We start from the raw sequence: 72089 nt of genomic DNA, 5'->3' as shown, positions 1-72089 counted from the left end.
ATTGTGTGCCAGCGCAGGGGAAAGCACAGAGATAACATAACATCACAGGTGTATTTGTAAAGCACACGATTACCCATAGGTGTCTTGGCGCTGAACAGCAAATGTTTATTATTTATTGTTTTATTGTTGTAAATATGATGCATTCCTGTGCTTTGAAAGTGCTGCAACGCAGCCAAAAGGTTTGGGGTGCCGCGCTGCTTTTTTGTAAATAAGGCCCACCGTGTTTAGCAAGAAAAACAAAAAACATTTATACACTTTCTACAATGCATAATAAGATTCATCAAGGTGCTGGCACTCAGCAGTAGTCAACGCAAATATGTAAGTAGTCTGTGAGCCAAGGTCTTATTTTATAAGGTCTTGAACATATATACTCTACTCAAGGTCCCTTTGCTCTTAAAGTTTATTGGCTCTTATTTGAGCTAGATCCATGACCTGCTTTTCTGAAAAATATAAAAATTTGATACATACATGAAGTAGACAACGTTACTTGCCTTCCCCATCACTTCTTCGTACCCCCTACATGTTGCCCCTGTCGTTGTGTAAAAGAATCTCTTCTCTGTGGGAGCCAGGCTGCGAACTATATATAGCACTAACGCTGAGTGGTCTCTTTAAAAATGCATATATTGCCAAGGTTTACTGGAAGACGATCCACGCAGAGAGTTGCAGAAACCTGAGGTAGATGCTGGCGTTGGAGGAAGGGGGGTGCCTCGAAAAAGGGATGGGGTGAATCAATCAGGAATAGATTTCTAGGTTCCAAGCAGGCACACTGAGCTCTATTTTGTATCTTTATTGTCTCTGCACTGTATCCATTACACCCACCTCATGATGTAACTTAAGAAACTGCAGAATCCAACTTGTTTTTGTGGCTTTGGCTGCTCATCTCTCAGGGCTATGAACTATTATTGGTTTTATTTTTTTATTATTATTTTTACATTATGTTAAGACTGGGTTGACTCTCAGTGCGGTACACAACAAGATGATGAACGGAGTGCTGAAACCTTTCAACCACTCACCCCAGTCAAGAGAGCTGGGTTTAATCCATCATTCTTTTGCTCACTTCACCACCCCAGTTTGCACCCAACCATATGCAAATTTGTCTTGAAACTGCTCCTCATGGGAACTGTTCAGACCAAGCTGTCAGGCCAGGCCCTCCCTGGATCAGAAACATGCATCCTGGGACCAGTTTCGGTGTATCACCCCTCCTCAGCCAGGCTAACGTGAATCCAATGGCACAGCAAGCAAGGAACCCACTTCTGGGCATAACCGTGGCCACGTAGGGCAAACATAGCAAACGGTATGTCATAGAGCCCAAGAGTAACAGATTTTTCAAGGCAGACTCCAAAAGTGTGACCAGGAGTGCATAGCATTATTTTACCAGAGGCCACCATTTTGTTAGAGTACAAACAGCATGGTAGTGGTGATCACCCAAAAATTCCTAGCCTGCTCTTGGCCAAATCATCTGTGCAGCACCTCAAACAGAAAAGTCACGCAGATGTTACACCAAACACCAGATAGCAGGTTGTAGTGCATGGTGGGGAATGAGTTATTGATTGCAAGTCGCCATGCAGGTTAGTTGAATGACTTCCCCAAGGCAGCCACAACGATTTCTGTGCAATGGCTGTCAATGACGATTATGGTGCGGAGTGAGGAGGTCGGCGACCACAACCACTCTTGATCAGATGACCCACATCTGATCAAGAGTGGTTGTTTTGAAGGTCCTGGGAAAGGTGGCATATACTATGTCTGCGCAGGTGCAACAAAGTGGGAAAGTTACCTGGATCTTGAGCCATCTTGGGTACTTAGGAGAGAGTACGGTTTAGAATACTTGAAAATGCATGCAGCTCTAAAACATTACTCAAGTAAACAAATAGATGGTGCAGATTTGGTCATGGAAGGTTCTAAAGAAACAGCAAAAAAGTGCAAGAAAAGGGAATATATCATTTCATATACATATGACTGGCTTTGTAGTGTGTACATATGACAATGTTAAGTTCTTCAACCAAGTCTGTTTTAAAACAATTTACAAATTGAGGCTGGTTAGAAAGCGCTGATAGCTGCTTTTATCCAGTGCCTAATAGACTTGTGAACACTTTCCTTTCTTAGAACGGTTCAAAGTGTCTCTTTTGACAAATGAATGTATTGGGTTCTCTTGAGGGACCTCTTTCTGGACATTAAGCTCACCCACAAGGCATTGCCAATATGGAAGCTTATGTTGATTGATTTTGAAACAGCTGGGCACTGTCGGGCTGCGGCAAGGACCATTTAGCCTGAGATGTAACAATGGATCATGAACTTGTCTTTGCCCTCAGTGTGACTTGCAAGGATTGCTCGGTTTGCTCGGTTCTAAATGCTTACCTTGGAATTGGCGGCAATACTGCAACACAATTCTACTGTGGAGTGGTGTGTCTCACTGGTTAGAGGCGGCCGTCCTCTGCTTCCGGCAAACCCAGAAGCAGAGGACGGCCCGGAACCAGGGCTCAATTCCCGATGCGGCGGGTCGTGAACCAAGGTCAGCGGACTCGATAATTCTCGCCTCGGTGCCTACTCTAACCAGGGATCACACTCGGCAACTCTGGGCATTAGCTTGCCTCATCTCCACAACGGCCCCCACAAACGCCGGGGATTCCTGGTTTCACCTTGGAGATACCCAGGAGGGAACATCTCACAGGGAAAGCCAGGACGGGTTCCCCAGCAGTCTATAGCTCCAGGACGCCTCCAGGTAGCAGTGCACTTTACAAGACACACACATTTCATTTCATTGCGTGCGCAGAGCGCTCCATCAGACCGATTTACTGCCTCAAATTGTAGCAATCCTATTTTTTTACAATTTTGCTTTTGAAATCTGGCCCAGCAGCAGTTGCTTCACACTGTCTTCTGTCCTTGTGGGCCCACACATACTATTCATTCATCTTCCTCCCTTACAAGTACTCGAAGTGCTGTATTGTAGGGAAATGTACCAAAAAGCTCTGCTGAGCTCGGGCTAGCCGCCCAATCCTCTTTGTTCATCTCTTGTCAGAGGAAGACGGAGCGGTCGATTCTCTAAGGCTTTTGGGGGAAAGGGTGTGGCTTAATGGCTAGGGCTACCGGCTTTGAACTGGGTGACCAGGTTCGAGTCTGGAGGAGGCTCAAACATCCTGTGGTTCTGGGTAAATCACTTAATCACCTGTGCCAATGTATGTGTTAGTCTGTAATGCAGCTGGTGCTCATGTAAAGCGCTCCAGTAAAGATCGCTCTGTACAAATCTGAAAAAAAAAAATGAGTCCGGGAAATAGTCCTACTTTACATACTTCTAAACTGCTTTGCGAAACAACCCCAAATTGTCCACCTCCCAATTTGTCAAAGTTCAAAGAAGGTACAAATCTCTGTGTTTGCACCAACTGTACATGATTATTTCCAGAACGTTCTCATTCTAGATGTTTTTAAATTAGTTTCCAAAGGTACTTATGAGTACATTAAGTAGTACTTCTGTTAATAAAAAAAGAAATACAAATAAAAATGAAATGTCTCATGTATGAAATTTCTCTTCTGCTGCCAGATCGTAAATAAAAACAAAATAAAGTAGTTCTTCTGTTGTCCATCGGGTCTAAAGTATCCCTTGGGACGACAGCATTAGTGAGTGTCGCTCTGTACACCAAAGCACTTAAAATGTCGTCATTTATGACTACCTTATAAAACTGTCCAGCCCACAGCATAATAAGAAATGCAAATCTAGCAAGATATCCCCTGGTGGAAATTTCCAAAATACAGCGCTAAATATAAATGTGGAGGGTGCATTTCACACACCCCAGTCCACGAGTGACAAGTTTGAAGTCTGGGGGTTTAAGTAGCTTGTATTTCACCACATGGACAGAACTGAAACACAGACCTTCGGGTCACGACAGCGCTGTCTGCATAACAAATCGGTTCATGTTATTAATAAATCATATTCTGAATCCATATATCTGTACAAGTTGAAAACCATTAATCAGGCAGGCAGCAAAAAGCGGGCCCTTTATGAGGAGGCGCAGGTTTCTTGTTGCATTAGGTTGCAGGGGTGAGGTGGGTTAGATGTAATATGAATTGCTAACAGACCCAGGGGGATTGTGAGATACAGCACGCGGCTGATGGTGAGTCAAGATCCAGTCATTTGGTGAGTAAATTCAACTCTCAGATCATGTGCCTGCTGCATTAGCGACCTTCCACAGGGAGCCTGAGATCATGACTCTTATTATGGCTCCGCCCCCCAAAACCCCTCCCCTGGACCCTTTCCCTCTCTCCATCTGTCCTGTTAGGGTTACTGGTCCAGTTGCAGACACTTATGCAGCCCTGTATATTGTAATGGTAATTGCATTTATATAGCGCTTACTACTCCTGACGAGGCGTCGAAGTGCTTTTCGGTGAGTAACACGCTACCCCGGAACCCAAAATGGATTAGTGGTGAATTACTATAGGGAAATATGAAATTAATTTGAGCGGTGGAATTGTGAGTCTGTTGTTTGGATTGAAAAAGGATAATGGAGAGAAAGAAGAGGTAAGGGTTTGCATTTATATAGCGCTTGCTACCCCTGATGAGGTGTCAGAATGCTTTTCGGCGAGTAGCACGCTACTCCAGAACCCAAACAGGATTAGTGATGGATTAGTATAGGGAAATATTAAATTAATTTGAGCGGTGGACATGTGAGTCTGTTACTTGGATTGAAAAGGATAGTGGAGGGGTAGAAGAGGGAAGGGTCTACAAAGTCTTTATTTGGATATTAAAGCAGCAGGAGGAAGTTTGAGATGAGTTGTGGGAGGGGGAAGAGTCAGAGGGAAGGGCTTTTATCGGAGATCTGAATCGGTCTGAGTATAAGAGGTTTGAGATGATGCAAGGAGGGGTAGAGGAGGGAAGAGTCTAGAAAGGGTTATTTTGGGGATTATAGTAGGTGAATAGGGTTTATCATACTCTTGTCAAATTTACTTACTCATGGAAAACTTGTCTCATTAGTTTGACAGCCTCTGGAGCTCCCCACGCTGCCATTCACACTCTTCAGACGCGGGTGTAAGTCTTCGAGCAAGTGTCCAGCCGAGCCTACATATAATTTAGTAATCCAGAATACCACTATTGTTTATAGATGCTTTTCTGCAGCTCTGCACTCACGGCCAATCCACATTAGTTTCCTTTCAGTGGTAAAACTTTAAAGAAAATCAAACCTGGGGCAAAAAGAACAAGCAAAAGGCAAAAAAGTGTGGTAGGCTAAATGGTAAGCAAGGACTGAGCTCACCAAAGAGCAAGCAACGACCCAGCCACCAAACAGGAAACAAAGAAGTCAGGATTCCTGGAAGATGCAGCACGTGAGAACTAACCTCTAAACTGATATTCAAGAAATGTAAATTGGCCTCACGAACCGTGGCTATATCCTGAAAACCTCCTACATTTCACTATTTGGTTACGAGATCAGCCCAGCTCCAGTATAAACAGAGGCGTGCATGATTGAATGAAAGTTTATTTTGCTTATGTATCTCGCATACCCATACGTTTGGCATTTTTTTCTATTTTTGGGTGCAAAATGTGTACCTGGATTTCAAGTTTTCTAGATTAGTAATGTATGTCTGAGGGACACAACCTTTGGAAACTTAAGAGCGACAATAAAAGAAGAATGCTTGTTGTCCTTACATGGTGATATTTGTTTAACGTTTGTGCGCGGAACTATTTCTTTTGGGAGGGGTCACACTAAGACTCCCCCCTGCAAAGAGAGTGGTAAGAAAAGTCACAAGAAACACGCAGCTTTCTAGGAACTGTCCTTCGATCAAACGCTGCCCTTTCTTTGTTGCGATGGATGTGTGCCATGACAAATATTCGCAGGAAGAAAAAATAAAACAGTCTTGACAGAAATGTTATCTTTTAATGTGAAGAATGTTTCTTCCTCCCACCGACGGAAGGGAGGGGGAAAGGATGTAGCCCAGCTTTTCCAGGCCATCGTGACATTGAATGGCTTTCCTTGGCACAGTGATTAAAAGTGAGAGTACACTGTGTTAATGTTAGCCTGCCTTTTATTCCCGGCACCTATTTGTGGGCCGAAACATATAAAAAATAAAAAGGAGTGTTCAAATGAGGATGCAAGCTGTTCAAAATGAGCAACACAACCACAAACGCAAAAAACATTTCCTCCATGTCACTAATGTCTTGGGGGCATATTTATGACTTGTGTAGCGCAGGGCAGAGCAGCAAGTCTGCGTCGCAGGGTAAAAGCAGGAATGCGCTATATTTATCCAATATGGCACAATCATGTCCTTTTCCCTTGCGCTGGTGCCCTTTTGACAGCCTAGCACCGATCAGGCCCGGACTGGCCGTTGCAGGCACCGGGCAATCCCCCGGTGCGTCGCATATGTGGGTGCCGGTTTGGGGCCCCTGGGGGCCGTTTTTGTTACAGGGCCGTAATTGCAACATAGCTGCAAAATCGGCCCTGTAACAAAATCGGCCGAAAACCGGCCCTGGCAACGAGCTCAGCCGCACCCCCGGACACCCCCCCCCCTTCGGGAGGGGGCAGGGGGGGCCGGCTGAGCACTTTGCCAGGGCCGGTTTTGGTTCCCAGTCCGGCCCTGGCACCAATGCAGGCGCCATCACAGCATGCTGGCATGGTGTCTGTGTTGTAGGCAGAATTGTTTTTGTTCAGGAAGTGGTGTCTTCCTGCACAAAAACAATCATGATAGGCGTTTTCCTCTTTCTATGTGTGCTGCAGAATGCAGCACACATAGAAAGAGGAAGCAATGAGGAGAAATGAAGATATTTCTCCTCGTTATGCCTCACCTGGGGAGACGTATCTTTTTGGTGTATTCCCAGGTTTACAAGGGCTTGTAAATCTGGGAATGTGTCAACAATCATGGGAGCTGCATGGGAACACCCATGCAGGGCCTATGGAATGCCTACCCAGGGTAGAGTAGTGCAATGCAGCGAATTGCGCTGCATTGCGTTACTCCCGTTTTTTTGACCCCCTCAAACCACACAAATTGGCATTGTGTGGCTTGAAAAAATAAATCTGACTTAAGGTTTTGAGTCACTCATGCACTATGTTGCGTGATGCAAGAGCGCCGCAAACCGGGTCATAAATATGGCCCTAAGTTCTTTTAGCACATCACGTGCTTGGGTAGAAAGTGTATTTCTTTGTTTTGTGTGTACTGCCATGCATCATTTTACAGCAGACAAGGACAATCCAGTACATGCATTAATCCTTTTTCTCCTGTGTATGATACAAATGTTACAATGCACTTTGTCTCCAGCTTATTACAGTTTCTCTGACCAATTTTTTATGGCAAAATGTACTGCTTTCTACTGAAGGTAAGCAAGTTTGAGCTACTTTTAACTTCCTAAAACAAACTCTCTGAAATCCAGGACTCGTTCAAGAAAACCAAAGAGAATATTTAAAACAAATTGTCGGAGTGCTGTGTTATGCCAAAATTGGTCTTCCCTTCAACATTTTTAAAACACAGGGATGTGGCGTATTTACAAAAATAAGGCATGTCCCTGTGTTTCATCTGGCGTGGGCACTACTACAGCTGCCTTGCGCTATGTTGCAAGACTGCATGCGCTGCAGGGGAGATTGTTTATGTGCAGGAAGGGACATAAACAATCTTGAAAATCGATGTGCTCTTTCTATGTGTGATGCAGAATGCAGCACACATAGAAAGAGCCAAAAAACGAGGAGACATTAATATTTTCTCCTCGTATCGCCAGTCAAAGACCAGGTATTCCCTGGTCTTAGTTTGTGGAACTGCCCCAGCCTTGTAAATATGAGGCAGCGCCAAAAAGCAATGGGTGTTGCGATGGAACGCCCACTTCAACACCCATGGCACGACCCTTTCATGCTAAGTGATGCGTGGAAAAGGGCCTTATTTACAAGCCGACGTTAAGCCACGTTAAGTCGCTTATCGGCGCTTTATAAATAAGGAGAAGGGATTATCGCCACCAGAGCGCCGCTAAAAGTAATAGTGCTAGTTCCATTCTGCTCTTGTGTATGCAACTTCCTGTATTCCAGCAGCTTTTCCCTGCAGTTACAATCTTCTGGAGGTTTTTTGCCAAGTTGCTTTTGTCCTCCAAACAGGGGCATTTTCTGGAAGGCAGTATCCGCTTAGGCACTTTCTAGCGTCAGCGGCATCGTGGCTACTGGAAGGGGTCACCCATACCTCTGGTAGACCTAGAGTATGACAACCTGGCCAGTCCACTCTTATCAAACTTGAGGGTTTATAGCCAGGTGTGATTATCCTGACGCTCACAATTAGTGGAATTGCACTCACCTGCCTCATCTCCTTCCTACACAATCATTTCCATCAAACCAACCTGAATTCCTTATTCTCTAGGTCTACTTAATAACTTGAAAAGTTGCTCAAGGCTGGCACTAACCCTATGTTTTTCAACACTTAGATATATTCTCTCACCAGGATGCTATGATATTGGCTGTCATGTTTATGCAGACAATACGCAACTCTATATCAAACTCAATGAGAACTCCGGCATCCAATCTAGGCTATCCCATTGTCACTCTTACTTTCACCACTATACGCAGGAAAACTCACTTTGCTTGAATGATGACAAAGCTGAGATTTTTCTCATGGGAAAGGGACTCTCTGTCCTTCACTTAGCCAGAGTCGTTGGACTCCTCTATAAACCTGTGGCTAACGCTTGCAACCTTGGAGTTTTGTTTGACAGCAAGCTCTCCTTCACACCACAGATATACACTATCACCAGATCAGTCTTATATCACATTCATCTGTTGCATGGGATCCTGCCCCTTCTCCACCTCCCTCAAAAACTTGCTTTTGTACTTGCCATTGTGACCTCCTGACTTGGCTACTGCAACAGCTTGCACAATAGCCTACTCGGTAAATAGGTTGCCAAACAATAGGTTTAAAACCATGCAGCCCAACTCCTATTTGGTTTGAATCACCATGATATATTATAACTACCCAGAAAATGTTCCTGTAAAGGATGGAGAAACCTTCAAAGTGCTCTGTCTCATCCATAAAGCCCTTCATGGCATGGCTCACAACCACTTGTCTAAATCGTTTGGGATAAGCCTTCTGACCAGAATCTTAGATCTATGAGTCAGAAATTACTCTCAATCTGCTCACTCCACCTCAAGTTGGTTGGAGCAAGAGCCCTTCACATACAAAGATCATCCTTATGGAATACTCTCCCATCTTCTCTAAGACTGAAAATAACTTTTAGAGATTTAGGAAACTCTCAAAAACCTATTTGTTTAATCATGCTTATGGTTACCCCCATACAACTGGCCACTTGACACTACAGGTATTGGGCCTCATGGCACCTTTGACTTGGAACTGCTTGTTAGATGCCTAAAACTGGCTACTCCATCTGAGGTCTACTGCAGCACGGAGACCACCGACATTCAGGTAACCAACAATGGCCTGAAAGTTTAAAACAAGATTTAACCCACATTCCTGATGCTGCACATCCTCTCCTTAGCATTTGATTTAGTCTACCACCAAGATCTAATTCAAATCCTGAAAAAAATGCCTGGGCTTTGCTGGCACAGTCCGGCAACCGGTCACCACCCACCTCATCAACCACCACCTACTTCTACAAATGGGAGTCTCATAATCTCCAAAATGGCTCCTGCCTAGTCCTAGTGCTCTATCCCATCACCCTCAGCATTGACAAGGAATCCCTACGACCTTTACTCACCAACAACAGCATTAAAATACATCAATATACCAATGGCACGCACCACGGTTATACAGCATCTTAGGTGTTAGACACCTGCCTAAAGCTCACCACAGCCGACGCAAAATTTCTCCTGCTTACCAAAAGCAACAGTCACATATCTAACCTTGGCTATTTAAAATGAAATGCTGAAAATGGCCATCTCTGAAGGGTCACCCCAAACGTTTTGCCTTCCTCCTCATCTTTTTCTGACCTTTGTTTTGTTGGCTTTAGTACTCTGATCACTTTACCACTGCTGACCACTGCTAAAGTGCATATGCTTCTCTCCTAAATATGGTAACATTGGTGTAAATACACTTAACATGTGTAGTTTACTTTTAAGTCCCTTGTACAGTGGTATTCAATACCCAGGGGTTATACTAAATGCTACTAGTGGGCCTTAGGCACTGATTGTGCCACCAACACTAGAAGCCTTTCCAACCTGTCTCAGCCCTGCCATTGCAAAGCCTGTGTGTGCAGTTTTCTGCCACTTTTACTTGGCATTTAAAACCACTTGCTAAGCTTTAAACTCCCTATTTTATTACACATGTCACCCCTAAGGGTGGCCCTTGGTAACCCTAAGGACAGAGTGCTGTGTAACTAAAAAGTAGGACATGTACTTTTACATTTTACATTTCCTGGTAGTGATAAACATCTGAATTCATTTTTCACTGCTATGAGGCATAGTCCTCTCACAGGCTAGTATTGGGAATTTCTTAAAACACTTTAAAGTTGTAATTCCTCACTTGAAAGGAGTAGCTGCATTATGTTTGATATCTTTGGAATGGTAATGATAAATCCTCTGTACTGGTAAAGCTGGATTTAACATGACTGTTTTAGAAATGCCACTTTTAGAAAGTGGAAATTCCTCTGCTTTTACTGCTCTGTGTACCTTGCAGCTTGTCTCCAATACACGTCTTAGATGGGTGACAGCTACACTTTGTGCATTCCCTCTAGACAGCCACAAGCACAGTGTCAGGACCTCTAAAAATCTGCAGACAGTCATGGGCACTTGGGTATACAAAGAGGTTCCAAAAGAAAGACGAAGGCAGACTAAAGGGAGTAGTTGGTCAAGTCTGCTTCGCTCCCAGAATCTTAAGATGGCCGCCGTTCTCGGAATTGAGATTGCGGTCTAGTTGTTGTCCTCATCAAAGGCTAACAGGTGTCCTTCGGTGATGTGAGGCGCGCGCGAAGGAAACGCTGTGCACTTCACTAAGGATTTGAAGCAGTGCACACCCGAAATTCCTAGCTCCGTTAAAGTTACAGAATAACCCCTTAGAAGCGTCGGGTCGGTCCGGTATTTCGTCAGAAGCCACATCGGGAGTAGGTCTTTCGAAAAAACCACTGCATTCGAGTTTCTAGAAGCCGAGGTGACAAGAGAATATTTCTGAGTCTGGTGAACCAGAGAAAAGCGAGAAGTCTACCTCAGTGAATTCCTGAGTCGAACCGCACCTGAGGAGAGAGAGAGAGAGAGAAATTACAAAGCTAAGTCACACTTTTAATTATTACTATAAGAAACTGATACAGTCAAAAAAAGAGAATACTTACCTGGTGAAGATATTATTATTCAAGTGCACAAATCCTGAAATATAAGAATAAACAAAAAAAAGGCATTAGTATATATTCAAAGTACAGTGAGAGAGAAACAAGAATGCACACAGAAGAGGATAAGGAGTTAAAAGATAGTGAACTCAGTGAGAGAAGTAAGTAGTAGCTTAATACAAATAATAATTCAAGAGAGAGAGTAGAGAAAGAGTAATAGAGTAAACACATGTACGTATATCATTTCTTAGGTACAGTATCTAACTGAGTCATGAGGAAAAGATTGAGAAGAAGAATATTGTTTCAGTAATAGAAGAGAAGCTTAGTTGAGCTTCAACCATCTGAAACTTAATCCCGACAAAAGCGAGTTGGTTTTGACGGGTGGCTCATCCAGTCCCTGGAATTCTTTGTTTTGGCCTTCCTCCCTGGGCTCCCCTCCTACCCCCTACTTTTCGGTTAAAACCTTAGGGATTAAACTCAATGCTCACCTCAACTTGCACTCTCAGATTAGTTCAGTTGTTTCCTCGTGTTTTCTCACTCTCCGCACTATTCGAAAAGTGTCACATTTTTTTCTCCTTTTGTGCCCTTAAACTCATTTTGTCTGCGATGGTGATCTCCCGCTTAGACTACGGCAACGTCTTGTATACCGGTAATTAGGCAAAAGGTCCAGAGCACACAATATGTATCACAATAGACTGGTTTGTCTTAGAGTGGTGATAGTAGGGATAGACCGGACAAAGCGTATAGTTTTCAAAGGTTTTATTCACCCACAGTGTTCCCCACCTGGGAATCACTGTAAATACAAATCAAGCCGACACGTGTTTCGTCACAACATATGGCTGTAACTCTTCAGGGCTGGAAGAAAATAATCGAATAATAATTAAGAAGTCAAAACAAGTGGAATCGCGTTGTTTGTGGTAAGAAGGAACACCCGTGAAGTGGAAACCAACACAGAAGGGGTAGGAACAGGAAAACTTTTTGGTGATTTTTCCAGCATTTGCTGTAGTTTATTAACCAAAAGTAGCTATAAATGCCTAGTGTCAGGGATAGAACCAATGTGTTGTGACTTTCGGCGCAATCGGTGTAAAAGTAGGTCAATAACAAGATATACGTTACATAATCATAGAGGTGCAAGTGTGCAGTGAGGCAAATTATTTCTGTTTTTGGCATCAAATGCGGTTTGTTAATACAGTATAATGAATAAATTAGTATGTAGCAAAAGTGGTCATATTATAACAAATGTATGAAACGTCTAAGAGTAGGTTTTTGAAGTGTTCAGAAACTTTTGGCGCTCAACTTATCACGGTAGAAAAATTGGATTGGTTAGGTGTCAAAGTAGGTGCTTCTTGGACAGAGGAAAACCTTAACCTCTGTGAAGAAAGAGGTATGAAAACCTCTATCTTATTCTGACTGGGCAAGGATCCAGAGCACACTATATACAATTAGATATCGGTCATCTGTTCAACTCTTCTCTCATTAAGGATAGATCGACCAAATGTATTTTCTCAAACAGTTTTTATTGCCATCAGTGTTCCCCACTTGGGAATCACTATGTTTTTCACTTAGCCTACACGTGTTTCATCACAGCATGTGGCTGTGAATCTTCAGGGCTATAAGAAAATAATAGAAAGCAAAATCATAAAATAAATGTACACAGGTACGTGTGAAAGGAGAGGAAGGGGGGCACCAGTGCAGTGGAAACCAACACAGGGGGGGCAGGAGTAGAACAAAATAGGGGGTGACTTTAAAGCACCAGAATTTTATTCCGCTAGCAATTCCATTTCATAATGTCAGGATTGGTGACATAGAGTAATGTGTCGTGACATACGGCGTCTGATTCCTATCTGTAATTAGTACCAAGGTGCGTAGTGAGGTGACTTATTTAAATTGGAAAATGTATATTTTACACTCAGATCTGACCTGCAAATAAGCACAATTTATATAGTTTAAATGATTACGTATGCACCATACTAATGATTGACTGTATGCCGATTCAGTGACATTAGAAGTGGCAGAAGTTTGAGAGACCAACACCTCATGTCTTTGATGACTTTTTCAAACTCAATAGTCCATGGTTAATTATAAATGATCACTTAGACATTTATTACAAAGACATCTATATTTGTAAAATTGCATTGAATTTGTCCCACGAGAATTGTATTCACACGAGTATACAACATCACTCCTAAATGCTTCGAGCAGTTTTAACTGTTCGCAAAACTAGTTTTTACATTCAGTAAATCACACGTTTCTAAAATAAATACATTAGTCACGGTGAGGCGTTTGTGCTGAGATGCCCGAATAATGATAATAACAATCATGAAAGAGCCACAAGTAGATGCCTAAAAAAAGCCTTTATACTACTCTCACCACTGTTACTTTCGTAAATACGTTGACCCTGTATCATAGAGGCATGTGGTAGCAATAAACAATGTCGCTTCACTAAGGTATTATGTCTCATGAAAATCGCAACAAGTCAATTCCAAGTCTTAAAGCCAAGTAAAAATTCCTTACTATTAACTACTATCTTTATATCATCCATGGCATACGGTAAATTCAAAGAGGTGAGCCGTGTCACTATAAAGAGGTAATCGTGGTCACTTTCATTGAGTCATTTTTACGAAGATTTAATTGTTTTATGGCCAAAAGGTGATATTTTAGCAATAAAGGAGGTTTTAGTGTGCAGCTGCGATAATAGAATAAGGGGGAAGGAGTTGTTACCTGATCTAAATGATCGAGGCGCGTGGTCTGTAGAAAAACAAGAATAGAGGGCGGATTATTGGTACATTATTTACACACGCTAATTTGTGCACTTCAAAGTGATGGTTCAAGGGTCAAATAAACTCACCGGGGAACCGGTGATAATTCCAACCCGGTCCTTATCGGGTGGTATAATATATTCAGACAGGTATACGGTACCAATCAGTATGTCTGGTTGCCGTAAGCGAAAAGCATTGCCGATAAATGTCAAAGTTTCAAGTTTCAATTTTAGCAGTAATCAGGCTGGAAATAAAGTGAAAGAAATCATCAGCGTTAAAAAAAGGGGTTCTACCTCCCTGAGAATGTTCACCAGGAGGGGTCATTTGCGCTTAGAGTGAAAAAAATCTTACCCGTGTGCAGCCCGTATGGAAGCTTAATCCAGCTTCGTTGTCGGTTACCAAGTGCGGGAACAACAGGATCAGTTGTTCCCGCCCCTTTTGAAAGCGTCAGTCTCGAAAGAAGCTAGACCGCTCGAGCTTAAAAATTCAATCACCGGCAAAAGGGGAAGAGTTACTCTCTCCTCGGAAACGCGTTGGAGTATTGACCAAATTTTAAACTACAGACCTTGTGTATTAGTGCTCATTATTAGTTCAAAAGAATAATAAATGAAATAGAGATTCTATTATTTTGAATTAATAGGGTTAACATCGGGAAAATTCAAGTGAATATGTAAATCCTGTCATAACAAATGTATCATATTTCATACTCTAGGTACAGTGACACATAATAGAAGTGGGAGTTAATCTATCGGTTATTTAAGGGTATCATGTCTAAATAAAGCTTAATTGGAGATGTGGAAGTTAATTGATAATTGTCTGTAGTCAGATTAAAGGATTCTAATTAGAGATATGGGAGTTAATTAAACTTGTCTGTCGTTAGCAGCGATCGATATATTATACAGTTTCTTAAATGTAAGTTTTGCATTTTTCACAATTTAATAAACATCAATAATCAACTTGAAAGAACATTTTAGCTCTGCGTGAATCTAGTCTGTGTATTCAAACTGAACCCCAAATAACATGGTTAGACGGGAATTATCACTTAATCATTATGCACATAATTGAGCCCCAGTGCTCGTATAGAAAGGACCTATACTGTTGTGTCACCGCAAAATGCGAAAGGAGAGATACGGTATTATCAATGTACATAGAGATATTTGCTACAAGCGCTAGAAACATAATAACACAGCCGTGTCACCAAAAGAAGCATCACTATTGTGTTTAACCAAAAACAGATAAAAAATACGATTTTCAGAGTCCTTTCAAAAATCAAAAATGCAGTGTCACAAAACAGAACCCACGATTTTGGGTTAATCGAGTGTCGGGGTAATTTTGCGGATTTGACCCAAAATTAACAAAAGAAATACGCAGCTGTGAAAAGGTGAAAGAAACGGGAAATTCATGAAAACGGAAAAAGCATGGGTAAGAGAATGTCTTTACCTGATATAAATAATCAAGGGCGGGGTCTGAAAAAAGTGAAAAGAGTAAAAGGGGAACAGTGACGTTAGACTTTCTTTTTACACGATTACTTTAAGGACATCAATGAGAATAGTCATTGAAGAGTACGAAGTGAAACTCACCGGTGAACCGGTGATAATTCCAACCCGGTCCTAATCGGGTGGTTTTAAAGTTTGAACGGGCGGCACCAATCGGGTTGCCGGTGCCGATCTGTAGGTAAAGAACTTGTTAAATCTACAAGTTCTGGGGAGCTGAGGCTGAAAAGTAAAGTGGAATATAATGAGGGAGGTCCGTTGGATTTTTGGCAATGGGTTATGCCCGAAAATGAATAAAAACTTTGAATCATACCCGTGTTGAGCCTGAGTAGTGGAGTCGACGTCAATCGGTTTCCGAGTGCGGGAGCACCGATTGCGGTTGAACCCGCCCCTTTTGAAGGAAAATAATAAGAGAGGCTAGACGGCTCTCTAAAGGAGAAAGGTCAGAAAGGGAAGAGTTACTTGCAAAAAAGGGGAAAAGAGACTAACTCCGAATTCGATAACCTTGTTGATGTGAAGTTTACTCATTTCACAGCTGCTCATCACAACTTTAGTCATGAAGTAAAAGGCTACTGTAAAAGCGTGTCTGCCATAGAACAAATAATTGCGAGGGGTCAATAGTTATCTCATTAGTAAGCATTACAGTAAAAGAGACCACAATGTGGTCATCCGGGCTAAGTCAAGTGAAAATACTAGAAGGCGGAAATTGAGCGTTCAACTCCCCGTAATAGGGAGGAAAATGGGGTTCTAAATTTTCAGCATACTAAAACCCAAAAATCATATGTATAAAAGGAAAATAAGCAGAAAAGTCATGTCATGACCTTAATTACATTAGAGTTGTATAGGTAACGTTATTCTCACTGTATCTATGACATGTATTGACAACACCATAGTTATGGTTAATCATTTGGACATGCAATTTAGAAAACATATAGTCGAAGATGCTTGTCTGAGGAGAGGCATAATGTCCCAATCTCCGGCCATATTATTTACAGGGTACAGTTTAGAAAAATTGTATTGGGATTGTACAGGGGGTGGCATTCTTCAGGTATCTGGGCCCAGGAAGAAATGTAGTTCATCATCAGTGTTCTGGCCCGTCTTGGTCGTATCAAGACGCATGATCCAAAGTGCTTCCTCCCTTTTAAGGCGTAGTTCTCTATTTCCACCTCTCACCGTTGCTTGTACAACATCAATGCCATAGAAGGTAAACGTTTTGATATTTCCTTGTGATGGACATGAAGCCATATGTATTGCCATGGGGTATCTTGGATCTTTTGTGGCATATGCCCTTGCGTGTTCCCTTATGCGCTCTCTGAGAGGTCTGATGGAACTGCCCACATATCTACTTTTGCAGGCACATTCAATGATGTACACTGTGAATTTCGTATCACAATTGATATTTGTGTTGATGGTGTACTGTTTGGATCTATGGTCGGTAAAAGACTTGATTCCATGGTTTGCCCATCTGCACATTGAGCACATCCCACATTTGAAAAAACCTTTAGATTTTTGGGTCAACCAATCACATATTCTTGTTCCTTTGGGCACGGTCGGGCACAGTCTGTTCTTCAAGTTCCGACCTCTGCGGAAGGTTATTTGTGGATGAGTTCCTATTATGGTGGATAAAGTTTTGTCAGCACTTAGGATCCCCCAGTGTTTGTTGAAACTTTTGCGTATCACAGGACTGAGTTCGTTGAAGTCTGTTATGAGTCTTACAGGGTGTCGTTGTTCCAACCTAGGAACTTTTGGCATTAATGTTGACTCTCTGCTTATGTTTTTTATCCTTTTGTCTGCATTTGAAATGATCTGAGGTTTGTAACCTCTTTTGATAAACCTGGACTGCATTTCCATAATGCAGGTTTCAAATTCTTGTTGTTCACTGCAGTTTCTTCTGGCTCTGATGAATTCCCCATATGGGATTCCGTTAATCTGGTGGATAGGATGAGAGCTATTGCTGTGGAGAACTGAATTGCAAGCCGTTGTTTTGCGGAAAAGTTTACTGTGGAGTGTATCATTCTTTACATATAGTTCTATGTCAAGGAAAGTTACATTAGTAGTGCTAATATGTGAAGTAAATCGCATGTTCACGTCATTATCATTCAGATATGCACAGAAATCCACAAGTGTTTCTTCTGATCCTGACCATATTAGAAGGCAATCGTCTATATAGAGACCCCAGTAAACTATATTGTCAATCCATTTGGTGCCTTTAATGCTCCAGATCATATCTGCCTCTAGAGCACCCATATAGAGGTTCGCAAATGAAGGGGAGAACCTTGAGCCCATGGCTACACCCCTTATCTGTTTATACCATCTTTTATCAAATAGAAACAAATTCTGGTTTAGTATGATGTCCATCATTGTCACCAGCATTTTGGTGTGTTCTAACAGTGTGAAAGGTCTTGTGTTTAATGCTCTGGTGACCGCTGCTAATCCTAGATCCGGCTCAATGGAGGTATATAATGATACCACATCCAGGGTCACCATTACCAATCCAGGTTGCCAAGTGATATCTGCTAAGATACTCAGAATATGTTTAGTGTCTTGTATGTATGATGGCATGTTTTTTACCATAGGATTCAGGAATTTCTCCACATATTGTGAGAGTCTCTCGGTGGGACCCCCAATCCCGGACACAATCGGTCTCCCTGGAGGGAAGACATCAGGTTTATGGATTTTAGGAAGAGTATATAACCAGGGGTACGATGGGCGTGTCACCTTCAAGTACAGATATTCTCCATCATTAATCAGGCCCGCATCCTTCCAATCCCTCAGGTGGTTATTGATCAACATCGTCAGAGGACCCATGGGATTGCTTGCTATTGCTTCATAGCATGAGTTATCAGAGAGTTGAGAGAGTATTTCCGAATTGTAGTCAGTTCTGTTCATGACCACTACATTCCCTCCTTTATCGGCTTCACGGATAATTAAATCCTGGTCTTCACTCAATGTCTTTAACGCTATTCTTTCGTCTCTGGTTAAATTGTCCTTTTTTGTATGTCTGTTGTTTGTTGATTTGGTCTCATATTTTCTTATGTCTTCTAGCACCAATTTGTAGAATGTATCAATAGTATTGCCACTAGGCAATGTAGGGGTCCATTTCGATTTGTTTTTTAAACCACTATCTATGGTACTGTTTGTTTTTAATTCCAGGTCAGTGAGTAGATCATTGAAGGAATTTGGGGGATCATCAAAGTCCGTGATGGATAACAGCAGGTGGGAAGCCAGGACCTCTTGGATGCTGATAGGGTTAGTAGATATATCTACTTGATTGTCAGTATTGGAAGTACTCTCTATGGGTGTATCCCAGAAATGTTTTTTCAGTTTCAAACCCCTGATAAATTTGAAAAGATCCACCTTCATCCTGAAAGGGTCCCCTTGTTCTGCAGGATTGAAGCTGAGTCCTTTGCTCAGTAAGGAAATCATGTGTTTGTCCAGGTTTATGGATGAGAGATTAATCACCTGTACATCTTGTTCAATCACAGTGCTCACTTCTTGTTGCCGGACCTCAGTCTCTCTCTGTAGTCGTCTTTGTCCTCCCCTCTGGCCTCTGCGGGTTTTGCGTATGTTTTGTTTATTCTTGTTTGGTTTGTTCTTCTCATTTTCCTGATTTCCCGAGAAAAAGTATTGGTGGTTCCTGATGTTGATGGCAAGGATCTGGGATCTTGATTACCGTTTGTAATCTCTTCTGCTTCACTCTCGGTTTCAGGAACGCTGCTCAGGGAGGTATTGCTTGAAGAAATGTTGGAGGCACTGGATTTGGTAGCTTGTTGGTTGCTGGTAGGTTTCTGGAATTGTTGATCATATTTTTTGGCAAAAGTGAACACCCTGCCTTCACGATAGTCTGCTTTGTCTCTACGTATTTGTCTTGATTTGCGATCTTTTATGTCATTTTGATGTTTACTCAGGATGTCTTCCAGGATTTTATAGTTTTTTTCTGTTGCATCTTTGAGATTGAGGGCTTCTATCTCCTTCTCTAGTTCTGCAATTTCCGCCTGCAATTTAGTCACTTTTCGGTCAGCATTGTCTATTAGAATTCTCATCAGGTTTGTAGAGTTCATAGTCACTGATTCCTCCCATTTTGCTAGGAGGTCATGGTCCAAATCGTCAAAGGTTGGAAAGGTCTGTGATCGAAGACCTCTCGGTATTCTCTGAACTCTAAGATACTGCTTAAGTGTTGCGCCGTCCCACCAGCGCGGGTTTTCTGTTTTTTTAAGTCTTTCTAACCTAAGAAATGTATCTTTCAGGCTACTTCCTTTATGTTGGTTTCCACTGGCATTAGATGTGGTAGGGTGTGTACCTTTAGAAAGATTTTCAAACAGATCAGAAGCGATCTTATCCCTATCCATATTAGAATGAAATAGTTAGTAGGTTAAGGACCGTAGTGGCTGCCTTTCTGAGTCCAAAATGGTAAGAGTTCTGCGAATCGGTTTTTAAGTGTTCAGAAAATTGGCGCACAACTTGTTACGGTAGGGTAGTGGTTAATAGATTCTTGAACGGATATTTTGGTAGGTGCTTCTTGGTCAGAGGAAAAACCTTAACTTCTGTGAAGAAAGAAGGACAGAGACCTCCTTTTCCGTGAATTAGGCAAAAGGTCCAGAGCACACAATATGTATCAGAAGACTGGTTTGTCTTAGAGTGGTGATAGTAGGGATAGACCGGACAAAGCATATAGTTTTCAAAGGTTTTATTCACCCACAGTGTTCCCCACCTGGGAATCACTGTAAATACAAATCAAGCCGACACGTGTTTCGTCACAACATATGGCTGTGACTCTTCAGGGCTGGAAGAAAATAATTGAATAATAATTAAGAAGTCAAAACAAGTGGAATCGCGTTGTTTGTGGTAAGAAGGAACACCCGTGAAGTGGAAACCAACACAGAAGGGGTAGGAACAGGAAAACTTTTTGGTCGTTTTTCCAGCATTTGCTGTAGTTTATTAACCAAAAGTAGTTATAAATGCCTAGTGTCAGGGATAGAACCAATGTGTCGTGACTTTCGGCGCAATCGGTGTAAAAGTAGGTCAATAACAAGATATACGTTACATAATCATAAAGGTGCAAGTGTGCAGTGAGGCAAATTATTTCTGTTTTTGGCATCAAATGCGGTTTGTTAATACAGTATAATGAATAAATTAGTATGTAGCAAAAGTGGTCATATTATAACAAATGTATCATATTTCATACTCTAGGTACAGTGACACATAATAGAAGTGGGAGTGAATCTATCGGTTATTTAAGGGTATCATGTCTAAATAAAGCTTAATTGGAGATGTGGAAGTTAATTGATAATTGTCTGTAGTCAGATTAAAGGATTCTAATTAGAGATATGGGAGTTAATTAAACTTGTCTGTCGTTAGCAGCGATCGATACATATTATACAGTTTCTTAAATGTAAGTTTTGCATTTTTCACAATTTAATAAACATCAATAATCAACTTGAAAGAACATTTTAGCTCTGCGTGAATCTAGTCTGTGTATTCAAACTGAACCCCAAATAACATGGTTAGACGGGAATTATCACTTAATCATTATGCACATAATTGAGCCCCAGTGCTCGTATAGAAAGGACCTATACTGTTGTGTCACCGCAAAATGCGAAAGGAGAGATACGGTATTATCAATGTACATAGAGATATTTGCTCCAAGCGCTAGAAACATAATAACACAGCCGTGTCACCAAAAGAAGCATCACTATTGTGTTTAACCAAAAACAGATAAAAAATACAATTTTCAGAGTCATTTCAAGAATCAAAAATGCTGTGTCACTAAACAGAACCCACGATTTCGGGTTAATCGAGTGTCGGGGTAATTTTGCGGATTTGACCCAAAATTAACAAAAGAAATACGCAGCTGTGAAAAGGTGAAAGAAACGGGGAATTCATGAAAACGGAAGAAGCATGGGTTAAAGAATGTCTTTACCTGATAAAATATTCAAGGGCGGGGTCTGAAAAAATTGAAAAGAGTAAAAGGGGAACAGTGACGTTAGACTTTCTTTTTACACGAATACTTTAAGGACATCAATGAGAATAGTCATTGAAGAGTACGAAGTGAAACTCACCGGTGAACCGGTGATAATTCCAACCCGGTCCTAATCGGGTGGTTTTAAAGTTTGAACGGGCGGCACCAATCGGGTTGCCGGTGTCGATCTGTAGGTAAAGAACTTGTTAAATCTACAAGTTCTGGGGAGCTGAGGCTGAAAAGTAAAGTAGAATATAATGAGGGAGGTCCGTTGGATTTTTGGCAATGGGTTATGCCCGAAAATGAATAAAAACTTTGAATCATACCCGTGTTGAGCCTGAGTAGTGGAGTCAACGTCAATCGGTTTCCGAGTGCGGGAACACCGATTGCGGTTGAACCCGCCCCTTTTGAAGGAAAATAATAAGAGAGGCTAGACCGCTCTCCAAAGGAGAAAGGTCAGAAAGGGAAGAGTTACTTGCAAAAAAGGGGAAAAGAGACTAACTCCGAATTCGATAACCTTGGTCATGTGAAGTTTACTCATTTCACAGCTGCTCATCACAACTTTAGTCATGAAGTAAAAGGCTACTGTAAAAGCGTGTCTGCCATAGAACAAATAATTGCGAGGGGTCAATAGTTATCTCATTAGTAAGCATTACAGTAAAAGAGACCACAATGTGGTCATCCGGGCTAAGTCAAGTGAAAATACTAGAAGGCGGAAATTGAGCGTACAACTCCCCGTAATAGGGAGGAAAAGGGGGTTCTAAATTTTCAGCATACTAAAACCCAAAATTCATATGTATAAAAGGAAAATAAGCAGAAAAGTCATGTCATGACCTTAATTACATTAGAGTTGTATAGGTAACGTTATTCTCACTGTATCTGTGACATGTATTGACAACACCATAGTTAAGGGTAATCATTTGGACATGCAATTTAGAAAACATATAGTCGAAGATGCTTGTCTGAGGAGAGACATAATGTCCCAATCTCCGGCCATATTATTTACAGGGTACAGTTTAGAAAAATTGTATTGGGATTGTACAGGGGGTGGCATTCTTCAGGTATCTGGGCCCAGGAAGAAATGTAGTTCATCGTCAGTGTTCTGGCCCGTCTTGGTCGTATCAAGACGCATGATCCAAAGTGCTTCCTCCCTTCTAAGGCGTAGTTCTCTATTTCCACCTCTCACCGTTGCTTGTACAACATCAATGCCATAGAAGGTAAACGTTTTGATATTTCCTTGTGATGGACATGAAGCCATATGTATTGCCATGGGGTATCTTGGATCTTTTGTGGCATATGCCCTTGCGTGTTCCCTTATGCGCTCTCTGAGAGGTCTGATGGAACTGCCCACATATCTACTTTTGCAGGCACATTCAATGATGTACACTGTGAATTTAGTATCACAATTGATATTTGTGTTGATGGTGTACTGTTTGGATCTATGGTCGGTAAAAGACTTGATTCCATGGTTTGCCCATCTGCACATTGAGCACATCCCACATTTGAAAAAACCTTTAGATTTTTGGGTCAACCAATCACATATTCTTGTTCCTTTGGGCACGGTCAGGCACAGTCTGTTCTTCAAGTTCCGACCTCTGCGGAAGGTTATTTGTGGATGAGTTCCTATTATGGTGGATAAAGTTTTGTCAGCACTTAGGATCCCCCAGTGTTTGTTGAAACTTTTACGTATCACAGGACTGAGTTCGTTGAAGTCTGTTATGAGTCTTACAGGTTGTCGTTGTTCCAACCTAGGAACTTTAGGCATTAATGTTGACTCTCTGCTTATGTTTTTTATCCTTTTGTCTGCATTCAAAATGATCTGAGGTTTGTAACCTCTTTTGATAAACCTGGACTGCATTTCCATAATGCAGGTTTCAAATTCTTGTTGTTCACTGCAGTTTCTTCTGGCTCTGATGAATTCCCCATATGGGATTCCGTTAATCTGGTGGATAGGATGAGAGCTATTGCTGTGGAGAACTGCATTGCAAGCCGTTGTTTTGCGGAAAAGTTTACTGTGGAGTGTATCATTCTTTACATATAGTTCTATGTCAAGGAAAGTTACATTAGTAGTGCTAATATGTGAAGTAAATCGCATGTTCATGTCATTATCATTCAGATATGCACAGAAATCCACAAGTGTTTCTTCTGATCCTGACCATATTAGAAGGCAATCGTCTATATAGCGACCCCAGTAAACTATATTGTCAATCCATTTGGTGCCTTTAATGCTCCAGATCATATCTGCCTCTAGAGCACCCATATAGAGGTTCGTAAATGAAGGGGAGAACCTTGAGCCCATGGCTACACCCCTTATCTGTTTATACCATCTTTTATCAAATAGAAAAAAATTCTGGTTTAGTATGATGTCCATCATTGTCACCAGCATTTTGGTGTGTTCTAACAGTGTGATAGGTCTTGTGTTTAATGCTCTGGTGACCGCTGCTAATCCTAGATCCGGCTCAATGGAGGTATATAATGATACCACATCCAGGGTCTTGTATACCGGTGTCCCCGCATACAACCTTCGGAGACTCCAACTGGTGCAGAACCAGGCAGCCCGACTTGCTTATAACCTGCCCAAGTCTCATCATGTCACCCCGCTGCTCAAAGCCCTGCACTGGTTGCCTATCCGGGAACGTGCCCTGTTTAAGATGGGTTGTATCACCCTCCAGGCCAGGGCGGGGACAGCCCCTGGCTTTATTTCCTCTGAGATCAAGGCCTACTGTCCTACCAGAGAGTTGCATTCCTCCTCACTATCTTTTTTGGTTGTCCCTCGCTTCAAGAAGAAGAGGTCAGGAGGCATTAAATTATCCACGCTCGCACCTACCTTCAGGAATACTCTTCCCCCGTTCCTCAGGTCCTCCCCACATTATCCAGAGTTTCGGAAAGCTCTGAAAACATTTCTTTTGCCCAAGCCTTCCCACACTAGTAGTTTGTCCTTCCCACTGTCCTATGGTCTGTGTCCCTAGCGCCAAGAAACCGCTCGGTGAATGTGCGCTTTATAAATATTTTATTTTCAATTTAGTTCTGGATAACAGAGGGTAGGTAAGAAGTGGAGTGTAGATTAGAGGCAGGGTAGAGTAGGTAAGAATTACAAACCTTGTGATTATGTTCCAGGTCCTTGCTGATTTGGTAGCTCGTTAAACAGCAGAAGCCAACAACAACAGGATCAACTCCAGAACTAGTCTCTTCTTGTTTATTGTTTTATCCATTTTCCCCATCCCCCTGAAAGGCATAGCAGTGTCTGGTATAGTAGAAGCTGTCTGGAACCCTGACTTATCTTTTGGAGGGAGTCGTAAATCTAGTGTCTCTGTTCCTGTGCAAGACCTAAGGTGAGCTCTGACACACAGGAAGGGTTGGTATGACAGAGAACTCATCTGCATTCATCTACATTCTGATAGCTCTTGCTGGGCAGGATGAGGGGGGAGCTGACACTTAAACCTGAACAGGCAGTGTCCTGTGTCTCACACAAAGGGATGATTACCCCCTACTGATAGTCTGCAGCTAGGGCTGGGATGAAAGGGGGACCTGTGCACTTCATGGGTTTGCTTGAAGTCCTCCCCACTTCAGAGGAACAACTGGGTATAAGTACTGGGGCTCTGGCCCTACCAAGATAGTACACTACAGGACCTGTGAATAACTCAGGAGTAAGGACTGCTGTGCTACAATGATTGCCACTCTGTCTTACTGCTGCTCTGAAGGAAAAGCTTTCTGATTTGCTGGGCTGCCCTGCTGCCTGCTGATCTCTGCCTCAATAAAGACAAGGAGTGACTCCAAGGGCTTGCTGGTTTGCCCACCTTTTCTGAAGTCTCAGGGTCATCAAAAACTTCCTTCTCCTCTGCAACAGAACCTGGACTGGTCATCTGTGAGTTTTGCCCTGCCAAGTGATGCCAATCCAGTACTGGGTCCATGAAAGGTGAGTTATGTAGACTTTGCACCATCCAGAACCGACGCAGTGCCTTCAACGTCAATGCAATGCTGATCCGAGGACATCTCTGCATGGCTCGAAGACGACCCTGGACCCAACTGGGAGGTGGGACGGTGACACATCGCTGGCATTGTAAGGGCTTTGACAACGATGTGGGACCTGACTGCGAGGCTCAACAACAATGCATTGATCTGACTCCGTGAATCATAACCAGTGCACCGAGTCTTCAACCCCACGCATGGTCCATCCAAGGTGACTTTTCACTGGGCCCTGTGTGTGTCCTGTAGCCGGTCTGCCCTCCATCGCAGATGGCCTGAACTTTTGATTTACCCTGGTCGTGCGTGACCTCAAGTAACCCCTATCGCTATTTGATTCTAAGCACTACTTTTTGATTTATTCTTTCAAATTCATAACTTCGGTTCTACTTATTGGATGTTTGTTATTTTGGTCTTGATTTACTCATAAAAATATGCTCTATTTTTCTAAGCCTGTGTGGAGTATTTCTGAGGTATTTTCATTGTGTTACTGTGTGTGTATGTTGCACAAATGCTTTACACATTGCCTCTTTAGATAACTCTGACTGCTCTGTGCCAAGCTACCAGGGGGTGAGCACAGGTTATCTTTTAGTGTGTATCTAGATTACCTGACTAGGATTGTGGTCCCTACTTGGACCAGGTGCATACCTCTGCCAACTAGAGACCCAATTTCTAACATGAACCTTTGCAGCTTCACCACCAGATGACAGCTAATACAATATTAAATAGATTCACCCTAGACAAAGATCTTTTCTGCAAAGACCATAGCAACAAGTAAACTAAAGGCCTGTTTACGAGTTTGGCGGTCTTGGAGCCAGGGCCGGACTTAGACCCGAAACCAGCCCTGGCAAACTGCTCGGCTGGCCGCCCAAAGGGAGGGGTGAGGGGTACGGCCGAGCTGTTTGCTATGGGCAGTGTCAGTCGCTTTTGTTACAGTGGGCTGGTATTGCTGGTCCCCAGGCAACAAAAATGGCCCCCCAGGGGTCCAAAACATACCTCCACCCTGGCAGCCCACCAGGGAAACACCCGGTGCCCACTACAGCCAGTCTGGCCCTGCTTGGAGCGGGCCAGCGCCCCGCTCGTAGACTGCCAAACCCGTAGTCTGGCCGCCTGACGCATTCCATGTGGAATACAGGTCAGGTGGTCCCGCGGTGGTAGTTCATTAGCAGTGCCTTTTATTGGCTCATATCTGAGCTTTAGAAAGGCACTGCAATGGGAGCGCCACAGCACATTCCTGCACAGCATGGACTGTTATGTCCATGCCTTGCAGGGTTTGGGGGTGCATGCATACAGGGGGGCACATGTTTCCCCCTGCATGCATTCCCTGGCCCTGAGGCACCTTAGTTTCCTCACTGCTATAATTTTCATGGGGGGCTCACCGCCATGAAAACTGTGGTGGTGAGGAAACTCATAAAATGCTTGGTGGTGCCGCTGCAGCACCGCCAGCATATTGCGGGCCTCAGCAACCATACAGCGGTCCTATTGAGGTCCGATCACCCAACTCGAAATGCAGTGGTCGGATCGCTACCACAGATAATCAGCATTGAAATCATTATTGTACCAGCTATTCCTCCTGAAAATGTGAAGCCAACTTCAAAACAACATTCTAAGTCTTACTCTTCTATCCCTTAGGGTCTGCAAAATGTAATTTATGGTGACATAATTTGAATATTTTAGGAAATTCACATCACATCATGTAATTACATGACTTTCACACTAATATTTTACCACAAACGGGAATAATGCAAACAGTCAGAGCTTGAGCAGCTGTTTCTTATGCCGCTTGTGCTGTTCATGCTATTTTTTAACGTGAAATGCATCCTCACTCCAAAACTTACACAATGATGCTTTTTGCACTAAAATATAGTCCTAAATTTCAGATTTGCATTTCGTGTAACTGCACATAATTTCTTGAAATTTTCCCAAGATTTTACATATTTACACAAAAGCAAATTGCACAAATTTCGAACACAGTTACTATTTCCTTGATGATGGCACCACTTTGCTCAACGATTTTTCCAGACATTCTACACCCTACAGCACATCTCATTAAAGATCTAAAGAAGTTCAATTACATCCCCCCAGGAATAAAGTAACTTTTTCAAGACAGACTGTATCACACACACAGACACCAGAATTGCCCTCTGCATACCTGGTGGAGAGAATAACCACCTCAAATGGACCAAACCAGAAGCCAGGACATCATCATAGTGGAAATTAATAAAAACAGATAAGAAAAAAGTAGAAACTACATCTTCTCCAGCTGCACATCCATGATCCCCGACCCCATCAACTTCAGAAGTGGCTCCACGTTGGTACCATTTAGAAAGGAACTCAACATTCACCCCTTTAGAAAAGACTCTAAATCCCCGCATGATAGAAGCACGCAACCCCTGTCTAGTCTACCACATTGTTAATGATCTTGAATCATAATTTAGGGCTTACGTCTTCAATCCAGTGCTCTGCTGTTCTCTAGCTAGGTTTGTGCTCCTCAAATGCTGTGACTTACATAGATATTTCATGCCTGATGAAGTAAATGCATCAGCTATGGTCAAAGTAAAAAACAACTGAGCAAACAAATCACAACATAGGTCCAGCTCTATTTCATCTTTTACTTTGTGAGTTCTAGGAGCTTAGACTTTAAAAAGAAGCCTGTGGTTTTGAAGAGCAAACGAGTTCCCTATGCTAAGCTTGGAGCACACAAGCCTGCTTAGCCTTGCTGGCTAGGCAGAGGTGCTAAATTCTACTGATCATGGTTTAGTGCCAGCATATTATTGGCAGAATGTACTCTGACATAAATATTATACTCTTAATGTCTTTTACAAAAACTATTGTGCCAACCACTATATTATCATTCATCACAATGCCTCTTAGCACCATTCAAAATCTGAAAGGTCTTTACTGACCGGTGATTTCCCCCGGGAGTACTTTCTGCTCAATGTGTAATGGGGTGAGTTGGTTGTGTGTCAGAATATCATTGACAAAAATATAATCTAACATAAAAACATTGCCCTAAGTATCATTTACAAAAATAGCACCCCCTAGATGTTCTATTATTAACTACAATGGAGCAATATTTTGTAAAGTATATTGCTGGAAATCAGGACCTGTTTGCACTGTCCCCCCCACTTTATGCCCCATTTGAGACCCCTGGATCTTGGGTTTCTGACTCTGAGAGTGCCCTGGGTTCTGCTGGCAGGCCCAGAGCCAATGAAAACAGTGAACACACACACACAATAAGGTACACTATGTGTTAGGGTACCCCAATGAATGGCATGCCCTACCCTAAATGTTCCTAGTACATAATAGGGCAGGGGAATTAAAACTTCCTTTAAGTCCCACGTATATAATAGGGCATGGCAGTTTAAAAGACAGCAGCCCCTTCTGCACTTGCATGTGCATACTGCTGAGAGCCTGAGGTCATTGTACAAACAGCCCTGTGATGCAGCACTGTAAATTGTGCCCAAACTCGACTTTGGTGAACAAGACACTTAGAAATTGATAAACTATAATATTTTAGCATATTAAGTACACCCAGGGTCTCCCATAGGTGTCCCAGGGGTGGGGGTCAGTAACGTATAAGGAGGACCCTTATAAAAGATGTTTTATATGCCCTGGGGATAGAGAAATTGCGCATTTCACTTACCCTGTTGTAGTAAAGTGCTGCCCAAAATCGACTTTTGTTCTAGGAACACTGTGGAGTGAGAATCTACATTAGTTCTGCATATTCAGGACTCCTAAAGTCTCCCCTAGGTGTCCCAGGGGTGTGGGGTCATGTAGCTATAATCAGCGTCCTTATGAAAGAGGTTTTATAGGCCCTGGTGTTGGAGAAATTGGACATTTCATTTTCCCCATTGTAGTTCCCCAGCCAAATAGTTTATCTATTGCTAGGGATTACCAAAAAATATCAGTCTAGGACTTAAGAGAATGGTATTGATAAATCTAACAATATGCTATTGTTGAATTTATCCTGACAAATACAGAAAAGAAATGATAAGACTTTCTTATTTGTAAGTCAAAATTCACCCTCCCTGTGGTCTCCCGTGATTAGTCAGGCTGCTCTGATGAAGTGATAAGTGGCACCTGGGGAGAGAGGCTATCTGGTAGTAGAGGGTTCTGCTATAAATTCCTTCCTTAAGCCTGCCATCTGGCTGGGTTCAGAGGGGATGAGGAAGATTGACCTGGCATTCTCTGCATTTGAATCTGAGGTTTTATGACCCCTTCCCACTGCTTTGGCAGAAAAATCTCCAGAAACGTTTCCAAGTCCAAATGTAAAACTTTGACTGAGGCCTATCATGAGGGGTAGCCGCGCAGGGCTCCATCGCGGTCAACCTGAAACTTTGACTTAGTTCCAGTCTAGTGCGACCATATGTATAAGTTTCTATGTACTATATGGTATTAAATCTTTGAAAAATCATATCTCCGGTTCCCTACATTAGATTCTTTTTGTTTTGGTGTCATTTTAATACATTGGTTTTGGATTTTTATTGTGTGTTGTGTCTTCATTATCTACCGGATTGGTGTTTTCTAAATGCTTTACATACTTTTCTCTGAAGTTAAGCCTGCTTGCTCGCAGCCAAACTACCAACGGTAGAGCATGGGAATAATTTTCTGAGATCTAGTCTGAGCCCTAGACTGTGTTAGTGGCCCTATTGCCAGTGGTAAATGCATATTTGCCACTACTAATAACCTACTTTCCGACAGATATTCAGACAGAATAGCTTTTTAAGATATTTAGCTCATGACATTCTTTTACCATACAATTTTTCTCCTGGCTAGTCACTGCAGTACAGACATCAGTTTTGAGGTAACCTCTGCTGGAGGCTGTTAGCAGGCAGCCTTGTGAATGAGGTCTACTTTCATTGGTTCTGAGCCCTGGCAATTTTAGAGACTAATACTTTTGATTCAGGATTACACACTGGGGTAACACGCCAGACACTATTGCAGTTAGATCAGCCTGAGGAAAGTTCAGGTGATGCTGGGTTCTGGCAGACTCCATTATCCCTCAGAGGCCCTCTCCCAATAGAAAATCACCACATGTAGTCCAGGGCTATGCAAATCAATGTTTGGCTGCCGGCTATAAAGCACATGGTAAACTAGGGGAAAAAATTAGAATCCACTCTTTTTTTTCAACTTTCTTTCATAATATAGTATGTTGTTTCCTATTATTTACAAAGAGGTACGTTTTTGAAATTTTTAGGGTGCCTTATTCAGGTTTGTGAATTTTTTAAATTCTGAAACACTCACTAGAAGCAGTGCTTAATTTATAATAAAATGAGTGAGGGTGCCCAGGGCTCTGCTCAGAAGGTGGGTGCCAGTGCAATTAAATGTTAGAGCTTAGAATACCAAAGCTGCATTGCCCCAAATCCTCCTCATACCTATTTAATCCACTACCAGACAATCCCTGACCCTTTATTTTTGGCTTACAGGTTCCTGCTTTCTGCCTTTATGTCTAATTTCCGTCTTTTTCTTCCTCCATCTTTTCGACTTCTGTATTTTCCCTTTTGCTCTCAGTAAATATCTGAGGGAAAAAGTCCCCAAAAATAAGCGCTGGTGTCCCCCACAGGCAGCCACTGGCTCAAATTAAATACTGACTAGAAGCGTGCTTAGGTTTGTTGGTCAACCATTTCAATAGATTACACTATTTTCCTTATAAGAACTGAGGGTAAAGATCAGCTATCTTAAAAAACCTCAGTTAAGAAAAAAACACTAGAAGAAGGAGAGAAAAATGAAGGACTCTTTCTAGATCCTTTTCTAAAGTGGTGCCTGGGAAATTATTGGGAATGTAAGAAGCTACTATATACAATTATAAATGCTGCAGAAATGGTGAAATTTCTAGAAGAGCAGTCGTATCTGGTGTACAAGTCACCCCCACCTATGAAGTCAACATTAGTGCTTAATTTGAGCTGGTAAATGTAGGTGGGCCCTCCCATTAGCAGTTCTTCGAGGGAGTGCTGCGGGGCGGTGGGGCGGGGGGTAGTAAACTCCGGCACACGGCCGAACGGAGGTAAGTAAAGAAATAATTCAATAAAACGCATTACATTGTGCACGCTGCAACTCCAAATGGCGATGCAGCGCGTGCAATGTAATTAGTTTTATTTCTTTATTTCTTTATTTATCTCCATTTGGTCGGATGCTGGAGTTTACTACCCCCCACCCTGCCCCCCCCCTCGCCACCCCACCATCCCGCAGCACTCCCTCGAGGAGCCGCTACTGGGCCCTCCCTCTCTCATTTCTGGTGACCAGCACATATTTTTCCTCAGTTAACTTTGATCTACAACAAAAGAGAGAAAAATAATAAAAGGTGGAAAAAAGGAGGAAGAGAAAGACGGAAAAACAGTTACAAATTGAGTAAGCAGGGAAGAAAAAGAACCTTCAAGAGTGAGAAAAAGTGGCAGAGAGTGTCTGGTGTTGGATGAAAGAGGCACGAGGTGGAATTAGGCCTAAACAACCTCAATATTGGGCAACACGACCTTCGATAGAGCCGGTCACTGGTATCTGATCAAAACAGCCCCCACCCCCTTATCACCGCAAAGAGAGGTAGCCATTTGTGTGAATTCTCTCTTCTCTGCGTCCTATTGCATAGTAGGGTTTTTTCCACCTGCTTCACTTTCCGCATTAGTTTACCACCACTTAGTACTCGTCATTTAGTGAACAACACTGGTAAAGCCCTCTGGTCATCCACCACGGAATCACGTATGCTATAGTGAAAACATTAAAATAAACGAATAAGGAATTGTTGTGTTTTCGAGACATAATATAGAAACAGCTAGTTTATAGCTACTCATAGTTTCATAGTTTTATACATATAGTTTCAGAGTTTTCAAAAATGGAAACAGTCTATATCAACAGTTTTTAAAGGCAACTTAAAGGCCTGCAGTTTCGCAATTCACAGACAATGGAAGTTATTTTGATGGAATACATTTTTAATGACACAAAATTAATTGCTCTTAAAAAATTCCCTTCCGTGGTATTTTCGGTTAAAAGCAAACGCACATTTCCTGGTACGCCTCTTAAAGAAACAACGGTAGTATGAAAGGAAAAAATGATTTCCGAAATACGATTTACACACTTATGAGCCAGAAATCAAAGCAAGTTGAAATTAGCTGACTGCCTGGCGGTGCACACAAATGGTAAGTAAGAGGCAAATCCTTTAAAGCCAGTATTACTTTTGAAAAACTTTATTAAAGTGATAAGACTAGGATTCAACGAAAAGATAATTGTGCTTTCCTCGTAATCGCCCTAATAAAAACCTAAATTACTCCAGGTTGGAACTTGAGCTGTAATATTATGGTGTATAGCTTTCAAGTGTGCCTCCTTTCCCATGTGCATGATGTGCACCGGGCTGTGCCTGAGTTCAGACAGTGAAATCGTACAACTGTGAGCAGTGCCTGTCCTAACATGCTAACATGGTGAGTTAGGTCATGCACTGCAGGCAACTTAATTGATGCACACTGCAACATTTCATTGTTAAATAGATCATAGAACCTATGATTGCTATGCGCCCCGAAACACAAGTGCAAATCTATGCTATATACCCACCATGATGCAGCAGAGGAGTATTACATTGCCAAGGGAACCAACATCAACTCTTGAGTTTATGTTTTTCTAACCATTTGTTTTGCTGGAACTTGAAGTAAACAAAAAAGTGATGACTGGAATGCTTTAAATAATCTCAGCCATGGGTAATTAAACCTTGACCTCCATCTTAATCCTTCTTTTTTTGGCCAACCTTGTCACATCAGATTAGACCCAGTCATATGCAAATCAGTCTTTATCCTTCTCTAATGGGAACAGTCCAACCTGAACTGCCAAGCTAGGTCCTTTTTTAACTGGAACACAAGCAACTCAAGAACTGTTTCGCCCTAGTTGAGTTCTTCAGTCGGGAAGAGTTTGGATCCATTGGCACAGTGAACACAGGACCCACGTCTAGGCACACTTTTTGAATTTAGCCCAGATTCTGTAAGGCTTAGCATCGGGTTAGAGTCACTTTTTTAATGCTAACTCAAGGCTAAACCTGTTTTATCTTTCATAAACCAACACAAATAAATATTTGCTTTGATTTTTACAGAAAAGTCATGCAGACCAACGCGAAATGTTGCTTTGCATTACTTTACGTTAAGGGGGTGTTGCATCGGTCTTACATGTATAGTCCCATGCAACCACTCATGCCTTTTGATCCTTAACCCGATTCACTAACTTTCGTGGTTTAGCACCACGAATTAGCACTGTCGAAAAGCAGGCGTTAAACAGAGAAGTTTGGGCATTTCTCCACGCCTGTCCAATTTTCCATGCGTGCTGCACTGTGAGGCACACATTCAAAGTAGGAAATGCTTTTGGACATGTCTAGGCATGGCAGTACCCTTCCTGTACAAAACCTATGCTAGACTCAGGCATGCATCCTAGCGCCTTGAAGCTAAGGTGTGTGCCTGGCGCACAGCAGCTGAAATCAGCACTGATGCTAGGGAGAGTGCTTTTTCTCTGTGAATGTGACACTCCCCAGCTCCATCCCTATCACGCAACGCAGCACAGCCTCTTAGGAGGCTGCACTGCATTGCGTGACAGTGTTCAGAATCTGAGCATTAGAGTGTTGCACTGAAGTAAACAAAAAAGTGATGGATGGAATGATTTAATTACTCTCCACCACTGGTAATTATACAGGCCACATCCCAATCCATCTTTTTTTTGCCCAATATGCCACCTCTGTTTAGACCCAGTGATATGAAAATCAGTCTTGATCCTCCTCCAATAGGAATAGACCAGCCCAGATTGTCAATCTAGGTCCTCTCTGAACTAGAACACAAGCAACCCAAAAACGGTTACGCCATAGTTGGGGCTCTTCCGTCGGGTGCAGCTTGGCTCCAGTGGCACAGTGAGGTTGGTGATGTATTAGACACCCCATTGCTCTTTTTCCATGTACACCAACTTTAAAGGATTCAGTTTGCCTTGCTGTGAACACCAAATATTTAGCTAACTCCCCCGATGACAGAGACACCAGTCATCAAATATGTCCACTACCATACCTAAAATTTTCAGAATATCGTCTGGCATAAATATCTTGGTCTAAATATGATTTTCAAAACTATCACCTCATTGGAGTTAATAATAGAAAAATACTTCCAAGGGTATGATATTTCTATAAATATTATTAAGAACATGCTTTTTTAGCCACATGATAAACAGCGTTCTGGCATGTTCCTAGATGCGCCCTTCCTTCCCTCTTGGGCTCGTTGGTCTGTGGTGAGAGAAGGTAGGACATCGCAAATCGACTGGTGGAATGTCTGACTTGGAACAAAACACCTCCATGCGATGATTCTGTGCCCCTTCTCCATTCGCGACTGAGTCATGAAGAAATCACTGAGTGTCATGGCGATGCAACTTAATAGGAACTAAATATTATGCTTGTGTAATGAAGTGTGTGCAGAAGTATTTAGATAAGCATGGCAGTTGACTGACCTGACCCAACTCGTAGTTTTAATGGTGTATAGTTGGCCTTATTGAATTTGCTCTCATTTCTACCTTTATCCTAAATGTAATTGTAAATTGTAGTTATATAGCACTTGCTATCCCTGGCAAGGCATAGACTCTCTTTGATGTGAGTAGCATGATTATTCAGAACCCAATTGTAGAGGTAGATAGGTAACAGGTTAGTAATATGTGCATCCTTTTCCTAGTGGGATTAGTTGTGTTAAGGCCATTATGTTTGTGCTCTTGAGAACTCATGAATTTATTTTAGTGTTTTGAATAGAGATATGTTAATTGAAGTTTATTAATAAAGGGAAGATGTGAGATGTTATTGGGATTGGTGGACATGTATGTCTTTTAGTAGGATGAACTGGAAACAAAAGAGGGAAGGTTATGGAAACCATGTTTGGGAGTGTATAGTAGACAGACAAGTTTTGGGATGAGTCAGATATTTGAGGTAAAGGAAGCAGTGGAAGGAGTTTTTTAATTTTTTAAATAATTTTATTTACATTCATATCCCTTACGAAGGCCCATGACCTATTAGGATTTTAGGAAGGGCACAAACATGTTGGTAAAAACTATGCGAAGGCAAAGATCATAATATCCGTGGCCATACCCCTCCATTACCTTACGGTAATTGATTTTATCTATACCCAAGGTACCACACTAATAAAGGGATACTTAGTGGCATATAATAGTTATACATCATGTACTTCAAAAGCACAAAGCACTTTTATATGATGATAAAATGAAAACATCTTACATGCTTGATTGCATTCTTTGAAAAACATGCTAAATTATGACTTATGATCAAGGATTTTATAGGTATACTTGTCCTTAAAATGGCCATGAGGTTTATGGTAATTGAAAATATCTTAAATACATGATCACATTTGATAGGAAAAAAGCAAATTTTGTGACTTACGATTATGTGTCCTGTATGTATAATGTACTTTAAATGGAAATAGATAAAATGTCAAAAATTGTAAATGTTAATGTAAAAAATGATCATGGGGTTTATGTTAATTGATTGTATTGTGTACGAGAAATATGAAACCGGGGCATCAAGGAACATTATGTAGACTAAAAATGAAAACAATGATGTTAGAAAATGGAGGACATAAAGTGTCTGTATAGCGTTTTTGAGTTGTTGCTCTAGTGTTTTGAGGGCCAGCAAGATTGAGAAAAGACTGCTGATAAAATGCAATTCACTGCTAGTACTGGTGAAAGCCAGTTAAAGGCGCCAGCTGAAATGCGTCGGTCATATAATTTTATTTGTTTTGCACCAGGAGCTTGATGTTCACTTTAATAAATTAGAAAATCTGTACCTAGTACTTGGTTGCGGCTAATTCTGTGCTATGCCGTCGTATTGGTGTTTTGGAAAGGATATATTATATATATATATATATATATATATATATATATATATATATATATATATATATACACATAACTATAAAAATAAAAGCATTATATATATAATACATGGGATTCTTTTTATACATAAATCAGGTCTCCCAGCAGATACAAGGTGTGGCAATGGGGGCCAGCTTCTTCCCTAGTCATGCCTGTCTCTTTATGGGATGGTGGTGGGAGCTGGTCCTCATGAAGAGACACATCCACACCTTCACTAATAATGTTATATGCTGGTTACGATTCATCGACGACCTTTTTGTAGTGTGGAATGGGTCAATTGAAAGTTCACAGGAGTTTGTTTCTGAAATAAATGAAAACAATGTAAACTTAAAATTTACATGTGACATCAGCCATGACAACATCACATTTTTAGAATCACGGGTATATGCATCTGACACAGGCCTGTCAACCACCCTGTTTAGAAAGCCCACATCAGGCAATTCGATATTGCAAGCGAAAAGTGCCCACCCCCCTCACTTGATTAACAGCATCCCCTACGGGGAGAAGCTGAGAATTAAGCGCATTTGCAGTGAGGAAAATGATATGAGGCAAAAGCAGGAGAAATGCAAGAACAGATTCCTGCAACGTGGGTATAGAAAACAAACCATAGAAGCATCAATATTGAAAACTAGGGCTAAGACTAGACAGGTACTTTTGAAATACAAAACTAAACCTGACACAGTGACCACTATAAAAGAACCTGTACAAATGATACTGGGATACAACAGACAGGAAGGACGGATTAGGGCCATCATTAGACGAAATTGGCCCATCCTCAAGGGGGACCCCGTTATTGGGAGAGCATTGCCCAAGAAACCATCTATAACTTTCAGGAAAAGTATGTCAATGGGCAATACACTTAATAAAAATAACCCTGAGGATATAAAACCTATCTCATGGTTAACGTCCAGACTAGGTTTTTACAAGTGCCCCAATTGCAAGGCCTGTCAATATGGTGTGAATACTAAATATTATCAAACTGCATTTAGTCCTAAACAACATACCATTGCTAAATACGTGTCTTGCAAAACAGAATATGTGGTTTATGCATTAGTATGTATTTGCAATCTTACATACATTGGGAGCACGAAATTGCCTGTCCATAAGAGAATCCTGCAACCTACCAGGGCCATTGCAAACAAAGATCCCAGCTATCCGGTGGCGAGCCATTTTAAAGATCAGCATCAAAGCAGCCTCGAACATTTCAAGTATTATGTGTTAGATACAGTGCCTTTCAACAAAAGAGGTGGTAACATGGAGAAAAAGTTAAGACGTTTAGAGACCAGATATATATTAGAATTGTACACCAAACATCCTAAGGGTCTCAACACCTGTGAAGATTTGCACACATACCTATAATTGATTAGGGCATCTATTGTTTACATCTATGCTACCCATTGCACTTACCTGGCCGGTTGATTTTTATCCAATATTTAGGCACGTATTTATTTATTTATTCATTTATCTATTTAACTGCGTATTTGATTGTTGGGCATTGATCGGCGGGTCCACTATGTTGGTTCAATGGTTTATGAAGTTGTTATATTTTGGTCTACACATGTCTTATGGATGCCGGAATACAACTGCAATAAAAACGGAACCACCGAAATCTGAGCTATTAAAATAGTAATATCTCATAACTTGTATATATTCCACTTTTTGATATCATGTGAAGTTATAGGATGAATTTAGGTATTTTATTGGAATTTTAGGTTGGAATGATTTCATATCAATTCTTATATTGTATATATCATTTAGTGGGCACCAATCTATTTATCTTTCCTTTACAATTACTGAGTTGCTCTTTCCTATAATCTCCTTTGACCGAGTTGCAACTCGCACATAAGTTATTTATAAGAATTAGATCTTATCTATATTTATACTACAGTTTTTTAACCAATAGCTGCCTGCACTGACTATGAATATAATAAATAAGATTCATCTTTGCACTTTTGCACATTAGATTGTCACATAGGGGCCTCGATTGTTTATAAGAATGGGGGCAATTTTTCTCTTTTTTTGCACTTGGTCACTTTATTATGGTATCAGCAGGAAATAGTTGGTGGAGCTTTGGTATTGTTTTCCTACATGATGCATAATAAGATATACATATATAACTATCCTCTAACAGGAAGTTTAATGACACTACAAAACAAAGCAAGTAAACACTGTGTGTATTTTACAGAAACATAGGTGCTGTTTAGGAGGATATTTGTTATTAACTGTTTGCCCCACCATGCAATAATTGATTTTACATGCATTTATGCTGCTATATACAGAGTTGGTAAAGAATTTATGCTGCTATCTACAGAATTGTTAAAAAAATTCTAAAAGACTTAAACGTATGGTCTTGAAGATTAAAAGCATTTACGCTGTTACTGAGAGCTCTGCCATATAGTATGTCCTCTATTTCCATGCTGAGATATGTATCACCTTGCATGTATCACCTTGCACTTTAGTAAGGAGACACTGCCGCCCATGCGCTGTTGAGTGAACAAGGCGGGTGTCTCCGGGCGAAACGCGTCATGGCGACAGGGTGGTAGCACAATAAAAAACACTTTTATTCGACTTGGGTCTGCACTTGCCTTCTTAGCGCGACAGGAGGATCGAGGCAAGTGTGCTGTAATATATATATATATATATATATATATATATATATATATATATATATATATATGCACAGTTGTCCGGTTGCTCCTGGCGTCTGACTCAGCTGCGATCCTGCGCGGGTGCCGGTCACCCAAAGTAATTGCTTAGAAAGTTTCCCCTCACAAGAAGAAAACAACGCAGGATACTTCTGGATGCTGAAAGGTGTTTATTTAGGCAAAAGTGGCAATTGCCTACGGACGCGTTTCGCCAGTTACGGCTTGGTCACGTGACCAAGCCGTAACTGGCGAAACGCGTCGGTAGGCAGTTGCCAATTTTGCCTAAATAAACACCTTTCAGCATCTTGAAGTATCCTGCATTGTTTTCATCTTGTGAGGGGAAACTTTCTAAGCAAATATATATATATATATATATATAAATATATATATATATATATATATATATATATATATATATATATATATATATATATATATATATATATATATATATATATATATATATATATATATATATACACACATAAATATAAATAAAAGCATTATATATATAATACATGGGATTCTGGAATACCTTTATAAACAACAGTAATTTCATTTATAATCAGTGACTTCTGATGCATGCAGTCACCGATTATAAGGTAAAGACGTGGGGGGCGTGGCTTGGCGCCCGGCGAGGACGGCAGCTCTGATGTGAGCGCTCCGGGTCGGCAGGGATCTTCGCTGCATTTTTCAGCTCACCTGCGCCTGCAAAGCAGATTTTCCCCGACCGGAGGTCACAGACACCAACGTGCTCCTAGATGCGGCAGCACCCGAGCAGCGGAATGACCATTTTCGCCAGTTTTGTAGCGGACGCGGCTCTGTGATAGTCGCGCCCGCCATTTTGAATCCTCTTAGCGCGAATTACGGCACACCCGCTCGAAGACCATGCGAGCCTGTCACGGAGCTCTACATGTCACCAACTGCTCCTGGTGAGATATATCCTTCATTTCTGCATCACCGCCGCATGCATTTGAGACACGCCGCTTTTAAGCGAGTTTAAGCGAGTTTCACTCGCGTTTTCAAACCTTGGCGGCCATTTTGGGTCATTGGACTTCTTCTTCCCTCAGGTAACCTGCCTGTACACGCAGTTTCAGCTTACTCTCTGCTAAAAGCGTTGCAATTTCTCACGCTTACATATTTATGGCTATTTACAACTTGTGGCAGTTTCTCACACTGTTTTTGCACACTCTCCTTTACTTGCTCTCCTTGCATCCATAATGTGCCCTCCCTGACGGACCTCTTCTGTCCCACAATATGCCACTTCTCTACATTTCAGCGCCATGGTGATTTTCTGCTTCCTCCATCAATGTGTTAACTCCTCCAACTAACGATTTGAACGCTGCTCCACACATCTTTCTAACTCCCTGGCATTCTTGAATTCCGTGCAGATAGCCTTCTTTTCCTTCTTCTTTTTTTGGGAGTCTGTGTGCCTTTCTTCAATCAAGAGTTCCTGCGCACACTTTTAGATGTCTGTGGGCACGCAGTGAATACTACTGGACTTCATTTCTCCCTAACAATAACTATTTTTTTTATGGAAAGAAGGGCAATTCCTCGCACTCCCAAGACTCCACGTCGTGTTTTCATTAAAAACTCAAAAGTCTTCTCTGCATTGGCGCACCTCGAGGCCTCTCAGGCGCTTGTTACTCAGATGTCGCAATCTAACACGGAGCGGCCTGTCCAGCCTCCAGGGAAAGTCACGACGAAACGCCTTAAAAAAGATCCTCCATCACCAACAGGATCCACATCGGCTGTCTCCATGGAGATGTTACTGGAAGAGATCCGTGCCCTCAGACCCTTCATGGAAGAAACTAATTCTAAGTTGCAGGTTCTTACTGACAACTGGTCTCAGATGGATGCCAGAGTGACTACAGTGGAACATTCTCTGACTTCTCTCCAAGAGTCGTCCTCCAAGGTGTCACACATGCAGTCTCAGATTTCCTCTCTTCAAAAGCAAGTTGAAGAATTGGAGAACCGAAACAGACGCAATAACCTTCGACTCTACGGCCTGGCGGAGAATTGTGAGGGGACTGATCCCATCGCCTTTTTCAAATCATTTTTACCCAAGCTTCTTCATCTGCCTGAAGGTACTACGCTTAACATCCAGCGTGCACATAGGCTAGGCCGCCTCTCTTCTACTTCTTCCCCTTCTTCACGGCCAAGAGGTGTCATCATGTATTTCTTAGAATATACTGGCCTTCTCAAAGTCATCTCAGCGGCTCGTGCCTCACCTCGTCTTCAATGGTCAGGTTCCAATCTCTTCTTTGCGCAGGATTACGCAAAAACCACAGCCAACCGTCGCAAAGCCTTTCTGGATATGCGACCAGAGCTTCGCGCTATTGGAGCCAGATATGGCCTTTTTCATCCTTGCCTATTCAGAGTCACTCACAACAACAAGACAACGACCTACGAGGATCCTGTTCGTCTCCGAAGTTTTTTGAACGCTGCACAGGCGTCTGATATGGACTTATCTGGTTCTTCATCAGCTTTCCCTCCATGACTCTTGCATGATGTGGCTTCGTTGTTCTAATTAATCTGCATGTTTAATGTTTGTTGCTGGCTGTTTTACTGTTTGCCTTTGCTGGATTTCCCAGCGTCTCCAGTTTCTATGTTCCTTTTTTGACTCTTTCCCATTTCTCTTACATCCCTGTTAGATGGATATGTAATGTTCACTAGTGTCTTTTGTATACTTTTTCATCACTCACCATTGTTCTGTTTCCTTCTTTTCTTATTCACGTTATTCCTTTTTGTTTTTCTCTCTTCTTCTTTGCAGGTTTCACAATTTGTATTGCGTTCTCCCCTCGACTTGCTGGTTCGCTTACATTGGATGCTCTGCCTCCTCTAGTTGGCGCTCCCCCCTCACTCCTCTCTCCTCGTCTCCTCTCCCTGGTGATCATCCTTCCTCATCTTTGCCCTCCGTAAGTATGTTCTCCCTTTTCTCCCTGATGTTCGCTTCCCTTTTTGTATCTTTTTTTCTCTCATCTTCACTAGTTTCCCTTGTTCCACAGGTGTCTTCCTCTCTTGTTTTTCGACAACTCTTCTGCTATAAATTCCTTCCCATCACTCTCTCTATTCCCTGGACTACCTTCTTATGTTTTTTAAGTCAACAGATCTTAACTATTACTTTTTTACTCTCTTTCCCCATTCCTCATCCTCCTTTTCAATCTTATATTGTATTGACTTTTATAGACTTTCTTATTCTTTTTGGTTTTTCTCCCCCTCTGGGTTCTTCTCACATCTTTTTTCTTCATGTTGATATTTTCCTCCTTTCTTATATGATATGTCTTTGAAAGTAATTACATGGAATGTTAAGGGCATTATTTCTCCCATCAAACGACAGAGAATTTTATCTCACCTTGCACGTTTAAATGTGGATATTGCTTTTTTACAAGAAACCCATTTATCTGCTGAAGAATCTGTTAAACTGAAGAGGAGTTGGGTGGGTGATGTTTACTACTCTCCTGGGGATGGTAAACGTAATGGTGTGGCCATTCTATGTCATAAAGCTCTTTCTCACTCCTTGCTCGCTCAGGAATCGGATGCTGCTGGCCGTTGGTCGTATGCTAAGCTCTCTATCAAGAATGTTCCAATTTCTCTTCTAAATGTTTATGCCCCTACTACTGGTGATCCTACTTTTTGGCATTCATTTTCCCAGCACATTACCAGATTTATTGATGATAATTTTATTTTAGCAGGAGACTGCAACCAGCCCCTAGACCCCTTTCTGGATAGAAATTCCAAGGCACACTTCATTCCTAATAAGTCACATAAATCCTTTTCTCAAACTATCTCCCAGCATAAACTTACTGACGCTTGGCGTTTATGTAACCCAGAACTTCAGGAATTTACTTTTTACTCTCCATGCCATCACTCCCAATCCCGGATTGACTACATTTTTGTGACCCACAACATTGTTCAAACTCTCACCCATGCTGAAATTGGTCCGATTTTACTTTCCGACCATGCCCCCACTTTAGTTCAATTGGACATTTTACCCAAATCAGTTGGTCCTAAACGTTGGCGTTTTAACAATTCTCTTCTTTTAGACCCTAAATTTACCACCTCCTTCACTACCTTCTCAGATGAATTTTTCTCCTTGAATGACAATTCCCCCGTCCCTAAGCACACCATTTGGGACGCCTTTAAGGCGGCAGCAAGAGACTTCATAATTGGCTTTGTTGCAAAAAAACGGAAAGCTGCTCGCAACTTTACAAAGGCTATCCTTCTGGATATTAAGAAATTGGAGCATTCTTATTTTACTTCCCGTTCACAGGAAAGTCTAACTGCCTTGATTAATGCTAAAATGAAATTCAACAAAAAATCCACGGATGATGCATCCTTGTATCTATTGAAATCCAGTGCCAAGTTCTATGGGGGCAAAAATAAGGCTGGTAAGATATTAGCTAATTATCTAAAAGTTAAGCAAAATAAGTTGAATATTGAATCAGTCTACGACGCTAACTCCACTCTCAAACACACAGACGCAGATATCCTCACTGAATTTTCTACCTTTTACAAAACCCTATACTCTTCTGAAACCCAGCCCTCTTCTCAATCCCTAGACAATTTTTTCTCTACTATTCAAAAACCAGCCCACTTCCCACTTGACCTCTCTCACTTAGAGCTTGACATGTCCCAACAAGAATTGCTCAAGGCACTTCACACTCTCCAAAAAGATAAGGCTCCTGGGCCAGACGGCTTTACTGTAGAATTTTTTCTTCACTTTTCAAAGCTTCTCATCCCAAAACTTCATTCCCTCATTGGCGCTTTCCTCACCTTGGGTTCCTCCTCAGGCTCTTTTTCAGATGCGCATATCTGCCTCATACCCAAGTAGGGGAAAGATCCTCAACATTGTAAAAATTATAGACCAATCTCTTTGGTTAATATTGATTATAAAATATTTGCGAAGTCTCTCGCGGCACGTCTCGATCTTCTTCTCCCAGATCTTTTGGGTGAGGAACAGTCGGGCTTTGTTAAAAGTCGCTTTATTACTGATAACACTAGACTTCTCTTTAATATTCTCTCTAAATCTCGCCTTTTACCCCATCCCCTTGCGGCCATTGCCCTGGATGCTGAAAAAGCGTTTGATAGGGTTGAATGGACCTATCTCTTTCATACCCTTCGTTGGTTTGGTTTTGGTCCTGTTTTCATATCTCTAATTTCATTACTTTATTCCAACCCGCGTGCGGCGGTTTGTGCCAATGGTCAAATATCCTCTTTTTTTAATTTGAAAAGAGGTGTTCGTCAAGGATGCCCCTTGTCTCCCTTTCTCTTTAATTTGGCCTTAGAACCTTAACTTTCTAAACTTCGTCAAATCCCCTCCATTCAAGGTTTCCAATCATCAGACTCCCACATCAAATTAGCCGCATACGCGGATGACATCCTTCTCTTTGTTTCCAATCCCACTGTTTCGATTCCCGCCTTCCTCACTGAAGTCCACGCCTATTCCCAAATATCTGGATATAAGCTTAACAATGATAAATGTGAGATCCTCCCCTTAACAAAATTTACATTTAAACCTGATTTTGCCGCATCTAACTTTACATGGAAGCCCTCTAATATTAAATACCTTCGGCTGCACATCACTCCCACCATTCCAGATACTGTTTCCCTTTGTATGTCCAAATGCATTCAAAAATTAGCGGATCTCACGTCCAAATGGCACCCTCTTTATCTATCCTGGTGGGGTCGCCTTGACACCATTAAAATGATGCTGTCTCCCATTGTCCTTTATACCCTCTCTAATATTCCAGTCCCCATCCCTTCTAAATTTTTCAAAAAGATTAATTCTACTCTAACGTCCTTTCTTTGGAATAAAAAGAAGCCTCGAATGTCTTTAGCCCGTTTGATCCGTCCTAAGTCAGAGGGTGGGGTTAACTTCCCCGACTTTCCTGCTTACCATAAAGCGTTCCAACTGCGACAAGCTTCCTTTTGGTTACAAGACCCTAGCACTCCCTGTCCTTTATGGACTAAATTTGAACGTCTTCTTCTTTCTCCCTTTTCCTTTGCCGAATACCTTTCCTTCTCTCGTAAACGCGCTTCCATTTCTACTCCTATTCATAAATTCACTACTAAATTGCTCCTATCTTCTTCTCATTCTCCTCCCACAACCATTGCTGATTTTCTTTCCTCCCCCATCTGGCATAACACTTCCTTACTCATTCGTAACAGACCCTTCTTTTGGAAAACATGGCATAGCAGGGGTTTGCTGTGGATTTCCCAACTCTTTTCTCACTCCTCTTTCTTACCTTTCACTACTCTTTGCTCCCTTTATAACTTACCTACCTCCTTTGCTCGCAACTATCAGTTGCTTAAGGATACAGTTCTAACAAACTATAATCGCCTTTCTCAGCTTCGTTCTCCTCCTGCTTCACCCACTCTCCCTTCCTCACTTCACTCCTTTTTACGCACTACACCAAAAGCTGCTGCTATCTACAAATACCTCCACACTGGTGAGTCTATCAGACCTAAATCCAAGGTGGAGGAATGTTGGGAGCACGACTTGTCTGTGTCCTGGTCAGTTTCATTTTGGGACAAAATCTGGACCAAGATCCGTAAATCCTCGAGAGCGGCAACCCTTACACAGACTTTGTTTTTTATTTACAACAGACTTCTTTTTACACCCTTTGACCTTCACAAACGCTTTCCAAACACTCCCCACACATGTTGGTCTTGTTCATCACCACACGCTACTTTATTTCACATGTTATTTTTATGCACTCCTGTTCGCAGTTTTTGGTTACAGGTTTGGGCTCAAATTAATTTGATTTTTCATACTTGTGTCCCTTTTTCTCACACACACGTCTTCATGGGCAGCCTTTCCCCTTGCTGGGACAATGTTGATCTAAAGCCTCAGATTGTTGACTTACTACTGGCCGCTGCCTTCCAACAAATAACGGTCAATTGGAAAGACTTCTCCAATATTTCCTTCAAGGCGTGGTGGTTTAATGTCTGCCATAATCATAGACTTGACACTGCTTATGTTTTTCCGGCATGTATGGCTACAAAACGCATGGACTTATGGTTTCCTGTCACGCTTTATTTGGACTCATGTTCTAAACGTTTGTTTCACCCACCACCTTCGCAACAGGAAGTCCTCAAACCTCCTTAATTGCTCGATGCATTCCACTTTTTCTCCATTGTACCACTTTCTTATTCCTTACGAAGGTTTTCATGCTTATTATGTTTGCTGTTTAATATACCTTTCCTTTACCTTTTCCTTTTTCCTTTCTCTAGTACCCAGATTTACTTTCTCATAATATTTGCATTTCTATGATTGTTTTATTCTGCTCACAGTCTTTAAGTTAATATTCCAATGTATTTTGTTTTGACACCTGGTTTTTCTCTTGTCATTATCAAATAAAATTTTCTTGAACTTAATAAGGTAAAGACGTCAGAACTCGACTGTAATACGTTATTGCAGTCAAGTTCTGACGTCACAATGCCTGCTGCCAGCAGCCGAAGTGAAAGGCAGGTCAGGTCATTGAGCATAATTGAAGCAGCTAAAACAGAACATTGCTTTTCTTTATTCTGCCCTGTCTTTCTAGCTTACAATGACAACCAGAGAGAATATGTTTATTTTTTGCACACCTTAGAGGAAAGCTAGAATCTTTCTACACATTTCAAGCTGCTGCACCTTTTCAATTTTTTAAAAATAAAATGCTTGTATGAACTGTTTCTAATCCCTGCTTGCAAAAAATATCTAACAGTTGATTGATGCATTTAAGTTTGCACTAGAGGTTTATTTTATATATTGAAAGAGCTATGCACCAAGGTTTTAAGTGATTTGCGGCAAAGGTGATGGAGTGACAATGTATTATATGGGTTAAAGTCATCTTTGAGTACCATAACCTCATAAAGGAACTTGGCCTTTTGACTTGTTCCTCTATAAGGTTATAGAACTCCTCTGGGACTTGCAATAACCTTATAATGTATGGCAGGGAGTATGTTATCCCTTTTATAATTGCTAATAATGAGATTGGTAAATATAGTTGTCAGTCTATTGTTGCACGGAAAATTCAATAAATACGTCAAGAAAAAACTGTCCATAAGAACCCTAATGGTGCAACCTATGTAACACCAACACATTGTTATGAAATAATGTACACATACTTCACCTCACTATTATTAAATAACATACTTTCGAGAACACATTTTTATCAGTCATGGTGGAGACAAGGAGGCCTAGTCCAAAAAGAGCAGAAATGCTACACATTTACTAAAATTTGGGACGTTTCTGCTCTCTCCTTTGCTGGCCCACTGTGTGCTGCCAAACGCCAAAGCAGGCATCCTTGCACCATAGTGCAGACCTTTAAATTCGATCTTTTGACACTTTTTTTTTTAGTTCCATAGTTTGCCAAGGAAGTTCGGTGGTAGGGTACAGTTTGCACAATAAAAGGTCCATGAATATAAATTGTGGGTAATGTCTTTTACTGATTTACAGTGGTATTTTGTTGTATCCCCCTCATAAGAGGTAATTGTCCCTGATGCCAGTGGTCACATAGATCTATGTGGTTGTGTTACCCCACTATAGAATATGATCGCAGTGCATCGTTTGGGTCTATAAATAGCTGTATGTTAACTGGTACTGGCTGTAATTTTCATTCGGTTGTATTTGGTGGTACTGTCATTATGTAAGTATTGTGAACTACAGTTTGGCATATTTGTGATATTTGTGATATTCCGTCCATCATCCCCTTTTGTATCGCTTGTCTGAACTGGGGTTGCTGAGTGAGCTAAAGAATGGTGATGGATTATACCCAGAGCAGTTGACTGGGGGTGAGTGTTTGATTTGCTCAAACGCTCCGTCCATCATCCCCTTTTGTATCGATATATTTGTGATATTGCCAGTATTGTGGGTGAAAATTAATTTGTCAAATTTGTCACCTACTTCTGGGTGGAGGTAATTTCCACTGCTTATCACTGAAGCAAAAGACTTACAATTGTATTGTATTTACTACCTGCTCTAATCACAGTATGCGGTAAACAATGTATGTGGTAAATAACGCTATCAATCAGCGACGGCTCGTGGAGGGAGTTACGGTGGGGCAGGAGGGTGGGGAGGGGGAGGGGCAGGGTGGAGGTTGCTAAAAACCGGCATATGGATAATTGCAGGTAAGTAAACAATTTAATTAATAAAACGAATTTCGTAGTGCACCTTGCATCGCAAAATGCAATGCAGTGCGAGCTACGAAATTCGTTTTATTAATTAAATTGTTTACTTACCTGCAATTATCCATATGCCGGTTTTTAGCAACCTCCACCCTGCCCCTCCCCCTCCCCACCCTCCTGCCCCACCGTAACTCCCTCCACGAGCCGTCGCTGCTATCAATAATTACAGCATGTGCAAATTATTGATGCTGACATCTGCTGCACTTGGTCAATACCGGATGTGGTTTTTCGGCTCATATTCTGGTGGAACCAGCCCAGATGTGGTGATTATTCACCCTGTAATGACAGTATCTCACTACCTCTAACCAGGGCTTCAGAGTATACCATCCAAGTCATAAACTCAGATCTAAAAAAAATGCTGTCTCTTTAATTCCTGGAATGAATGAGCCGAAGCAGGGGGAAGATCGGTCTGATTCACGCCCACTTAATGTACATGAGGCCTCATCTACAAGAAAGTTATACAGCTCGGGGTAGCAAGCCCTTTAGCTGCACCGAGCTGCGTCATTTTCATAGCACAAGGATGCGTCATATTAACTGCAATCTAAGGCATCCCTGTGCTTTCCCCTGCTATGGCGCCCATTCCGTTATGCAATTCCTACGCCACCCCTGTGTACGCTTCTGGTGCATTCACAGTTTTACAAAATGTTGTAAATCTGGGAATGTGTCAAGTTCCATGGATGTTGTGTGGAAACATCCACATCAAGTTCCATGGATGTTGTGTGCGAATAGCAACAGCCATGGAACGTCCCTTTCATACACAGTAATGTGTCAAAAGAAGCCCATATGTACAAGGAAGTGAAAAGTCCCGCAAGGTGACTTTACATCGCCTTTTAAAAATATGCAAGACCATTGCACCACCGGTGCATCCTGAAAAAGTGTCGCAACGGCGGAGCAGCAGACTTTGAAATAAGCCCCATGATTTCCCAGCATAAAGGGACTTATTTCCAAGCCCCCTGCCCAACTGGTGCATCACTTAATATACTATGGGAAAAAGTGACGTACCCACGGCGCAAGGGGCTTGTAATAAACCGCATAGTACGTAGAAAAGACGTACTAGTAAGTGTTTTTTTACAAAAAGCCAAAAACATCACGTGTTCTAATTGTACTTCTCTTTAGTCCTCATTACGAGTGTCCACGAAAATGGGGTGATTATAGGATTTACTGGCCTCATGGCCAGGGCCGGCCCCAGGCATGTGCAAACTGTGCACCTGCACAGGGCCGCCAAACCAGAGGGGCCGCCACGACGACCGACCGGTCACCGAGCCGATGATCGGATTCGGATCTAGTATCACTGTGGCGTCCCCCTGGCAGGATTTGGGGGCTTCCGACCAACCGGGCAATGGCTTGACAGCGACGGCGCGCGTGAGGCTCTGTCTCGAGGTTCGTGCCTCTTCTGCCCTTCATCTTCTGCGAGAGCTGGACTGGAGTCTGGAAAGAGGAAATCCCTGGGCTCACTCGTGGTCCTCCTACCCCGTGCCCTTTCTCCCTGTTCGCAGTCTATCCAAATTGTTACCAACTTCATTGTTGGCATAACGGGGCCTGACATTTGCTGCTCGTTTTACAGCAGGACTGAGGAACAGTAGCGCAGTGCATGACTTCCTTTTTCCAAAGTGCACATTTTATCCACGTTGTCATTAATTGTGTCACTCGACCTGCTGTCTCGTCTCATTAGCATTCCTATCAGTATGTTTTAGCTGCAAGTTGTTCTCAAAGCAGTACACTGCCCTTGTTGGTCGTTAACGTTCCAGATTGTAAGTGATTGCAAAAACAGCTCTTTGCAAATGCAGAGACGAGTCTGCTAACTCACGCGGGTCTCTAATCATGCAACTGCGAAGTGAGAACAAATATCTGCAAAGGTAATCGAGTGATTACAAGTGAGTTGAACATATTGCTTTGCCTTCCTTTTGCATTTCTTCCGGGGGCCCCCACCTACGCTCCCTGCACAGGGCCACCATGAGCCTAGAGCCGGCCCTGTCATGGCCATTGCAAGTTGTGGTGTTTCACACGCAAAGAAAGCACGTGAGAATCGGTGCAGAAACACCAATTCCCCCTATTTGTCCCCCCCACTCCAGGACTGTTCTCACGCAATTTCCCTGCCTCTGGTAATTCTTGGGGCGGGGAAATCACAATTTTTCTCTAATGACTCTAACGAGGCACATGTTAAGACATTTCTGGTTATTGAGGTCTTGTATACAGGATTTCAGGAGATGCTAACCATTTTAAATGACATTATTATTTAATATTTAATTTTGCTTCTGAGGTTTTTTTCTGACGTATTGTATCTGATGTCCTTATCTTACGGTCAGAATTCGCCCAACAGTCAAATGTTTTATAAACACAAATGATAAGCTTACCTTTTTTTAAACAATGGCCAAGAGCCAGCTTGGCTCTGGGCCACTTAGATATTTACCGACGGTATATAAATGACTAAAACAGCACTTAGCACAGTATTTACTTTGCATGAACATATGTCATTAAAACCAGACATTGGTAACGTGAAACTGTGTACACAGACTTTTTAGAGATTATTTGAATTATCTGGAGCAACCTGCCCTGCCCTGCGTTAATGTACAGTATCTGTTTCGAAAATACATGATTTTACTTTGTGAAATTTGATCAAATCTACATAAGCATTTATCTGTTACTTGCCTCACAGGAGAAGTTCAATTTTCCAAAAGCATCAACTATTATTTTTTTATTAAGCTCGGAGCTTTTACAAGTTTAAAACTGTACCATTTCAAAAGCAAAATGTAACAAACTGCTCTGTGTTAACCATTTGCTTACTTTCTTTCGTGTTTGCATGTTGTGTCAAAGGACTCTGGCTTGCAGTGGAAGAGGAGGCCACTGCTACAGGAAATATATGGGTTAGGATGGGAGGGATTGGACTATGCCACCTACATCCTTTAGCAAGTAATTGGGCTTGCTCTTTTCAAACAGTTCTTCCCCCTGATTGGCTAGTTGCAATGATCAGAGAGAGCCCGTGAGTTGGCCTCCACCAGCTTTGAAGGTAATGGAATGGATAGAGAGTCAGATATCGAGTCACAAGAATCTGAGAGACCCAATTAAGGTGGCCTTTACCAAGATTAAGGGATGTGGCTTGGGTAGGGGGGGACATTGGGGTCTATTCACAGAGGCATTTTGGAGTATGTAAAATAAACCTCCTATAATAGTCTCAAATGCCTTTATAAATTGGCCTCAAAACTTACAAAATGGGAATAAAATGGGATAATTTAGTACAAATAAAAAATATTGTGCCTTCTTTGTGCTTTTTCTAATAAGAAGTTGGATTTTTTGGCCAAATTCATAATGGCATGTAAGAGTACATAAAAAAAGTACTACTGTATTACTATTCCCCATATTCAGAAATGCTTTTGTGAATATACTGCATTAAATTTAAATCACACGAACCTGACAGACCTGCCTTCCACCAACTTTAAAATCAATGACATTAATAGAGGGAGTCAATGAGGTTCAATCAAAAGACTCAGATAGACCATGTTTTGCGGAGCCTCCACAATCTTTAAAGGTAATGGCAGAGATTGTATTGTTTTGTATTGTAATTCCATTTATATAGCGCTTACTACCCCTGATGAGTCCATTGAGTCAAGCCACATGACCAGATTGGGTCTTATGGTGGGTCCCAAGGAAAGTAAAAAAGTGATGGGAATAATTCCTTGAAGTAATCTCAGCCGCAGGCAATTACTTTGAACCTCAATCCAGTCCATCATTCTTTTGCTCAGTGTGCCACTTCAGCTGGAAATCAGCCACAGGCAAATCAGAACTTGGTCCTGCTTCAATAGGAACAGTCTAGCCCAAACTCCATGGCCATCTCCCCTCTGAACAGGAGTACAAGCAACTCCAGAGTCCAGACTGATTTTAGCCAGTGACTCAGATTAATTTACACATGTCTTCCAACTCCTTGTTGGTTTTTCAGTAGCAACCATACATGCGGCTGGTATGCCAAGTTGTGGGTCTAATCCTCATGGTGCCACAGGGCTCAAGGTATATATCATTGATGAAGCCAAAATACCCTGAAAGAAAAAAACATTTCATTTCAAGACATATATCAAACCTAATGGACAAAGACAATACAATTTAAAATTCTGCCCCGACAAGGAATGTGTCAGTGTTTGTGGCGATACCTCCTTCTGACTGTGTTTTTGTGTTCAGCCTCCGCAAGACAGTCGCCCCCTGCATGTAGCACCAGTTGCTACTGTTAGCAGTCATGTTGATATGGAAGCTGCGGTGTATCAATGAGGTTCCGCATGCAATACATTCTCATTGATTTGACTTCTTTTACATAGGTGGGGAAGCCCAGTAAGGTCTAGTTCAGATATACCAAGGGTTATTTTCCCTCCACATTTCCTAAACAGACATTTTCCAACATGGTTTATACATACGTGATACATCATAAAAGTATTGATGAACCACCCAGCAGCTATTCAAGACACAGACACTGCTTGGCAGACAGAGTAAATTTGGTAATTACTCACAAGAATAGCACGTTGCAACTATATTGTGAAACACTTATTGCCTTGAGTGGAATGATGATGGACACATGAAGCACACTCAGCTCTCATATTTTTCCAAATTCTGTTCTATCCTGTTCCCAAAGCACTAAGTTTATTCTTTGATGGGTGTGGCCAACATACAGTTAAGAGCCACATTATTGGTTCCTGTTTGGTCCTTTATCAATATGTGAACATCAAGGGGCATATTTACAAAGGCATTGCGCTTCAGGAATGTCACGTTTGATGACACTCCTGTGGTGCAATGCCTTAATTCATATCAAGCCAAAAAGAAGGGTGGAGGGTAGTCTTGCTATTTAAAGAGAAGTTCACTTGCATCTAAGAAGTGCCTATACAGGATAGCAAACATGAAGTAATGATTTACTCAGTCTTTTTAGGCACCTATCTACTGATGGGAGGAGCTATTATCTATAACCCTTCAGGGAGCACAGTAGATTTTAGTACTCAGCTTCTCTCTCAGATTCTTCCTGCTTGTCTAAAAAATAAAAACATTTTAGTATTAGGAGACTTCAATGTACATTTTGAGTCACATACTAACTCACTTACTAAGCATCTTGCAGACAACATGGAAATCCTGCAATTAACACAAATAGTCAACCAGGACACACATAGAGCGGGACACAGGCTGGACCCGATATTCACGAATATCGAGACAACAATTATTAACAATATTGTGCCTCTAACATGGACTGATCATTATAGGATAGAATTCAACATCAGCCTACCTATAAAAAATACGAGACCAACGATACAGACCCCAGCTACAGCTAGAAACTGGAAAAAATTCTCATTGGAGAAATTCCAACAGCACTTTCATTTTAATACTAACTCGGGCTCCTCTACTGAACAAGAAATATATCATCTACAAAAAAGTATTGGGGACTCACTTGAACACTGCTCAATAAATGCTACTAAATGTAAATCCAGACGAACGGTGTCGGAGAAGTGGTACGGCCCAGATCTCAAGACTCTTAAAAGAAAATGCACTACGCTGGAACATAAATGGAGGTTAAGTAAAACCATGAATGACAGATCCATTTATAAAAAGGAATTGAAAGCCTATAATGCAGCCATACGGAAAGCAAAAAAAGACTACTTTTCACGGCAAATATTAGAACATAAACATTCCTCTAAAGAACTATTTAAAATTATAAGAAAACTCTGTAATCCCCCTAGCCTTACAACAAACCTGTCACCTTCACAGGAGGGATGCAATAAAATCATCAATTTCTTCTTTGACAAAATAGATAAAATGTATTTATCCTTCTCCAGTAATGACCAGAAAACGACTGAGCATCATATTAATGCAGAGCCTTTTTCATTGGCCAGCTGTCCTGTCTTTGGCCCTTTTTCAGAGGAAGAAGTAAACAAAGTTATGTCAGAAATTAAATCGGGCTCCCCACTGGACCCATGCCCACAACACATTTTCTTACAATTAATTCCTCTAATTGGTCCAATAGTAACGCAAGTATTAAACCAGTCACTAGACCAAGCGGAATTTCCAGCTATCTGGAAAACAGCAGTAGTGACTCCCTTATTAAAAAAAGTGGGTGCGGACATAAACAATCCAGCCAATTTACCGGCCCATCTCGCAGTTGCCATATTTTTCAAAAGTGTTGGAGAAACTAGTGAACAAACAGCTGTCAAATTTTTGGGAAACTAATAACTTGCTTGATGTTTCGCAGACAGGCTTTAGGTCTAACAACAGTACTGAGACAACTCTCCTGGCAGTACTGGACGACATCAGAAGTCAGGTTGATGTGGGTAAAAGGGTGGCCCTGATATTGTTAGATTTATCAGCGGCTTTTGATACCGTATCCCATAACCTTTTATCACGAATGTTAGCCGCAAAAGGAATACAGGGAAAAGCCCTGACATGGTTGAACTCTTTTCTATCCGACAGATCGCAATCTGTCCGACTAGGCAGCTATACTTCCACACCTCGAAAGATCAAGTATGGTGTACCACAGGGGGCATCATTAAGCCCAACATTATTTAATGTTTACGTATCATCGTTAGCCACTATTGGGAAGAAGTGGGGCGTCAACATCTGCTCATACGCAGATGATATGCAACTAATGATTGCCTTAAATGGTGAAGAAGACTCCAAAAACAGACTGCTCAACTGCCTCACCGAATTATCTAGTTGGATGCATAATCATTGTCTGAAATTAAATGCCGATAAATCGGAGATTCTATTGTTCGGCGGGTCCCAACAGCTTTGGGATGACACCTGGTGGCCCAACATTCTTGGTACACCCCCCAAACCAACTCAGACGGCGAGGAATTTGGGAGTCCACATTGACAATGCATTGTTAATGAAAAACCACGTAACAACTATTTGTGGTAAAGGCTTCGCGCTACTGAAAATGCTACGAAGAGTGTTTCCCTGGATTCCTCTGGAATGTAGAAAGATCTTAGTCCAGTCACTATTAATTAGTAGACTTGATTATGGGAATTCCCTATTCGTTGGCATGGCGGATTATTTATTTTCAAAGTTACAGCTTGTTCAGAATGCGGCAGCAAAAGCCGTATGTAACAAAAGAAAATATGACTCCACTACAAGTTGTTTGAGAGCCTTACACTGGCTGCCAATGAGAGAAAGAGCCTCTTTCAAAATGCTGTGCATCACCCACAGAGTACTGCATGATACTGGCCCGACTATCCTAAAAAATAGAATCAACTTCTATGTACCAAATAGAAATCTTCGATCCCAATTCACCGCAAGAGCGGTAACCACCCGAATAAAGAAGGTTAGGACGGGTGGCCGTGCCTTCTCACATTTAGCTGCAAACTTGTTGAATAATTTACCGACAGACTTAAGACTTGCTGATGGCTACCTTACTTTTAGAAAAAAACTCAAAACCACGCTGTTCCCTAACACTCATTAAAATTATCATCGACCTGTGTCAGCTCTCTGTACATTGTTTCATTTTAGCGCCATGATATCCTTTTAGGATGAATGTTAGCGCTTTAGAAATACTTTTACCATTACCATTACCATTACCATATTTACAAAGTGGCGTTAAGCCACGTTTTGTGTCTTAACGCTGCTTTGTAAATAATGGGACCAGTTCACTCAAGTATCTGCATAAGAGGGGCATGCAATGGGTGTTGCTGTGGGTGTTCCACAGCAAAACACCCATTGCTTTGTGACATGCAAGAGCAGGCATTAGAATGGGGAAACTTGGAGAAGTTCTTTATTTCTCCTTGTTTTCTTCTTTTTCTATGTATGCTGCATTCTGCAGCACACAAAGAAAGAGCAAAAAACATGAATGATTGTTTATGTTCAGGAAGATGTCCCTTCCTGCACATGATCATTAAATAATGACAATTTGCTACTTCTGGGTGTGCTGTATTCTGCAGCACACCTAGAAGTAACAAATCACCATTATTGATTGTTTATGTGCAGGAAGGGACATGTTCCTGCACATAAACAATCATTCCCTGCAACGCAGGCACCAATGCACTATGGTACAAGGATGCCTGCGTTGGCGCTAGACAGCTAATTTTAGTGCCAGTGCTAGGGAAAACATAGGGGTGCACAGCATTGTTGTAAATACGGTATATCCCTGCATTTCGGAAATGTCGAAACGTGGCGCTGCCAAATTTGGCGCAGCTCCGCACGCCAACCTTTCTTTGTACATATGCCCCCAGGTTTTATCCCTTGCTGGACTACATCACATGGTAAGAATGTTATGTAACTCTGAGAAGACACAATAAAAGAATCATCCAGAAATCTGTTTCACACCCATACATCATTTGAGTGTGTCATAGTAGTCACTGAATTATAACAGTCGAACTGATTGAACTGGTGGCTAGAATGGTGGTCGCTAGGCACCAGTTGGTGAGTAGCACACAGCTTTATGTGAATTTTTATCCCTGGAAGAACTTCATCACCAATGAGACTGCCTTAATGCTAGTGAGAAGTGGGCATTCCGTCTATGATCTGAGGGTTAACCTGTTGAAAACCTTGTTTCCTTCAATTACAATTTCTCTTTCCTCTCCCTCAGTTTGGATCTGCATCTCTCTGCACTTTCCTCACTTAGAATTACTACCACACCTATGTACAGGGCGGTTTTCGTTGGCTGTACAGTTGATTCAAAGCTACTTGATAAGATACATATTGATATTAACTCAAGTAAAGTTTCTACCAACTATATTTACTGAAAAAAAGTTTCTACCAACTATATTTACTTCTCACTAGCCTTAATGCTAGTGAGAAGTGGGCATTCCGTCTATGATCTGAGGGCTAACCTGTTGAAAACCTTGTTTCCTTCAATTACAATTTCTCTCTCCTCTCCCTCAGTTTGGATCTGGATCTTTATGCACTTTCCTCATTTAGAATTACTACCACACCTAGGTACAGGGCGGTTTTCGTTGGCTGTACAGTTGATTCAAAGCTACTTGATAAGATACATATTGATATTACCTCAAGTAAAGTTTCTACCAACTATATTTACTGAATAAAAGCAAAACATTCTTAATTCATTTCAGAACCACTCTCCAAGGTCTTGCACGCTATTACATGGGCAATGGGAGGCCATCTTGTTTGATTTACCTGTTTCTTCACTTGCACCTCTGAAGTTTGTTTTGCTCCTGCTACCGACCTCTGGGTCCTCAAATGAGAAAAAGTGCGAAATCATCAGCTGAATAGATGTGTACTTCTGTTATAAAACAAACTTCTCAGGCATCTACTTTATTTAGGTGGAATATTGTTTCTTGAGGTTATGCTTCTTCTGGACCTTTTAGCCTATTGACGGACCTTGTGACTCACCTGTTGCATGATGGCTTTTCTTGTAGACTTAGGTTTTTGATTGCTGTGAAGAGAACGTTTATTACGCTCTTCCTCTTATTTGCTCTTATTCCTTTTTGGGGGGATTTTGTGTTTTCTTCATTTATTTCTATGTGCTTTTAGCGCTCATATTTGTATGTTTCATTGTTCCCTGCACTGAATTGATGTAAAAAAATAAATAAGCTAAAGGAGCCAAACCTGTGATAGCTTACCCATGCCATTAACCAGGTTCATTACCTTTATCAATTGTTTGTTGTCACATCCTAATGAAAAGGGCTTCCCATAGATCTACAATAATCACGAATCCACACACATGCACATGTTCTTTTTCTACGATCAAATTAAGTTGTTCCACATCAAATCAGAACTCTTAATGTAAATTTAAGTTCACCCTCACCACATTCGCAGCAATACGACCCACAAGCTTTAAGAGCTCTCATTTCTAATGATAAAATATGGTTTACACACATAATATAGTTAAAACATTGGAGGGTTACATTTGTCTTTTTTTCAGTGCATTGAATGATTCTATATGTTCCACATCCCATTAAAAAACTCTCCTTTTTGTGCATCAAGCCACACTATGGCTCAGCTGGAGTACTCATATGTCCCCCAAATGTTGCTAATTGATAAACTTACCTTATAAATAAACACCGTTGATCTTTATCCTCAAGAGTTAGAGCCACTCAAATTGTTTCTCAGAAAGGCACATTAGACTTTCTCCATTTCATGGCCAAGCTGCTACATTTCTTGAAATATTAAATGTACATTTTCTTCATGTAGCATTAAGATAGCTCTCATCAACGTGAGTACAAAGTGTCCTAACACACCTTGCATTTCGACACAAAACACTTTGCTGTCCTGAAAATACTAATTTTCCTTTTCCATCAACAAATGTGTCTTTGTGCACTAAATACCTGCTATAGTGATGCCAGCTATGAATTTAGCCAAAGGTTTGTAACATAATTTGAAAAAAAAAAATCTACTTCTCTCAAAATCAATAAATCCCAGTGGACAATGGGCAGGATAAGACTTTCTTCTCACTTTATTTTAGTAACATCACCTCATTTTCCATCCCGCTTGTAAGCAATAGTTAGAGGAAATATTAATTCATGCATCAACAGGTTCAATAAACACCTGGGGCCTCATTTATGAAAAGTGACGCATCGCTGCGTGAAAACAGCAATGCGTCACTTTCACTGCGCCCTCCTTGCAACACCAATGATGGCTCATATTTACAGTATGACGCATCATTGCGCAAGGAGTTACAGATACGTCAGTATTTCTGACGTATCTGTATGGTGCAAAAGTGACGCATTGCTGGAGTGCGTCAGAAAAGTGACGCAACTCCAGCAATGTATCCTTCTACATGGGGCAAGCCCCATGTGAAAGGGCCTGCGTCAGTCTTGCGCCTGCTGTGAGGCAGGCGTAAGAAAATGACGCATTTGTATCCAAGAAGTGGCGCAGTGAAATCTCATAGGGCCAGATTTACAGAACTAACTTAAGACAAAATCCTAAACTTACTACCATTTTGGTATTAACAGAAGGCACTTAATCATTTTGGTATTCACAGAAGGCGCTTACTCATTTCGGTATTCACAGAAGTTAGGAGTCCTAACTTTAGGACTCCTAAATGCCTTCTGTGAATACCGAAAGTCTTAAAGTTAGGATTTTTCTCAATTTAGTAGTAGTAAAGTTAAGACTCCTAACTTTAGGACTCCTAAATGCCTTCTGTGAATACCGAAAGTCTTAAAGTTAGGATTTTTCTTAATTTAGTAGTAGTAAAGTTAGGACTCCTAACTTTCGGACTCCTAAAAGCTTTCTGTGAATACCGAAAGTCTTAAAATTAGGACTTTTCAATCCTAATTTTAAGACTTTCGGTATTCACAAAAGGCATTTAGGAGTCCTAAAGTTAGGAGTCTTAACTAAAATGGTAGTAAGTTTAGGATTTTGTCTTAAGTTGGTTCTGTGAATCGGGCCTGATGTCTCATAGGCACAGCATTGATATTGAGATTAATTAAATCTGCTAACCAGTACATCAAGTAAATATTACTTTCCTACAACATTTGCCCCCCCACCATGCGCAGCTTGCCAGATAACTGCTGGGGTGTAATGGTGTTCAATGATCCTGAAACGATCTTCACTATCACCACTTTACCATCCGCCAACAATTCTCCAACAGCTTCCTCCAGTTTCTTCTTGTTTATAATCACCCTATATACTTACTCTTCATATTAATCACCACAGATCCCATTTTATATGCGAAGTCCCAACTCCTTCTTCAATATGTGGCAATATTTTGGTTTTTAACACAACATAATTCCATGATATTACTTCTTTGTCCAAAGCTACAGACCTAAGTTGGACACTACCTGATATATTCTAAATACTTACAGTTCTCATGTCTCTAGCAAGTGCTCAGTTTCACCTTTAATCAAAATACTTGCTTCTTCTTCACCTTTGGCAGTAGCACCTACCACCTACTCATTTCATACTTTTTTTCAGCTCTTTTCAACAAACCATCAGTTTTACAGACAACGTAATGACTTGATGCAGTGTTAGATTCTGACTCAGCCACAAAGTGCTCAGCATTTTTCATGAAAATCTTAAGCAACACCACTGATCACTTATCAACTTCCCTCTCATGCTTTAAAATCACAAGTTATAGCTGATTCATTCAACATGGTTACAAACTGATTGGTCACTATAATCGCCTTCTGTGAAATTTGTGCCTTGTTGCACGATGTACACTTTTTCTTATAGCACTGACAAACTTTTAAGTGCCTCCTAATAGTAATTCTAAGGCTCCCTGTTTTCCGTTTTTACAGATGAATACAGATTAATACAGACATAAAACAATGTGTTTTACTGTCTGCATTTATTTTTAAAAGTGGATAAATACAGAAAATGTCTTTCTTTTAAGTGGCTCTTCAGGCTGTCTTTCATGAATTATAGCCCAACAGCTGAGCTGATGGACAGCTTGGGAAATTAAAAAAACAGGAGGAATTTTTTTTAAATAACTGCATGTGTCAACATACATTTGTGGTATAATGCTAATATTTCCCAGTGGATGTACTGTTATGTAATGTTTTGCAACATAAATAGATAAAACAGGACAGATATCAAAGTATGAGTGCGCATCTATCATTTAAATAAATCTGGAAATGTACAGTTTTACAACCAGATTAATACGCAAAACACAAAATAAATATGTATAAATACAGATAAAATGTCCCAAAAATAAATATGGAAAACTACAGTTGGAAATGTTAAAAAAATAAATACCAGAAAACCTGAAGCCCTAACCATTAATAAAGATTTCGATCTCCAGGTACATAGTCTAAACCCTCTAAAGGATTAAAATATTAATTCAGTAAATTCATCTTCCAGACCCTCCATGATTCTAGCCATGTTGGAGACTGAATAGCTAGAGGAAGTGCTTCAATGTTGAAGGAAGAGGCACAAGATAAAATTCACCACAACAACAGTAGTGACCTGTACACTGGATGGCTGTAGAACAAAATATTTCCCAAATATGTAGGATCAGTGATTTTCCTTAACAGTCCTCTCTTCGTTTGCCAGTAATCACCCCGAAAACTTTAGCATTCTAACCCCAGCTTCATCCAAGTCAGCTCTTTGCTTACCCTGCAGTTTATACCCTGTGATATTATCTGCAAACAGGACAGAGGATATCTGCTCCCATTACACTGGTCATCTCCTTGTCCATGCTCTGACACCATGATCCACTGGCACTGCTGTGGTATCTTAGTGCAGAATGTTCTTTGCAGGGCTGAATTATGATGTAATGAGGCTGAAGGTTATGAGGGGTGGTTAGAAGTGGCAGTTGGTGTTTGCCACTGGAGGAGTCAGCTGTGGCTCTTTATTGTAGAGAACATTTGATTTTAAAAGAAACTTTCCTGCTTCATGTGCGACATTTACCACAGGAATTTGGCCCAGGGTTGGTGATTTAATTCAAGGCTCAAAGATTCCCCTCTGTATTTTATAATGAGTTGTATAGTATTAAATTATTCAAAACATTCCATCAAAGTCAAGGTAAGAGCAATACCTATCAAGTATAAAGTCAGGGCTCCCCCATCTAGTCTTAGGAATGGTCTAGAGAAGGAATTGAAATCACCATTGGACAAAGGTATTATCCATTCAGGGGAATTATGATTATGGCTTTCACGTTTGGTTGTTGCTTACAAACATAATGGTGATGTAAGAGTGTGTGAGGACTTTCACAGTCTTAACAAGGAAATATGGGTCGATTCCCATCTTTACCCAATATTAGTGATATGTTAGGTAAACTGGGTAGAGCAAAATGGTTCTCAAAAATTGACTTGGCCTCAACATATCACCACATAGAATTGGAAGAGTCATCTAGACATTACATTGCTTTCAACTCACCTATAGGTATTTCCCGATATTGTTGTATGCTGTTTGGTTTAGCTTCCGCAACGTTGCTTTTCCAGGCAATTATTTTCTACCTTTTGAGAGAAATAGAAAGGGTGGTTGTTTTCCAGGAAGATGTTCTTCTCTATGCCAAAACTTTGGATTAAAATGACACTGTGTTACATAAGATATTGCATTTTTTGGAGGCAAGAAGGGTGGTTGTCAGAAAACAGAAGTGTGAATTTTGTAAAAAACAAATTGAGTTCTTACGGCATGTGATATTGCAAGAGAGGATTGTGATATGACCGGAGTTAATCGAAGCTGTAGTTGATTGTTCTGTCCCTAAGAATACAAATGAACTAGAGTTCCTCTTGGGCCTATGTGAGTATTATTCTAAATGAATACCTGACTATGTTTCTAAAATGTAAAACCTTTCACAAATATTCAAGAAGTCTGTACTATTTGAATGGGATGGTGTCAAAATACTTTTGAATGTGTAAAAAAAAGAAATTACTATTGCAAATGCTCTCAAGCCTGTCCTTAAAGCTCTGCCTTCTGATATAACTGTGGACCTATGTAAATATGGTCTAGGCGCTGTTCTCACTCAATAAAAAATGGTGCTGAAGAATTTAATATTTGTTTTGCATCTAGAGTTCGTAGAGAGGCAGAGTCACAATATTTGGTGACCGAGAAAGAGTTTCTAGCCTGTTTTTGGCAATAGAGAAATTTAAATGCTATGTATGGGAAAATACATGTTTTCTTCATACAGATCATAAATCATTGATGTATATTTTGAATGGTAGTAATTTGAAATACAACACCCCATGCATATGTAGATTGGCAACCAAGTTATTACAATATGATTTTGAAGTGAAATGTATCTCAGGCAAAAGCAACTGTAGGGCAGATTTTCTGTCCAGGTTATCATTAGAGGAAGCTGAACCTCTGTTGGAGGAAGATGATGAAGAGAGTTGTTTTATAGTGGCTGAAGATATTTTTCGTTTGTCTGCTTGTTCTGAAGATATATGGAATCATGCTTGTAAAAATGATGAAATTCTTGAAAAAATTAGACTTTTTATAAAAAATGGTTGGCCCAGTGAAAAGGACTTGCACCCTAGTTTTCAACCTTTTGCTATTGTAGCAAATGAGTTGATGATAGAAAATGAGGTGATTTTAAGGTATGAGAAGTTGATTTCCCCGTCCAGTATCTGGAGAAGTCTAATTATGAGAACCCATGAAGGACATTTGGGCACCGCTATGACAGAGAAGAGTTAGAGCTGTTTTTTGGTGGCCATCAATGGATGAGGAAAAATTGATGATATCAAAAAGTGCTGTGTGGTATGTAATAGTTCAAAATATATATATATATATCAAGTCCTACAGTACTCCTCATAATGCCATTGATTTACCCCCACGACAGTTCATATTGGCTTGGTTGGTCCTTTCCAGTCTTTGTCACCTTCACATCATTATGCATTTGTACTAATTGATTATTATTCCAAGTGGCCTAAAGTGTGATTAATTTCAGAACTTACTACATTGATAGCTGGTGAGTTTTTGAAAGGCGTGTTCACAGGGGAAGGATTTCCGGGGTTTTTGGTCACCGACAATGGAGTCCAGTTTTTAGGAAATTACATGGAGAGATTCTTGTCTAAATCAGGTATAAAACATCTTTAGAGTTCTCTTTAATCCCTTCACATCAACGGTTTGGTTGAATGCATAAACACAGTTATCAATGATTGTGTTTTTGGGCAATAAGGAATAGCTACGGCATTGTTGAATTGGTCAGATCATGCCACTACAAGAGTATTTCCATTTGAATTGTTATGAGGGCATAAACCAACTTCAGTGATGTTTCCAACGTGGATGGCTAGGGTGTTTAGGAAAGAGATCCTAAATATGGTGTGCCAATTATAACAGAGGAAGTTTGTGGCAGTGCAGTTAAAGTTCAAGGAGGGCAATGTTGGAATGTTGACAGGGTGGTTCAGGCTTCGTCTTTGAATGTGTGTGATGTGTACTTGTCGGTAACTGCTGGATTTCAATCTTCTTCATCATCTTCTGAAAATAGTCAGCTTTCATTCTCTGAATATAATTTACATAGATCATCTTGTACTATCAATTTAACAATCAGGTTTAGATATTCTTGTGTCTGTCCTCTGCAAAAAGTGTATAATGCAAATATTGGTGTCCTGAATAAGATTGTAAAGATGTATTAGTTTCACTTACATAACTAAATATAGTCTCTAATTGTATAGGTGATATGCTAGTTTTATTGTATTTAAGCTGTTGTAATTTTTCTTTAATTTATATACTAGCAGCCAGTCCCGACGTTGTCTGGGTAGGAATTGCTGCCAGCCAGTAGTATATTGTTTTGTAGGATTTCGTTTTGATAGCATTTCTTATCTGTGACAGGCCTGTGAAATGCTCCGATTCACAGTGCACTGCTGATGCACTTAAGAGTGTGCGTCCAGTAGTGTGTGAACTCGAGTTTCCCTACTTTATTTTTCCTTGCAATATTATATAGCGCAAACTCGACAACATGGCATGAGCACAATTTACATTACGGAAGAACACATTCATTTGTGGTAGGCACAGGGAGACAAAGCGATTTGCCTGGAACCACAGGATGTTGAGCTGATGCCGAGATTCGAACGTAGCTCCCCAGCTCTAAAGTTCGCAATTCTAGAACTTGTGGCGGGAGGTGTGCCTAAAGTGTATGTCGGTGCTGACCATCAATGAGAGAGACCTGTTCATTTTTCAAATGGGTGGTGAAAAAAGATGAGTATGTTGCTGGAGATGTGGGCCCGTGCCACCAATGTACTTAGCGGGGGAGGGTAAACACCCATTATTCCGCAACTTTCTTTCGGCATACCAACACTCCGAATACTTTCATTACAAAAGTACCATGACTCCGCAATGCCATTATAACGCATGGCATTACATTTTATATGCTTTTACAACGCATACATTTACAACGAAATTCACTGTAAATGCATGAATGGTAAAAGTATGTTTTTTTTAATGTTTGGATAAGGTAAGTATGGGTATAGGGGTATATGTTTTGGGGTACTGAGGTTTATGTTTTGGGGTGTTTCGGTATTTTAAGGGTTCAGATATAATTTTGGGCTATGGGGTACAAGGGTAGTTTTAGGGTTTAGGGATAGGTATGGGTTTTGGGGTACAGGGGTATTTTTAAGGTTCAGGCGTAAAAATGAAAATGTAAAAATGTAAATTGATACTTGTATAGCGCACTACTCACCCGCAAGGGTCTCAAGGCGCTTGTACGAATACTGCTGTGGAACCCATCCTGGCTTTCCGTGTGAGGCGTCCACTCCTGGGCACCCCCAAGGTGGAGGCCAGGCATCCTTAGCATTGTGGGGGCCGTTGTGGAGATTAAGCAAGCTATTGCCCAGAGTTGCAGAGTGGGACTCCATGATTGGAATAGGTACCGAGGCGAGAATTATCAGGTCAGTGGAATTTTTGAGCCCAAGACCCGCCGAGGCTGGGAATTGAACCCTGGTCCCGGGCTAGACCTCTGCAGCAGGGTCTGCTGCTCTAACCATTGAGCCACACATGTTTGGGTTTTGGGGTACAGGGGTATTTAAGGGTTCAGGGCTAGGTTTGGGTTTTGGGGTACGGGGTATTTTTAGGGTTCAGGGCTAGGTTTGGGTTTTGGGGTACAGGGGTATTTTAGGGTTCAGGAGTAGGTTTGGGGTACAGGGTTATTTTTAGGGTTCAGGGCTAGGTTTGGGTTTTTGGGTACAGGGTTATTTTTAGGGTTCAGGGGTAGGTTTGGGTGTTGGGGTACAGTGGTATTTTAAGAGTTCAGGGCTAGGTTTGGGTTTTGGGGTATGGGTGTATTTTAGGGTTCCGGGGTAGGTTTGGGTTTTGGGGTACAGTGGTATTTTTAGGGTTCAGGGCTAGGTTTGGGTTTTGGGGTACAGGGGTATTTTTAGGGTTCAGGGGTAAGTTTGGGTATTGAGGTACAGGGGTATTTATAGGGTTCAGGGCTAGGTTTGGGTTTTGCGGTACAGGGGTATTTTTAGGGTTTAGGGATAGGTTTGGGTTTTGGGGTACAGGGTATATTTACTGGGTTAAGATGGGTTAGTGTTTAAGGGTGTTGGGGTATTTTAAGGAGCACGTTGGGTTATGATTATGGGGTGCAGGGGTATTTAAAGGGATCAGAGTGGGATTAGCACACAATATGAGACATGGCATGAAGGGCGGAACATACCACACGCCCCCGCGTTTGTCACGCCCCCAGCAAATGCCCACAGCACAATGCAGACACGCCCACAAGGGACTACTTTGCTGGCACGGTTCTTTTACCTTTTAAATGTATATGGTGGGCGTCTGCATATCCTATGTCCTTCTGCTGCAACAGCCCTTTCCAACGCTGTATTGGGTGTTGTGATTGGTGCTGTGGTTCCTGAGATTACCCGCCTCAAAGGTGTGGGCTCTCTCTTTATTATATTAGTATGGATTTTTATGCTAGCTTCATATTGTGTGTTTTTTTGGGTTGGGTAACTTTCTTTTGTAACAAAGGAGATAATATAGTATCTAAGGGCAGAATGTTCTTTGCAGGGTGTTTCCTTTTCTTAAGATATTGCGTAGTTTAGATTTTCATGTTTGACTATTTTATCCTCGTTTCATCTTATATATTAATCAACTACACACTGAAGATTTGTATAAGATTTGGGGAACATCTAATTATTAGATTTATTTCTGCAGGGCCTTCGTATTATGGGCCAATTTTATGTTTTCAGGCAATGCAGTACTGCAATCAAAGTTACTATGCCGTGTTTCATGTAAGGGAGACAAGAAAACAATTCCATAACTTCTTTAATATATGGTGCTGTTTCTTCACCTGTGCTGGCACACTTTTGGCTGCCTTGCACCAACGCACGTAGTACAGGGGGGTGTGTGTGATGTAAAGCATAGGTTTTGTACTGTAAGGGTACCCTTTGTACAAAATATTATTCTTTGACATAATTTAACAAATTTCCCAGTTTGTATATGTGATGTGCAGCATACGTGGAAAATTCGAAAAGTTTTGAGAAAAATAAACTTTTCTCAAACTTTATGTCTGCCTCGAGGCACAATGTCTACTAATGTCAGCAGAGAGGGATTTGTGACAAAATCCATATGTGGTTGCACGGAACCACATATGCACATACCATAAACAGTCCCTTTGGTGTAAAGAAGCACAAACCAGCACATAAGACCACTTTGCATTACTTTAGGCAACTTTCCAACTTAAATCAGGGATTGCATTGCAAAAACAAATCCCAATACAACTCTTTACGCTGGTTTCACGTCTTGCGTGAAGCAAACCGGCGCAAAGGGTTAGTTAATCTGTCTCCCTAAATGTAAACATAATGCACAAAATTAACTCTCTGGTGTCTGGATGTTTGCGGTACAAGCAAAACAAAAAGACAAGTGGATGGCTTTGAGTCCAGGCTTGTTAATAAATATTATACTATACACATCCCTCCAAACGGGAGCCCCAATCCATAATCCATACAATAGTGATGATGATTATAACAGGAGCAAAGAATGATGTCTCTTTAAAAAAGAGCTAATTGGGCATACAATGTACCATATTTCCTTTTTATAGTTTGCTGAGTAAATCCTTTCCAAGAATAATGCGCCTTTGCACCCCTCCCCGCCCGCTTGCGGTAGACTGGAACCACATCAAGTCGTGTGAAGAGAATAATGGGTCAATTGATCAATTAGCGGATCGATGGCTGTTTTGACAGCCTACATTAAGATGTAACTAATTGCTTGATTCTAAATGCTTTTTAAAATGTATCTCAGGAATCAATAATGCAGTAACTGCATTTTGGACATAAGTATGAACACAGCTGTGTGCACAGGAAGGAACGCGCTGCCGTCATTTTGGGCTGGGCCGCCAGGGCACTCTCTCTAGCTCCATTGTTCATGCTCTAAAATAAGTGTCCTCTTTTTATAGTCGCCCCTGCCTAAAGCTGTTGCCAAATCAGTGTAGTAGCTAACACAAAATAGCAACAAGGACTATACAATCCTGAATTTCTTTCCATATAGAAACGTGCAGCAGTTTTGCTTGCCACAGGGGAAGTGAATTTTGCCCTGCTCCCCACCGCCCCCTTGCCAGCCCCATGACTTGGGTGACTGCGCCTTACACACATCCTGATCTTAATATTATTTTGATAGACGTCATTTTGTAAACAGTAAAGGATACACCTTTGCTGTTCGCAATGGAATTCACGAACTTACAGGTGTGTCTGGAACTATTATCTAGAGGCTCTAAAGTGCCTTTTGCTCATTTCTGGAATATGGGGCAGAGATGTGCAGTCCAATGCGTTTGCAAACTTGGTCCCACATTCTCAAGTGGACTCGAATTTCAGATACATTATTAGCACAGATTGTCCAGCAGTGCACAAAGTGCACTTTAAATCAACCAGAGCTGTCCGAAGGTTGGCACTGAAGCCAAGCCCGCACCCGCACAGCATGGCATGAAAATATGTGCTTCTAAAATGTCACAGTAGGGTCGCAGCACTGTGAGTCCTACCTCAGTCTCAATGCAGGTTGAGTTGCTGATGCAACGCTGGCCTCTAGAAGATCAACAGGCCCACTGAAGTGCATGAGATAGTTGTGCTTTACAGTAGGTGAGCCGGTCCGACACATTCTCAGCTTTGCCCCCTGACTCAAGTCAATAATGACTGCTATCTCCGTTCAGGCGCTTTTCTAAGGTCTAGTTTCTCCTGGGCTGCTGTGCCACTCTTGACCCCGTGACCTCTGCTGTGGAAGAGGAAGCGCCAGGTCCTGTCAGCCTGCCCTGTTATTTAACTCTTGACCCGACATGGAGAAACTATCTCATGAATCTGACAGAGTAGTGAGGCCCAGCAGAGCCACAAGCCAACCTTCCTGAATGAATGAATGAATGGGATCTTATAAAGCGCAACTTAGCCCAAGGGCATCAAGGCGCTAACGTGAGTCAACCAACACATTGTACTCTTCCAATCAATGCCTGCAAACTGGCGTAGGCAACTCAGGAAGCACCTCAAGAACTGGCTCTTCGACTGAACCACAGATTCAACCCCCCTCCGAACGTCCCGGCACCGTCAGACCCTCACGGGTGAGTAGTCGCGCCTTGTAAGAATCCTGATTGATTGATTTAAGCAAGCTCTCTACAGGTATTGTGCAGGGGCACCTGTATTTCCAGGGCCCCACAACTAAACAGCATATTGTATTATTACTGGGAGAAATGTCTATGGCCTGGTAGAGGCCAGGCTGGGCACCTCTTCCAAGTTACAGAGTAGAGTTAACCCAGCCAATCCTAGACACCACACTTCTCCTCACCCTAATACAATTTGTTCCAGCAGGCAGTTAAGTGGCAATTTAGCCCTCAAAAACAACTTCCACGTGAAGGCTTCCCACTAAGGTCCCGTGCTTTAAAAACTGCCTGGTTCTTCCAGTGGTACTCCTTCAGCCACGCGTGCAGCCAGGCTGACATCCAGTTGAAAACAATGTTAAGGGAATCTAACATAGTACACGCACATGTGGAATGTCATAGACAGCCACCCTCCATCAACATTTTAGCATAGAAGGAGACTGATGAGTTTGTCATAGTCAAAGGCAAGACATAGTTTAGATTTACTTCACACTGCGGGGAATGAGATTTTGATACCTTTTCTGATTACCTAGATACTTATCTCATTCTTCTTTTTGGATCGATTATTTTCTGTCATTGAGTAAAAGACAACCCCACATAGGTTAAATCAACCCCATAGACTGACGCAACTCTGAAGAACCACTTACGACTGATAAAGTTTAAAAGTTTAATATAAAATTAATATCAATTGCATATACAATCCTCTCAGGATAAGATTCAACAAGTATACAGGAACTAAAAGGAACATAAATTCCCTAAAGAATCTAAGTCTACAAAAGAATACAATTAAAATCAATTCCAGAATCAACAGATTAAAAAGCATAGACACTAAGTGGATCCGTTGCGTCATCTATAAAAGAAAATAACAAGTTAAATCTGTCCCTACTCTATGCTAGGTGACATCCCTACTTCGCAAGTTCCTTACCTAAAAAAGGTGTCAGCAGTTTGACTTCCAAAGAAGTTCAAACTCTCTTAGCCTCTAATGGTAACTTATATCGAGAAACAGTACCCTCTCTGCCTACCCATCCGCTCTCTAAGGGTCCTCGGCCTACTGTTCTCTTGTGCCCTGTTCTCTCTCTCTGCGCTCTGAGCTCTTCGCTAACTTCTCCCCAGGGTGCTGTCCCTAAATACACAATCACAGTATGGGTGGAACGCCCCTTGACGCCCACCACATATTCATTTACACATGCTCTCATCCTTGGGTTTTTCCATAGCTTCATCTCTTTGCGTCGTCCGTTAAGTTGACCTTGCTTCGTAGGCACCATCTTCGTCATCTGGCTGGCGACTTCATTGACATTCCAGTTGACACTTTCAGAGCAAAGTCTATCACCTCAACAGAACTTCATTCTTTACGTTTGTGTTCATAACCTCATTTGGTCCTGTGAATGGTCATTTCTAAACAAGACCCAAATTCCAAGCGTCTCTTATCTCACTTAGGCCATAAACTTCGTCCAGCATTGTCACCTTAAATCTAGCAAGACCTTTGACTCTTGTCTCGCACGTACAGATCAAGGCTATCCCCTCTTCCTGTGAGACCACTAAATTATATGCAGTGGACTACACTCTCGCAAACGCTTGGTTCGTTAGGTTAAAATCACACATGACCACACTTTCTAAAACTCCTTCGTCTACACAGTATAACCTTTAACACACATTTATATATATATCGAATTAGTGAATCATTGATTATACTTGAATCCATGTTACATAAAATACAACGTTTACATTCTCATTTCTTACATAGTGCTATACAGTCTACACATTTCTTCGCTTTATATTTCGTCTTCTTTCTCCGTCTAATGATTACATACGTATATTCAGCTTAGCACGTTTAAGCATTTTCACATTTCTAAATTAGACCACTATATATATATATACGGTCTTTCTAATGCATATCTAAAATGAATACAAACACATTTCCTATTACTTAGGTTACATCGGCTAACTTATACACTACAAGTGCTCCTTCATGTTACAACTTCTACGTTTATGCGATATGCTTATAAATATGGTACAGATATACTTTTCATTCAAATTGCGCTCTCTCAGTTCCCCCCTTTGATGACCTCTGGGGTCATCACAAATTTCAATTTGAATGACACTTTACACAGAACTAGTTACAAGGTTCCCCCTTTTTATCGTTTCGAGAGCTCTTAAACTTTTATACTGTTGATCTTGTAAAACAGCTAATCTCCTTTCTTGCTCTCTCATGGATCTTTGTAACCGGTTCGACCTATACCATTTGTACAGTCTCACTAAACCTAACAATGTAATTATGCAAATCAATATTATTAAAACAGGTTTCAATATATACCACAAAACACTTTTACCAAGATTGGCAAACCAATTCCCAACTTTTCCCACTCCATGACCTACTTTTTCCCAAACATTTACTTTTGTTAAATCTTCGATTTCTTTATGTATCTGTGTAATGTTCCGTATGACTTTCTCAAGTGGTTTTGAATTATCCGGAATGTAAGTACAACATTCTTGGACCTTCAAAGCCTTGCAGACTCCGCCCTCTTTTGCTAGCAGAACATCTAAGGCAAGACGGTTCTGAAGAACCATTGCCCTAATCGACTGCATCTCTCCTTCTACTAGCATTAATGACCTTGCAGTACTTGCAGATAATCTATCTACAACCGTAGCTAGTCTCCTGATCTTAACATCGTTAAGTATTAAACCTAACATAGGAAACATTGCTCCAAATATGTCTCCAACTACTTCAGCATCTCCTACTTCCCTTGTCGTTCTTTTCGAAGCCTTTCCTTCTATGATCTCTAAATCCTTTGCATGATATATTTTGGGGAAGACAATTGCCAAGTAACACGAACCATACCAATTGTCAGGCAGTTTTACATAGGCATTTCTTCCACATACAAAATATACATTAGGAATCGCTTGCATCCCTTTCATAAAATCTTTCGTATAGTACTCTAATCGAAAAGCATGTTCGCAATTAACTTCACCTACAAATACACTCTCATAATATGTCTTGCTTCGAGTTAAACATAACTTTCCTTTCTGCGTTCTATCCAAGGCTATTGGACCATTGCTACCCTTCTTCTTGTGTGCTTTTTCTTCTTCGGTCCAATCTGTTTTTCACTGTCCTGACATTTTTAGAATCTTCT

This window comes from Lissotriton vulgaris, chromosome 3_1, assembly GCF_964263255.1.
Source record: "Lissotriton vulgaris chromosome 3_1, aLisVul1.2, whole genome shotgun sequence".
NCBI classification, from domain to species: domain Eukaryota; kingdom Metazoa; phylum Chordata; class Amphibia; order Caudata; family Salamandridae; genus Lissotriton; species Lissotriton vulgaris.
This window is presented reverse-complemented; position numbering follows the sequence as displayed.